The sequence below is a fragment of the Pogona vitticeps genome, chromosome 1 (genome assembly GCF_051106095.1).
Source record: "Pogona vitticeps strain Pit_001003342236 chromosome 1, PviZW2.1, whole genome shotgun sequence".
In the NCBI taxonomy this organism is placed as follows: domain Eukaryota; kingdom Metazoa; phylum Chordata; class Lepidosauria; order Squamata; family Agamidae; genus Pogona; species Pogona vitticeps.
The window spans coordinates 281,473,874-281,545,962 of NC_135783.1; the positions used below are offsets into that span (position 1 = coordinate 281,473,874).

At 40.4% G+C, this 72,089-nt stretch overlaps 3 protein-coding genes across 3 annotated transcripts; 1 reads left to right on the forward strand and 2 right to left on the reverse strand.

Moving 5' to 3' along the window:
* The first annotated feature begins 769 nt into the window (after positions 1–769).
* On the forward strand, positions 770–19,196 carry LOC144585974 (uncharacterized). Its single transcript, XM_078383377.1, has 4 exons — positions 770–884; positions 1,031–1,146; positions 1,464–1,569; positions 18,831–19,196. The coding sequence occupies exons 2-4, from the start codon at positions 1,138–1,140 to the stop codon at positions 19,016–19,018; spliced, it is 303 nt and encodes a 100-aa protein (XP_078239503.1). The 5' UTR covers positions 770–884; positions 1,031–1,137; the 3' UTR covers positions 19,019–19,196.
* Positions 7,644–29,650, reverse strand: FBXO3 (F-box protein 3). Its single transcript, XM_020782833.3, has 11 exons — positions 29,445–29,650; positions 20,526–20,615; positions 17,919–18,082; positions 17,416–17,530; positions 17,048–17,252; positions 15,205–15,250; positions 14,572–14,656; positions 12,051–12,173; positions 10,954–11,069; positions 10,345–10,535; positions 7,644–8,483 (listed from the first exon to the last, which is right to left on the reverse strand). The coding sequence occupies exons 1-11, from the start codon at positions 29,549–29,551 to the stop codon at positions 8,358–8,360; spliced, it is 1,368 nt and encodes a 455-aa protein (XP_020638492.1). The 5' UTR covers positions 29,552–29,650; the 3' UTR covers positions 7,644–8,357.
* A 9,181-nt stretch (positions 29,651–38,831) lies between these two features.
* On the reverse strand, positions 38,832–51,683 carry LMO2 (LIM domain only 2). The gene is made up of 3 exons (XM_020782832.3): positions 51,506–51,683; positions 44,171–44,386; positions 38,832–40,275 (listed from the first exon to the last, which is right to left on the reverse strand). Exons 1-3 carry the CDS (start codon positions 51,544–51,546, stop codon positions 40,056–40,058), a joined length of 477 nt encoding a protein of 158 aa, XP_020638491.1. The 5' UTR covers positions 51,547–51,683; the 3' UTR covers positions 38,832–40,055.
* Between the last annotated feature and the right edge of the window lie 20,406 nt (positions 51,684–72,089).

The window sequence follows — 72,089 nt, forward strand, 5'->3', positions numbered from 1 at the left end:
AAGTACCAATGTTATGGTATGATCTCCCATGAGGCAATGCTTCTCCCCTTCGCCTCTCCTCTCAGTTCCTAGGATATGTCCGCCGGGCAAAAGTTATGGAATTGTTAAATTATTAAGGCACCGTGACGGACAGAAGGGAGGATGGGTGGGTAGTGTGAATTCACAGAGGACCACTCTAAGAACTATGGTTACAGGTAAGTAACCTTCTTTTCTTCATCATGGCCTCTGGGAATGCACACATATGGGTGACTAGCAAGCTTCACTTACTGGCAGGTGGGACGTCACGGTAAGAAGGATGCTAAGATAGCTCTGCCAATACCAGCATCAGTGCGTGCTCTGACATCTAGCCAGTAGTGCCTGACAAAGGTCAACGGTGTGGACCAGGTTGCAGCACGGCAGATATCTGGAATGTCTGTACCATGTTGAAAGGCAATTGATGTGGAAAGTGCTCTGGTGGAATGTCCCTTGAGTTGGTCAGGTGGAGGTTTTTCTGACAGTTGGTAAGCAAGGGATACAGCTTGCACTATCCATCTACAGATTGTGAAGATGCTGGGCTTCCCTTGTTCGGACCATAGAAACAAATAAACAATCTGTTTGTGGTCCTGAAGTCCTTGGTTCTATTTAAATAGAATGCCAAAGAATATCTAACAACAATTTTGTGGAGCATATGTTCTAAAGGAGATGGTGGAGATTTGAAAAAGGAGGGCAGAATGATTGGTTGGTTTCTGTGGAAATCAGTCACAATCTTGGGCAGAAAAGACACATCAAAATGAAGAGTCACTTTTTCAGGATGAAATTGAAGGAAAGGAGGGTCCAACCGGAGGGCAGAGAGTTCTCTGGCTCTTTTGGCTGAAGTGATAGCCACCAAAAATGCTGTTTTCAAGGTAAGTAACTTAAGGCCAGACGTGGCCATGGGTTCGAAGGGTGGACGCATCAGGGCATTAAGGACAATCTGTAATGATGATTGAGGAGTAATGTGTTGGGGTGGGGGAATCGGTGTTATTAAGTCCTTTGAGAAACTTTTTCACAGCTGGATGAGAAAAAAAATCCTGCAGAGGGTGAATCATCAGGTTGGTGTCCGATGATCACTGCGATATAAACTCTGAGGGTTGAGATCGACAAGCCCAAATTGAAGAAATGGAGAAGGTAAGTGAGCAAGGTTTTAATAGAAACTGGTATTGCAGTAAAATTATTGTCTTTCGTGTATTTAAGAAAGAACTTCCATTTGTTCTCATATAGAAGTCTTGTGCTGGTAACACTATTCCCAGAGGGAGGAAGAGTGGGTACCCCCGTTTGTTGACGTAGAAAAGGGCAGTGGTGTTGTCTGTTGCCAGTTGGACTACACGGCCTTGGATGACTGTTAGAAAGGCGTGGAAATCCTTTATAATTGCTATGAGTTCTAGATGGCTTATATGTAGCCTCGATTCCAATCTCGTCCAGAGACCATGAATTTTGTATTGCAGGCAATGAGTGCCCCATCCCGAGGGGATGGCGCCGGTCATGACTTGCACAGTGGGCTGAAGAAGACGAAACGGGCGACCGACAAGATTGGGCAGCGTGGTCCACCAGGTGAGTTGATACTAGAGTTCTTGTGTTAACTCGATGTCGTTTGGACTGGTTGTCTGTCTGTGGGACAAATTGTGCGAGGAACCATGCTTGAAGAGGTCTGAGTTTGAGCCTTGCGTGTAGGATGACCGAAGTTGTCGAGGACATGAGTCTGAGGAGATGTTGGGTGTGTTGAGCCGTGACCAAGGCTCAGGGTCGAAACAACACTATGGCACGCTTTAGTTTCGCAGTTCTTTCCTGCGGAATGAATGTCCTGGCTTGTATGGAATTGATTTGAGCTCCAATGAATGTAGCCAGGGATAGTTCCAGGTGGGATTTGGCATGGTTGACCTGAAGACCGAGGTTTTGCAGTGTGAGCAAGGTAGTGTGGGTGGCTCTCATGGCGTCGAGACAAGAGTGCGCCCCAATGAGCTAATCGTCAACATAAGGGTAATTGTGGATACCCTGAAGACAAAGGAAGGCGGCAGCTGGAGCCATGCACTTTGTAAAAGTCTGTGGGGCCATAGAGAGTCCGAATGGGAGGGAGCAGAATTGATAAGCCGAATTGTTGAAGCGGAAGCGGAGGTACTTGTGGTGGGATGGATAAATGGATGGATATATGAAAATACGCATTCTTGAGGTTGATCAGGACGAACCAGTCTCCCTGCAAAAGAAGGGGAATAACGGTGTCAAGTGTGAGCATTCGAATTTTTTGGGGTCGAATGTAGGCATTGAGGTCTCTGAGATTGAGGATTGGGCAGAGACCTCTGTCCTTCGGCACCATGAAGTATTTGGAATAGAAGCCATAAAGGGCATCACTAAATGGAACCAACGTAATGGCTTGTTTGTCTAGTAGAGAGGAGACTTCCTCTTGAAGAATATCAGAGTAAGGAGTAAATTTGAGGTTGCCCAAGGGAGGTAGGGACTGAAACTCAATATGGTAACCGAAAGAAATAATGTTAAGGACCCACTTGTCATTTGTGATATGTTCCCAGAATGGGAGAAAAGGTTGCAGTCTTGGGAAAAAGGGTTGATTTGAATGTAGATTCGCCTGGATAGGGATATCAATATCGTTGATAGCCCTTATCCTTCCCTTGCAGCCTTGCCGGGGACTGTCGGTGTTGCTGCTGGTTCCGAGCACGGGCGGTTGAGGTCGATGGTCCATGGTCCAAGAAGGGTCTGTCAGCTTGCTGTTGACCAAAGGGACGATATGCGTGGTATCTCTGGAAAGATTGGAATAGTTGTTGGAAATATTGAGATGATCTATAATTTGGTTTGTATGGATGAAAGGAAGATTGTTCATATAAGTCTTGGCTGTTTTGCGCATCTTGTGAACACTTTCCATTGTATCATCTGTTTGTTTGTTTTTTAATGAAAAAGACCAATGCCATCAAATGGTAGCTTTTCAATTCTATGCTTGGCATCGCCGGTGAGAGATGTGGATCTGAGCCACATGTGTCTGCGGATGGTTATGGAAGATGCCAAAGATTTAGAGGTGGCTTCAGCAGCATGTCTAGCAGCTATTTTCTGTTGCCTTGCTAGGGAGGTTGCTTCAGAATGGGTGTTCATTAGGTCTGTCTTGATAGATTCAGGGGCAGACTCCAGAACGGGCAGGATTTTCGCCCAGAAATGCCGTTGGTAGCTGCCCATTGCTGCCTGGTAGTTAGCAGCTCTCAGTAAGAAGGACTGCAATGAATAGATCCTACGGCCTATGACATCACGTTTTCTTCCTTCTTTATTAGTTGGTGAGGTGGACGGTTTACCCCTGGACTTTAGTAAGTTGGATTCGACTATGATCGAATTGGGAACTGGATGTTTTGCCAGGAATTCCATGTTGGGATCATGGGTTCTGTACATGTTATCTGTGCGTCTGGAGAACAAGCTGGTCATCACAAATAATCTTTTCCAACAACACAAGAGGAGACTCTACACATGGACATCACCAGATGGGCAGTACCGAAATCAGATTGATTATGTTCTTTGCAGCCAAAGATGGAGAAGCTCTATACAGTCAGCAAAAACAAGAACTGGAACTGATTGTGGCTCTGATCATTAGCTTCTTTTAGCAAAACTGAAGCTTAAACTGAAGAAAGTAGGAAAAACCACTGGACTAGTCAGGAATAATCTAAACAAAATCCCTTATGAATACACAGTGGAAGTGAAGAACAGATTTAAGGAACTAGATTTGGTGGACAGAGTGCCTGAAGAACTATGAATGGAGGCCTGTAACATTATACAGGAGGCAGCAACAAAAACCATCCCAAAGAAAAGGAAATGCAAGAAAGCAAAGTGGCTGTCCAATGAGGCCTTACAAATAGCAGAGAAGGGAAACAAAATACAAGGGAGATAGGGAAAGTTACAGAAAATTGAATGCTGACTTCCAAAGAATAGCAAGGAGAGAAAAGAGGGCCTTCTTAAATGAACAGTGCAAAGAAATAGAGGAAAATAATGGAAAGGGAAAAACCAGAGATCTGTTCAAGAAAATTGGAGATATTAAAGGAACATTTTGTGCAAAGATGGACATGATAAAGGACAAAAATGGGAGGGACCTCACAGAAGTAGAAGACATCAACAAGAGGTGGCAAGAATACACACAGGAATTATACCAGAAAGATCTGGATGTCCCGGACAACCCAAATAGTGTGGTTGCTGATCTTGAGCCAGACATCCTGGAGAGTGAGGTCAAGTGGGCCTTAGAAAGCATGGCTAACAACAAAGCCAGTGGAGGTGATGGCATAACAGTCAAACTATTTAAAATCTTAAAAGATGACACTGTTAAGGTGCTACACACAATATGCCAGCAAGTTTGGAAAACTCAGCAGTGGCCAGAGGATTGGAAAAATCAGTCTACATCCCAATCCCAAAAATGGGCAGCGCCAAAGAATGCTCCAACTACCGTACAATTGCACTCATTTCACAGGCTAGCAAGGTTATGCTCAAAATCCTACAAGGTAGGCTTCAGCATTATGTGGACCGAAAACTCCCAGTAGTAAAAGCTGGATTTCAAAGGAGCAGAGGAAATCAAGACCAAATTGCTAGCATGCGTTGGATTATGGAGAAAGCCAGAGAGTTCCAGAAAAACATCTACTTCTACTTCATTGACTATGCAAAAGCCTTTGACTGTGTGGACCACAGCAAACTATGCCAAGACCTTAAACAAACGGGAGTGCCTGACCACCTTATCTGTCTCCTGATAAATCTATATGTGGGACAGGAAGCAACAGTTAGAACTGGATATGGAACAACTGATTGATTCAAAATTGGGAAAGGAGTACGACAAGGCTGTATATTGTCTCCCTGCTTATTTAACTTATTGTATATGCAGAATATATCATGCGAAAGGCAGGACTGGATTAATCCCAAACTGGAATTAAGATTGCCGGAAGAGATATCAACAACCTCAGATATGCAGAAGATACCACTCTGATGGCAGAAAGTGAGGAGGAATTAAAGAACCTCGTAATGAGGGTGAAAGAGGGGAGTGCAAAAATGGTCTGAAGCTCAACATCAAAAAAACTAAGATCATGGCCACTGATCCCACCTCCTGGCAAATAGAAGGGGAAGATATGGAGGCACTGACAGATTTTACTTTCTTGGGCTCCATGATCACTGCAGATGGTGAGAGCATCACAAAATTAAAAGATGCCTGCTTCTTGGGAGGAAAGCAATGGCAAACCTAGACAGCATCTTAAAAAGCAGAGACATCATCTTGCCAACAAAAGTCTGAATAGTCAAAGCTATGGTTTTTCCAATAGTGATGTATGGAAGTGAGAACTAAACCATAAAGAAGGCTGAACGCCGAAGAATTGATGCTTTTGAATTGTGGTGTTGGAGGAGGCTCTTGAGATTCAAGATCAAACCTATAAATTCTGAAGGAAATCAACCCTGAGTGCTCACTGGAAGGACAGCTCCTGAAGCTGAGGCTCCAATACTTTGGCCATCTTATGAGAAGAGAAGACACCCTGGAATAGACCATGATGTTGGGAAAGTGTGAAGTCAAGAGGAGAAGGGGACGACCGAGGATGAGATGGCTGGACAGTGTCATTGAAGCTACCAACATGAATTTGACTCAACTCTTGGAGGCAGTGGAAGACAGGAGGACCTGCCGTGCTCTGGTCCATGGGGTCACGAAGAGTTGGACATGACTTAACAACTAAACAACAACAAAACAGGAAGATGGATGTAGTAGTCCTATCAAAAGCATCTAGTTTAGTAAAATATTTTGAGATTTCTAGTTTAGTAAAAGTGGGTTGAAAAACTAAAATGGACAGAGACACTAAAGGAGAGGGGAGTTCAGGATGGATGGGAATTTTTTAGAACCGAGATACTAAAGGTACAATCTAAGACTGTTCCAACAAGAAGGAAAAGTGGGAGATGTCTAAAGAAACCAGAATGTTTGACTAAAGAACTTTCAACTCAGCTAAGTGTAAAAAAATGTACAAGAAATGGAAAAATGGGGAAAGCACCAAAGAGGAATACATTCAAGGATATTAAAAGAACCGGCAGAAGTAATATTAGAACCATTGGCAATAATCTTTGAGAATTCTTGGAGAACAGGGGAAGTCCCCACTGATTGGAGGAGGGCAAATGTCCCTGTCTTCGCAAAGAGGGAAAAATAAGACCCAAATAATTATTGCCCCTTCAGTCTGACATCAGTTCCTGGAAAGATTCTAGAGAAGATCATTAAGCAGACAGTTTGTAATTACTTAGAAAGCAATGCTGTCATTACTAGAAGTCAACACAGGTTTTTTAAAAACAAGTTATGCCAGACTAATTTGATCTCTCTCTTTTTGATAGAGTTACATGCTTGGTGGATGAAGGAAATGCTGTGAAAGTAGCATATTTTGATTTCAGTAAGGCCTTTGACAAGGTTCCTCAGAATACTCTTGCAAAGAAGCTAGTAGAATGTGGGATAGATAGTGCTACTGTTAGGTGGATTTGTAATTGGTAGACTTACCAAACCCAGAGGGTGATCACAAATGGATCCCCTTCGTCCTGGAAAGAGGTGACTAGTGGGGTGCCCCAGGGTTCTGTTCTGGGTCCCGTGTTATTCAACATCTTTATCAATGACTTGGATGAAGGAATAGAGAGTATGTTGATTAAATTTGCAGATGATACCACATTGACAGGGGTTGCCAATTCCCCATAGGACAGGATTAAAATTCAAAATGACCTTGACAGATTAGAGTCCTGGGCCAAAACTAACAAAATGAATTTCAACAGGGAGAAATGTGAGGTCCTAGAGCTAGGCAGAAAAAAATGAACTACACAGGTATGGGATGGAAGACACCTGGCTAGACAACAGTACCTGTGAAAGCGATCTACAAGTCTTGGTAGACTACAAGCTGAACATGAGTCAGCAGTGTGATGCAGCTGCCAAGAAAGCCAATGCGATTCTTGGTTGTATCAATAGGAGTATAGTGTCTACATCAAGTGATAGTACCACTCTATTCTGCTTTGGTCAGACCTCACCTGGAGTATTGCGTCCAGTTCTGGGCACCTCAATTTAAAAAGGATGTTGATAACCTGGAACGTGTCCAGAGGAGGGCGAGTAAAATGGTTAAAGGTCTGGAAGACATGTCCTACAAGGAGCGGCTTAGGAAGTTGGGAATGTTTAGCATTACAAAAAGAAGGTTGAGATGGGACATGATAGCCATGTTTAAATATTTGAAAGGATGTCATGGTGAAGAGGAGACAGGTTTGTTTTCCAGGGCTCCAGAGACTAGGACATGGAGCAATGGTTTCAAACTAACATCTGCAGATTAGGAAGAACGTCCTGATGGTCAGAGCTGTCTGGCAGTGGAATAGGCTGCCTCGAAGGGTGGTGTAGTCTCCTTCTTTGGAGGTTTTTAAGCAGAGACTAGATGGCCATCTGTTGGGAGTACTTTGATGGATGTTCCACATGGCAGGGGGTTGGACTGGATGGCCTCAGTGATCTCTTCCGACTCTATGACCTTCTCTTTTGCTATTTTAAATCCTACAATTGCTTTACAATTGTAATTTCCATCTTCTCTTTGCTGTATAAAATACATACCCACTGATGAAAATAGTTCAATTATTATTTAAAGTTATCTCTTGTGAAATAAAAAAATCTACAGTTTTCAGGAAAACATGGTTTATATTTAAACAATATTCTGTTCACTTATCACAATAGTTAAATGAGATCTGAAAGGCTCAAATTAAGCTATTTACATATTTATATAACATAATGAGAAAAATGCAGTAGGTAAGATGCTCATCCTGCATTCCAGAAGGCCTGTATATGATCAGAGACAGAATGCAGGATTACAAATGTAAGACCCAAGTTCCTTTAAAATATTTTGATATTTCTGGTACATGTATGTACGTATTAATATTAACATATACAAAAACACACCCAGCCCAACAGCTATGTAGTTTTAAGCTGCAGATGTTCTGCTCACTTCCAGCACAAATGAGTATTGGTTATGATCATTATGAAAATGGCAAAACGATCTTCCCCATTTAGTTTGCTGTTGTCAGTTAATATAAAAAAGAATGAAAATGAAAGCACCATTCTGGTTTTAAATAAGATTTAAATTTACAATGTCCCCTTCCTAGAAGACTGTAAAGCTCTAAAGTATAATGCCATATCCCATTTCCACCCCACAAGTTATCCCTCTGACAACAAATGCAAGACAAAAAGAAAACTCAGTCTCTATATCTGATCAGATGCAAGCCAGAGCCAAACCCAGCAATTCGTGCTAGTTGCTTCCACTGCCAAATAATTATTTGATATTCAGAAATATTTGTACATGTCATCTCCCCACAGAACCTAGAAAAAAAAAATAAGATCAAGTCTGGCGTGGGCAACGTCCAGAAGGAGCAGGAATGTCCAGAATTCTACGCCTGTCTTCATATTCATCAGTGTCTGTTGAATCTTCATCCTCATCCATAGCACGTTCATTATGATTGGTCTCCTAAATGCAAGAACAAAAGCAATGTTATCTAAATCTGAACAGAATTTCTTTCCAAAACAACTTTTAACTACATCCAATCATGTTTATGTTAACACCACAGCCCTCCAAAGGAACCACGTCAGGGGTAAGCAAAGTGCCAACCTCCATATGTTCCAGGGAAGCACAGCCAATGGACTAGTTGGAGTTGGCATACAATAACATTTGCAAGCTTGCACTTACCCATCAATGTTTTATATGGTTTTATACAACTTTATCTAGCTCACAACAGCTATACAGTTCAGTATAAAGTTCGAGGCTTGGCTGAATTCTCACTGCTACAATTTAAAACAGGATTATTTTATCTCAAAATAATATCAGAAACATATGTCTGTTTGCATGACTCCCTGAACCTGGAAATTCACCTAGTGAGCAAGATTCAATGCCTTCCTTTAATGCAGAGTAACATTTACAATGTTTGTTTCAAAAATTAAAACAAACTTGGAAGCACTATGCAAGCCTTATAGCCTCAATCTGTTTAGGGCTCTAAATGCTGTGGAAACAAATGTAAGGCAAAATCTTTTGCTGAATAAAGTTTACAGATCATTGTTTTTGCTGTAGTACACTAACACAACTATCTCTCCAGAAAACTCTAAACCATATGTTCTCAAACTCTGGCCATCCAGATGTTTTGGATTTCAGTTCTCAGAAGCTATCTGATCTGGCCATAGTGACACATGCCTTAGTTACATCTTGGCTGGATTACTGTAAAATGCTCTGTGTGGGTCTGCCTTTGGAAACTGTTCAGAAACTCCAGCAGTTTCAAAATGCCACAGTCAGTTTGTTAACTGGGGCTGGTTACAAGGAACATGTAACTCCCTTGTTATAGCAGTCCAAGATGATTAAAGGGATTATTTTATTCTGTTCTTTTACTTCAGTTTTTAATATTGATCTTATTTATGAGTTTAAATATATCTGTTCAATGCTTTTCTAATATTTTAATAATTTATTAAACTCTTAACTTTGTTTCTTTTAATACTGTAAGCTGCCTTGGATTCTGCAGGACAGTGGTTCTCAACCTTGGGTAACCCAGGTGTTCTTCATCTGCAATTCCCAGAAGCTGTCACCATCAGCTGTGCTGGACAGGGCTTCTGGGAGCTGAAGTTCAAAAAGACCTGGGTTGCCTAAAGTTGGGAACTACTGCTGTAGGAGAAAAGCGGCATATAAATACTTTAAATAAATAGTAAGTTTATAAAAATCTCCATGTGCCTTATAATTTTCCTGGAATCGTTATAAACCACATATGACACCTTTACCGTATCATTTACAGGGAATGATGTTAAAAAGTTTTCAAAACATTTGCCTTCTGGCAAAATGAGAAAGGCTGACAAATGGTGCCTCTATAAAAACATAATATAGTGATCAAGCAAAGCACAGCAATTAATTTCCATCACTAAAAATGCTGAAGTAATGCTTCTAACCATTAATAAGCTCCCACATATTTGAAGTTAGTCATTCACCCCTGTACAGGAGAGCAACTGTATAATAATGAAGTAATATCAAATGTTTATGATATCTAACAATTCTGCTCTCATTTAGGCTACATTAGACCCTTTCATACTTAAATGTTCCCATAATGAAGATTTTGTTATCTATTCTAAGTCTCTTTTTGCCCATGATTAATATAGGAAAGCAAGTAATTACTAACTTGCTTCCCCATATTACAATGTAAGATTAGGATTCATATTATGTCTTCTAAAAAGTATGACACCACTTTTATCCAGAATATTTATGATTGCTTATTTTTGAAATGAAAACCACCCTTGCCCTCTACCAGAAACCAGTTAAGGAAGGTAGAGGCTTAGGAGCAATCACTTCAACTTACCATCCGTGCTGTTGATACTTTGAATGTTGGGCAAACCATATGAAATCTGGGAATGGTGACATTAAAAAACTTGTCTTTGTAGTAAAGGCAATGGAATGTGTAGTATCCTTCCATATACCCTGAAGTAGTGGCAAATGTAGTACAACTTGTATACTCATAAACTCGACCAGGACTAATTATTGGAAATTCTCCTATAGAAACAAAATGAATATGGGATTTCAGTTTTTGCAACCAAATACACTTTGGTTGGGCTTAAACAACATGTTATTATAAATATACTCTTTCAAAAAGTGAAGAATTCAGGAAGTTGAAAACACACCACATTAATGATGTAACCTCCTGATTATACTGTTTACTATTAACATTACATTTAGAGGTAAGCAGCAGTCAAAAGGTGATCATTTTAAACAGAATTCAGTATAGTGTTCTGATCAAGGGTGGCAATATGGGCCTCAAAATTAATTTTTGCTCTTCAGAAGAAACAAAAAACAGTTTAAGCACAAACGTTCTTTAAACCTTTATTTTATATTTCAAGACAAGTAAACTAATCCTGGCGTTTAAATTCCAAAATAGTTCCCTGAACAATCAAAATCTTAAAATATTTCTTACCTACTACTCCAGGACCCTGAACTTCTTCTACATCACCTTTGGCATTGGTTATTCTCCAGTACCGACTGTCTAGCTGACAAGCCTTCTCTGGAAGTGCATCTTTGGACATCTCAATTCTAACAAAACAAAACACTTACATGAATTTATGCATCACTTAGGCAGCAAAGCAGCGAAGTAAAAAATTCTTATGACATTTCTAGAAGTACTATACAAATTTTAATAGTTTTCAGGACATTGGAGAGGAGAGAGGTGAATCTTTTCATGAAGGAGGGTTTAAGTCAGCCTGCAGAGGTACATTGCAATTTCCAAGGAAAGCACAAACATTCAAGAGAAATGAAGATAAATGTAAAAGATTAAATAGCAGCCACAGCTGTAAAGATACAGTGCTCTTTCCTGGTGTGTAAAAGCACGATATTCCTCTCTCCTAAGTGGCACAGTGAAGAAGTGCTCGGCTTCTAACATATCCATCCCAAGAAATATTATCCTAAAGACAGATCTGTGTGATGCACAACTACTGTTTTCAAATACAGTAGGGTAAAACAATAGTAATTTTCAAATAGAAGTGGATTTTAAATATAAGAGTATATTTGAACTGCTGGACAGCTCATGGTATCTGGCTGCAGAGCCAGCGCTTGGGAACTTGATTCCCCACAGTGCTTCTTTGACAGAGGCTGGACTCAATGATCCACATGGTCCCTTCTGGCTCTGCAGTTCTAAGATGATAATGATGAATATGTGTCACAAATTATATGGAGAAGAGAGTTAAAAGTAGAGAAGTATCTTGTCTTTTTACTGCAGCTCTGCAAAAACTATTCAGCACTTCAACGCTGTTACATTCTTCCACTTTTATTTCAAAACACAGGCCTAAATCTAATGGTGCTGTAATCAATGTCTGAGTATGCATTTCAACACTTCCCCTATCCCTTCCCTTTTTTGTGTCCTCTGCAACAGGTGAAATATGCTCAGAAGTGTTCTCTAGCCTCAATAAGTTTACATTTAAAGTTGTTTATCTATTAGTGAGCAACAAATGCTCATGGCTAATCAATAATAGGTAAATAACACATGACAAAGTGAACAAGTTAGTTTACTGTTCCTACCTGATTCTGTAAGTGAAGAAGTAGTGAGGCGGATGTACAGAACTTAGTTCAGGTAGAAAAGATGTCGAAACAGAGACAGTAATATCTCCAGTTGTTGCTACGCAATCTTTATCATGAACATATCTAGCAAATGAAAAAGAAATAAAACATTATTCCTAAAGAAGAACTGGCCAAAATCACCAGCACGAGACCATTGCTGTAACTTTCAATGATAAACTGCTGCAAGTTAAAGAAGTCAGCATCAGCATTTACTCTGGTGCAGCAGTCATGTAATTTGCTGTGCAACAGGAAATGCCTCTGCTGACTTCTTAACATGGCAATTTGCAACTGACAGTTATGTTGGGGCATTACACTGACCAGCATAAAGAATAGGATGCTGATCACTGAAATGCCAAATAGTATAGACACCTATATTTCACAATGCAATTAATGTATTGTACAATTCAGAAGGGACACTTTTCAATTCTGCGCTAACACCTATATCTATCCTTTCTACTGTATTCAGATCAATACTCACATTTGCATATCAATGTGAATATATCAAACTATGCATGTTAAAATTATGTTTCCTTATACCCATTGATTTGCAGACATTTGTAAACTCAATACTTTATTCTGCCAATTGGCTAACAGTCTACACAAACATGTCACATAAAACTGACATGAAAATATACATTTCTAAGAAGAGCTGCTGGGCAATCCAGTGTGGCGCAGCACCTGGCTTAGACAATCTACTCTGCTTCACAGTGTCCCTGAAAGAAGGGAATAGTAGATGATTTCTCACTACTTTATTCCTAGACAATCCTGGGAAGGATTGCCACAAGTTGAAATCAACTTGACATTGCATTAAGAAGAGCCATGGATCCCAGCCATCCACATCTGTACTTACATCATAGGCTTGCTCTAGCTGTATAAGGCTGTACAAGCTGTACAGTGTGCCACTGACTTGTATAGCTTTCCCTTTATAGTTCTGTCTTTGCATAATCAGCAAGTTGACACAATAACCACAGTATACTGATCAAAGGCAGCATGGTAAAGGATCTATTTGTGAATTATTCAAATTTTGGGGAAATAATGAATTGTAATATACAAAACTTTCCCTTTCAATCGTGTACTACCACTTTCTGAGGACAGAAACTGAGTATCACATACTGCATACCTGTGAGAATGGAATGTGTCCAATAATAAAACAAGTCATGGAAGCAATGCCTTGACTTATATATTTAACATACTTCTCAGACCTCATACATACTTAACATACTCCTCTCTAACTTAACCAGGTATGATTTCTTTTATTTTGAAATCCTAGTATTTTTGAAAATAACTATCATGTGCATTTTGTTTATCAATAGCATCCAGTGTTTGCAAACAGCTTTTTTGACATACATCACTTGAGGAGACATCCTAACTTTTATATAACCACAATGTTAACTTCATCCAGTGTAGACGATCCAGAAACCACACTACTCATGTGGAATCCACACTACAACCTTTTAGATAAAGTATAACTTAAATGGTTTGCCCATCCTTTTGTTACAGAACACTGAGAAAGTGTTCTAGGTGAGAGAAAGTGTGTTATAAATAATCTTGATTTTTTTAAATACAGTACTGTTCACTGCTGAAATCCAGTAGTAAGTCACGGCTAGAGTAAGCCTACTGAATCAGAGAAACTTGCAAAGGAGTTGAAACACTAAATTTCACTGATTCAACAAGCCTACTGTAGCTGTGACTTACTACTGATTGTAGCCACTGTTTTCAGTTTCAGTATTTTTAAAAGTCAATTACAAGCAAAAAGGATGGCATCTAGAAATGTGGGATTTCCCAAAATGTTGATGCTGGAAGAAGAGAGAAGAAACATTTGGGGGGGGGGAGAGAAGATTTTGGAAAATATATACAGGATTTAATTTATTAAAAAACACAAATTTGTCATAGAATGCATTTGGCTGTAAATGTAAATTGTTTGGCATGTTTATGAAATTCAGAGAGCAATCCTATGCACATTCGTACAGAGATTTCCTCAAAGGGGAAATATTGGGCTGCACTCATAAATGTATAAATAAGCTCTATACTGCAGTCCATGCTGCCTAAGCACAGTTCCTAATGCTTGCCATCTAAAAAGAAGAGGAACATGTTGAAAACAGAAACCACAACTTTTATAGTAAATAGTAATTCACATGCCACAAAAATCTGAGAAGCTCCCCTCATAAACATGGCAGTACTCTTTAGGTACTCCTTGAATCAGGGAAAAGAATCTTTGACTAATACTATTTTAATAATGCACCAATCCATATACTGCTCTCCCTCTGTAACCAGTGAAGCTACTTTGTGTCTGCTAATTTATTTATACTTTGCTTGTTTGATGCCACATATTTTAGAGCAACTATGTTCTATTTTACTAGTTTCTCAAACACTGGTCTGCTACAATGTTATGAGCATCCTAATTTTGATCAGTTTTAAGATTATTTCCCGTATTCTCAACAAGACACCAGGGATCATGTACTGTAGACTAAACCCATAATACCTGAAAATCTGGTCTCTGATGATGGGATAGCCACCTGTTACTACATTGTTTACATATGTGGTGAACCATTCCAAATAGGAGCTACCTAAAAGTAAGAAAAAGATAAAGTTGTTACAAGAAAAATAAAATGAAAGCTCCATCAAATGATTGGAAATGCAATAAAAAACAAACCAGATATCAACAACAAACAAAAACAGCTTTCTCTGAGCCGATAGTTTCCCCTAAAAATGCAGCAAATGCAAAGTACAGCAAACACATGCAGCAAGGACAGTGAATTAAAACACAAGTAGTTCACCTGCTTTTTTGGACACATACTATCTTGCACATACAGATCTGGAACTTCTCTGCAGGGGAAGGACGTAGGAGAAGAGGGCCAAGAGAGGAGAGCTAGGCACTGCTTTGTTCCTCTATCTTTAATCTGCTTCTAAGATGCAGGGAGTTAAGCGCAGCCTTCAAGGCTACTTTTGTGGTTTTTGTCACCTACCCAAACTGCTTTTTTTTGGAAGGAAAACTGCCTGCCTGCGAGTATAGAAATTTAATATAAACAAATGCTGCATGTTAAAAACACTATAGCAGTGGACATATTTCATGACGCTATTGAAATTCAGTGTGCCTTCTCCAAAATACTTGTACCTGTAATAAACATATCAATTGCAGAGGGATTACGGGCCATTTGATCCTGAAAACAGGAAGAAACAGAAGATTATTAATATCCTTAAAAAACAGAATTTCAACACACACAATTAAGTTTGGGTACAACTATGAAGATTCTGTAGGAAACCTGTAATTCTGGCCTCTCTGGGATTAGCAAAAATCTGTTGCTGTTTTTTAAACTCAAATCTGTGAGGATTTGGTTTCATTGACAATAGCAATAATTTTGCAAACTGGAAAATAGGTTTCTCCCAACCCCACCTCTTTAAGAGGACATACAGATTAATAATTAATGGATTAATATAGATTTTAAAAATGAGTGACTAAAAATGCATCTTGGTGACAGATTGAAATTACATAATCTGACATATTCTACAAATTTTTTGAAGAGGTAACCGTGCTAATCTGTACTAGTATATTAGGCAAAAACAAAAATAAAAAATAAAGAAGACCAAAACATTGTGGCATTTAAAATATAGCAGATTAACTGCCATATTTTAATGTGAGCTTCTGTGGATCACGTCCACTTCCTCCACATTAAAAGCTCACTTTAAAATATAGCAGTTAGTCTATAAAGTAGCACAGTGTTTTTGTCATCTTTATTTATGTATTTATGTATTTATGTATTTATGTATTTATTTATTTATTTATTTATTTTTCTTTTTTTCCTGGTATACAGTTGCATAAAGTTACTTCATGGTAAATTGGATTCATGTGTTGGAAACACTTAATTTAAGCTTCCCCAGGGCAAAAGGGAGCTTTAGCAAACTTTGGAACCTGAGACAGGAGAGAAAGGAAACGTTTGATTAACTTTAATTACTTATTTATCAAATCTGGATCTGGCTTTTGATGGTATAACTTATACTAGCAGGATTCTGCGCATGATCTACTATTAAAAAGCAAAAATTGTGGTTTAAAAGGGTAGTAAAAACAATCTGAGAATCAAAAACTGAAATTGTGTTTTATATATTACCACCAATAACAGGGTAACTGTCACTGGTGGTAACATATAAACTGGTGATTTCCTATTAAATTGCTAAATAGTGACATATTACTGTAAACTGCTATAAACTAGGAAACATAGAAGCCTTCATGCAGATCCTCTTAAACTAATAGATCACAAACTGGTTACCAAAATCACAAGCAAAATTAAAATTAACCATATAAATGTAAATATTCCAATAATGTCTTAATGAAATATCATGGGAAATACAAATTTGCATGTATTAGTGAGCTGAAAATAAACATTTTGGTAGACCCTGATGTTAGGAAAGAGTGAGGGCAAGAGGAGAAGGGGACGATAGAGGACGAGATGGTTGGACAGTGTCATTGAAGCTACCAGAATGAATTTGACCCAACTCCAGGAGGCAGTGGAAGACAGGATGGAGACGACTTAATGACTAAACAACAAAAAGCCTAGCTCTCTCTCTCTCTCTCCTGTCTTCCACTGCCTTCCTCCTAAAGGAAGGTCTCACTCAGCCCCATTGTAGAGCCTAGCAGCTCTACTGCCTTTCTAGCAACTGGGCTGTAGGTTCTGTTGTGTGAAGCTTTCTTTCTAATATCTAACCAATCTTCCACTTCTTTCACAGTAAATAACTACAGCCATTGGTACTGTTTTAGGCTTGGTTCTTCCCCTTCATCACAGGATGTGAACATTCCTGTAACCTTTTTGCCAGTGACACGAGGACAGTTCAAAGATGAAATGCAGCTGATTTCAAATATTCTCCACACACAGTCAATCAATATATTGCATCGATTTCACCTACTTCAGTGGGTAAGCAGCATTACTTGTTGTCTAAAGGAACTATTGAGAACACTTCCTTACTGGACACTGGTAGAAGATCTCGTAACAATTGCGACCCTCCACACTCTCCAGCGCCATGTACTGACTCAATCCAGTGTGGATGCAAAAGGTTAAGGGGAGGCATTGTTTCAATCCTTGTCGCTGCTGAAAACCACCGGCTGCTGTGTCAATGTCTAACAAATCCTCTGAGCGATAGTGATTTGAAAGTGCCATGCTTCCCATCAACCTTTGTAGTGGCACAAGAAATAAAAAGAAAAAATAATTTTTTACTTTTTAAGAACTCTGATAAAAGTAGTACAAATAACTATAAACATATATTTCAGATATGTTCATCATGATGCAGGCAGCCAACAACTAAAGAACAATTACAGTTAACTTTAACTTCTTACCCTGGAACTACTAGCTTCTGTCCATTATGGATCCGAAACGAACATCGGTAGTCATCAGGAAGCTTGCAACCAATTTGTGCTTCTACAGCATCCAGATCTTCTTCCCGAACACTTTCTATGGGTATTCAAAAATTAAATGTTTTAGCAAGAGCCTTTAGAAAGAATTAAGCATGCATACTGTGTTCAATGACCCAATGTTTGGCTTTCCATAGACCCCTTCTTAAATTGGGCCCCATTCCTAAAGTAAAATTGGAAATTAGTAAAATAACTATAACTTAACCTAATCCATGTCAGAATAACTGGAACAGTTCAGGACTGGGGGGGGGGGGCTCACAGGAGGATCACAACAAAATTTCTGAGCTGCTGTGGGGTTTTGCAGTATTTAAATAAGGTGATCACTAATGGGGGCTCTTACATGTATGAAGTCAAAGCTGCAAACATAATTTGCAATTTGCAGAGAAAAATGTGTACAAACAGAAGTTGCCCAAAGTGTCACACATTACCTTTCAAGGAACTAATCATCCGAGGACAACGCTGCAGCAAATATTTTTCCAAATCATCCCAAGCTTTTTTAAGTGTAGCATAATACTGAATATATCTTCCTAAATCAGCATAAATATCTATAAAGATTGCTTTCCAGCTCTTGTTTCTTCGGGACTTCTCAGCTCTAAAAAGGCAAAATAGCACACACTATTCTTAAAAGAAACAAACAGTAGTAGCAATATCATACATACACATTTCTTGCACTTTATGCACTACCAATTTTGCTTGTTTTCGTTGGGGAGAGAGAAATTTTACACCATGATTCCCTATAAACAGAAAAAGACAACTCATATGCACTTAAGCAAGCATACAAACATGCATATTTATGCTACAACCCAGTCAAATTTAAACACTTTATTTTCTTTGAACCAGAGAGTGACAATTTAAACAAGTACTGTAGTTCAATGGATATAAGACTTTAATTTTAGCCTCATTGAATAATCTGCCAAAAAAAACTTTTTTAAAAAGTAAGCTTCATGAGCACAATATTCTTCAGAAATAAAAACAGAAATAATTATTTTAAGAGTCACTAAGGATATGCCACTCTAACAATATGACAATCATTTATCAATCTATTCTAGAAAATACAATGGAGACAGGGAACCCTTTGCTGCATGTGTTAATGAAGAATGCTTTGTCAGAAGGAATTTAGTTTTAGTAACTCCATGCTCAAAATTAGTGACATGACTAATCTATCAGAATGCAACTGTAAACTAGCATGACTGAAAGTGACAAGACTCAAGACGTAATGTAAATAAGTTAGCAACACAATTACGTTACATATTTGTGTATACTGGATCATCTTGTAAACAGTAACTTATTGTTCACAAGCAGTATATAAATACTGTTGTGTTTTTGCTTTTGTTGTTTAGACACTTTGTTGACTACTGAGATTTGCCATCGGTCCAGCGAAGTGTGTGGAGTAACCCATTTCAGAAACAAAGAAACTAGTATTTCAAAGCACTGGTGGGCAGATTGTGGAATGGAACAAGATGACTTCAAAAACAAAAATAAAGACAGTGCTAAAGTTCCTTTCAATCAGAATGATTGTGCAGTATGATTTATATGTATAGAAAATAGCAGCCCCCAAATTTTGCATGTTGTTAATATTTCAAGAATTTGTGAACATAACAAATCAACCTGATAGCCAGCAACACCATTTTTGCTTCTTGAGAGTAAACAAGAGATTAAGCCCTCATTAAACCTTATGGGCCAAGAATAATTAAGTGTTTGGTCCCTACTAGTTTGAGTAACTGAACTATTCTACTAGATCTACAGAACAGCCACTGCCAGCCAAAGTCTTAGTGGTACCATGATTAGCTGATGTGTGTGTGGTCATTCAACTATATCAACCTTAACTAGAAGTACACAACAACTGTTAAGGTGCTATGCAAAACTATGCATTTATCAGACAGGCAAAGAACACAACAACAAAAAAGGCACAGAATTGCATAAAATTTTCATGGACTGTTTCACAGGAACTGACACAATTTTACATCTTTGAACCATAATGTGACTGTGACAAAGAGGATAACTATACCACACAGTTACAGCAGGTTGAAAGCACTGTAACGGTGATAGCTATGTCCTACAGCAGCGGTCCCCAACCTTTTTAGCCCCGCAGACCAGCTGGGGAAGGCAGGGCACCCCCCTTCACTTGCGAACATGTGCAAAGGAGCGTGTGTGCTCTCATGCGGTCACACGCTCATGCACCTGCGCAAAGGGCATTGCAACGCTTGTGCAGGCATGTGTGCGCAGGCGCAAACAGGCTGTGTCTGTGTGAGTGTGTGCAGAGGTGGGGGGGGAGGTCTCCGTGGCCCAGTCCGGCTCAGGCCACGGACAGGCACAGAGGTTGGGGACCTCTGTCCTACAGAATCTGGACCTTTGAAGAATTTTGTAGATTGTAGCACAGTTTTCAGATACATTTGAAGTAGTTACCTGCAATGCATGAAACTTGTTAATTTTTAAGGGTTCAAAAGATTCCTTGTTGGTTTTACTGCAATGGACTAACAGTGCTGTCCCAGCCACCCCCATTTATCATCTGTTAAGTTGTTTAGAATTCACTAGAGCAGTGGTGTCGAACTGTGGCCCTCCAGGTGTTCTTGGCCTTCAACTCTCAGAAATCCTGGCCAGCAGAGGTGGTGGTGAAGGCTTCTGGGAGTTGAAGTCCAAGAACATCTGGAGGGCCACAGTTCGACACCACTGCACTAGAGTGATCTAACATTGTAGTTCAGAGGAGTTCACAGTATGTATTTAGCAAACAATTCTAAGTACCTCAATAGACTACAAATGCAAGATGCAGCAACATAACGCCATGATAGTTAAACTGCTGATAAACTGCGATTACCATGTGATGTACACATACTCCAAATGAGCTCTGTGTCTGCTCAAACACAGGTGATGAGCATGCTCAAAAGACCACACTCTCCCTTCTAATGATTTTTAAATGTTAAAAAAGAAAGCCCTTCTAATAGGGGATAACTTTGAATAAAGTAGGGAACATGAGCATGCTAAAACAAATGGAATCTATTTTTGATCTAAAAGACACATATACTAGTCATACTTACTCAGACAAAAGCCAGTATTTCTTACAATGTCTTCTCCACAGTGGATCATGACTTGAAAGCTGATTTAATCTACGACTTACATAGCAGCAACTGTAAATAAACATTCAATTTAAATTTGTGTGTTAGCCATAATAAAAGGAGGTGCATAACATATTATATATCCCAGAAGCAGTGAAGCTACAGAACATTTTTAAGTAATTAAAACTAACATATTGTTTTTTGCAAATCTTTAACACTGATTTTTCTAAATGAAGGCATAACCTGGCTTAGCACCAACATGTGATGCATATATCTGATAAATGATGTACAGTCTGAATTAACTGTATTAATTTCTACCCTATCTAGCAAGCAGCAGTGCACACCTAGATACAATCATTAAGTTATGAGCTATCAGTAAATACATCAAAGTACACAGGTGCAATGAAGTTTGCTCTCTTCCTCATGTTCCCAACTGTCTGATATACAATAGAATCTGATCTGCTATCTTCACCAACTACTTTGCTCCCACCTTACGTAATAAAAATCAATGACAAAATATCCCCTGAAATACTGAAATACATATTTTAATAGCACAATTATTTGTTTTTAAACAAATGTATTTCTTGTCTGTAAGTGAGCAACTACAACCTTTTACAGATTTGAAGATTGATTAACATTGTGTTTGTATCTACTAGAGATTATCACTTTCACCAGTGTATTTCTTTAACCACAGCAGACAGGTAAAATGTGTGCAATAAACAGGATTAACAGCAGGTGGGGCCTTTGGTCTGCAGGTTCCTTGCAGCCAGCTGCAAAGATTGCAAGGAGAGATTGAGGTATTCATATTCGTATTTAAATATGAATATCCCCCCACAGGTGGAAATAACGAAGGTCTGCCCACTCACCATTTTGCCGCTGACGCAGGCTCGGCGAAGCCTTCCTATCGCGCCGTTGTCCGCAATGGATTAGCCACTCTGCGACCTGGCAGGGAGGCTTGTCATCCTGCCTCCTGACAGGAGTGGCTAACATCTTTAAAACCCTCATTATTTCCACCTGTGGGGGGGTATTCATATTCGTATACAAATAGTCCCATCTCTAAATGCAAGTGTTTGATGGTTGTTGTAGGTTTTTTGGGGGGGCTGTTTGGCTGTGTTCTGGAGGTTTTTCTTCCTAACATTTCGCCAGGGTCTGGGGCCAGCATCTTCAGAGGACAGGAGTAGAACTCTCCCTTCTGCTCCTGTAGAAGTTCTACTCCTGCTCTCTGAAGATGCCAGCCACAGAGACTGGCAAAACGTTTGGAAGAAGAATCTCCAGAACATGGCCAAACAGCCCGAAAAACCTACAACAGCCATCAGATCCTGGCCGTGAAAGCCTTTGAGAATACATTGCAAGTGTTCCTTTTGCGCTCCTTCATTTGCTCTTGCTTTTTACTGTGTGCATGATAACATCCTCAGCAAAAGAGAACAGGATGTAACAACATATCAAAGTAAGGAGGATTCATCTTCAAATAAGTAAAAGTGTCATGGTTTAGACCACTGGTTCTTAACCTTTGTTACTCAGATGTTTTTGGACTGCAACTCCCAGAAGCCTTCACCATCAGCTATGCTGGCTGGGGTTTCTGGGAGTTGCAGTTCAAAAACACCTGAGTAACAAAGGTTAAGAACCACTGGTTTTTAGACACTATCAAGGAGTGAGGAGAAACTAGTGAAATCTGGGAAGAGCAAAAAATGACAAGCTCATATTTAGAAGACAAATAAGCACCAATGTGGTTTAAGGGATAAAGTGTTAGATCCCAGACCTAAATTCAAACCCATAGTCATGGAAACTCACTGAGGGTGGTAAAGATAAATCACTCCTTGAATATCTCACATCTTTAAAACCTTACTTGGGTCACCTTAAGTTGGAAGTAACTTGATGGCACACACAGCAAATGAGAAAATGTGTTCAATATTAAAGCTAGAAAGAAGTGGAACTGAACTTCCAATCACAAAATGGGATGGTCATAATTATCAGCTATGAAATGCTCCCCCCTAGGTAGCTAGCCTGATGTTCACACTGCTTTCTTGCCAGCACCAGACTATGATTTTTTTTTCATTTTCCCAGACATCTTAGGATCATTCTAAATCTGTACACTTTGTGGACAACCTGGACTGCCATAAAGACAAATAAGTGGATCTTAGATCAAATCAAGGCTAAACTATCTCTGGCAGCAAAAAAATGTTGAAACTGAGCCTGTCCTACACATCATGAGAAGACAGAATTCTCTAGAAAAGATAATAATTCCAGGAACGGTGGAAGGCAACAGGAAAAGACCCAGTATAAGACAGATTGAGGTCATAAAGGAAGCCAAAGGCTTGAGTCTACAAGAAATGAGCAGGGCAGTTGAGGACAGGACTTTTTGGAGATCGTTAATTCATGTTGTTGTTTAGTCATTTAGTCGTGTCTGACTCTTTGTGACCTCATGGACCAGAGCACGCCAGGCCCTCCTGTGTTCCACTGCCTCTCGGTAGTTTGGTCAAATTCATGTTGGTAGCTTCAGTGACACTGTCCAACCATCTCCTCCTCTGTCGTCCCTTTCTCCTCTTGCTTTCACACTTTCCCAACATCCAGGGAGTCTTCTCTTCTCATGAGATGGCCAAAGTATTGGAGCCTCAGCTTCAGGATCTGTCCTCCCAATGAGCTCTGGAAGGACAGATCCTGCTCATTCATAGGGTTGCCGTTAAGTCAGAAGCAACTTGACAGCACATAACAACAATTAATACATTTTCCAGGCTAATGCTAAGTAAAATCTACATTTTATAATTTATCATCCAATTTCTTTCTAGCATTCTATTTAATGGCTTTCCTTGATATTTTTAAAGAACAGATGAATAAATATCAAGGAAAGCCATTAAATAGAATACTAGAATGAAATTGGATGATAAGTTATAAATTGCAGATTTTACCTAGCATTGGCCTGGAAAATGTATTAATTGTTGTCTCATAAAAAAGACAAATTTATACATCCATTTTTCTTGTTTGTCGAATATATTATTAAATATGCTCAGAGCTGTGAAGGTTCCTAAATTTAGATTGATTATCTCAGTAATTATTTAACCTTTGTTTTCTATACTCTGCTCTAGTAATTTCCTACTTTTTTCCTACTGTATGTGATTTTTTTCAGAAATCCACTTTAAATTAAAAAACTCTCACATTTTCTATTTTTAATATTCATATAAACAGAGTTACTGATTTTTATTTTTATTAGAGGACATCTGAGGATGCACTAGCAGCCTTTGACTCATGGAACTTGAGCCATGTCTGTCTCCCTGCATGCCACCTGCATGCCACCAGTATTTGCTCCAAATGACCTTCCAACTATGATAGATACTGGCTCCATTTGGGGGAATGCAGAGGGGAGAGGGAATCTGTTTCAGTAATGAACACTTGTACTGGCAAATGGATACCCACTGCTTTTGTTGTCTTTAATTTTTCTTTCATCTTTCTCTCTCTCTTTTCTATGACAATGAATCATTTGTGAACTACATAAGGCATTTTCCATGCCGCCTATATGCAGCTGGAAAATCAGTAGTCCAGTTCATGTTGAGAGTGTCCACAGCCAGAGGTCCTCCACTGCATGAAACTCTTTTCCAGGAGAGCAACAGAAATTTGCACGGAAGGGGTAGAACTGACATACCCTCTTCCTCACATGTTTAGGCCACATGAAAGCAAATGGCTGCAGAGACCTCTGGGTAGTGTGGGCGGCATATAAATTAAATAAATAAATAAATAAATAAATATACTGATATAGCCTCTTGCAGTCTTCTTACTCTCTGCAAAATTTTATTCTTATTCTCCCAAAGTTTTCTACTTAGCCATCCATTCATGTATTTTCTTTCCAGCAGTTTTACATGCTTAATCTATCGGAGCTTTATCTAAGCACTGGGTTGAATTCATGAACCTGACAGTTGCAATCTTACATACACCTCCCAAGCAGTAAACCTCAATGAGCATAATGTAAATTGTTTCCGAACAAGCATGCCATTACCATGCCATTAGTCTACTACTGAAAATATACTTACAATAAAATCTGAACTGAATTCCACAGATAACAGAATGCAGTAAGTATGATTATGTTGTACTCTACCACTATAACTGTACTGACATATGAAAAGTAGCTATTATTGAACTCAGCTGGATTTAACAGAAATATACATAAGCCCTGACTTCAGGATCACATTTTAACCTTCTTTTTACTTTTATTAAAAGTAATCTTTTAAATCTGCATTGTACGAACTCTGATTACATCTGAATTGACATTAACACAAATTTTATGGCAGTTTCTTCATTCTTCTATAGTGGCATTGTTCTTTTTTATGCATTTGGGAAGGGAACTTTCCTGTTTCCTTGTATCTACACCCTGTTTTTATTCTTTTAAATTTCCTCCATTGTAGTGTGCAGTTCATTATTATTACTCATCTCTATTTTCTCTTTGACATTTCCAAACTTTATATTAAGCTATTTATTTGCATCATGTCAATCTTCAAGTTTCTTTCTTTGTTTTCTTTTGGGGGAGACGGCGATTTCAAATAATGTCTTTCTTTTTAAAAGGAAACCCCACATGCTCTTTAAAAAGGCTTATGAAAACATTTCACCTTGATTTACACATGCTATAGTTTACATAGCTGACTGAGAGAAATGATAGTTTTGTTTTCCCTCATAGTCTTTCCCTCATTTCTGCCGAGGCCCTGGACCAATGCACTGTGGACTGGTCGAAAGCATGCTTGCTGCCATTTAATTATATCCCCTCTTCCACAATCTGTGTTCCATCTCCTTACATTTGTATATTGTTCTCTGTGAGACCCGGGGTGAGAGAGAAGATGCTCTCGCCGGAGTGCTGTCCATTGTATCAAAAACAGAAAGGGAGGCACAAACCTTGCCGATACCCAAGCCTAGAAGAACCGAACAACGGGGTACTGATACCAGGGACTTAGAGAATTGCACAGGCTAACGGTAGCAGTTCAAACCCCGGATGAATTGGCGGGAATCGGGGGGGGGGAAGAGGGTAGAGATTGAGTTGGGGATAGCTGATATAAAAGGGAGAGAAGATCCGATACCGGGGGGGGGAGAGATGGTATGGGTACAAGACCCATGGACAAGAAAGTGAGAAAGGCTGAGAGTGCCAAGGGAAGAGGCAGACTACCACCGCCGAAAGGGAATTCTCCAAAGGCCCTCTTACTGGGGTGAGACTGAGGCTCGGGAGTGGCAGAGAAAGTTAAGGGAAGAAAAGGAGGTAATAGAAAGGGAAGTGAGAGAACGACTGGCATGGCAAGTGGAGGAGGCGAGGTTATCGGATGGACCCTGGTCCCCCTTCTACCAGACCCGAAATATTGGATGGGCTGACCCAACCGAGGATGAGACCACCCCCCTCCTGGATGGAGAAGCCGAAGAAGTCCTGAGAGGAGAAGGGGTAGCAGGTTGGCTGGGACCATGGAACAATAATGACAGGAACCCGTTTTTGAGAGACGTTAGGCACCCCTATCTGACCCGTTGGTTACAGGTGACAAGTTGTAGAATAATTGTTTAGACAATAATTTTCTATTGGATACTCCAGTAAACCTTTCTCCTAGTTCAAAATTAAAATAAACCCGTGATTTTATTGCGGAGACCGATGTTCCAAAAATCGAACCCTCACATTCTCATATGTTGATGATGGGGCCTTCAAACATTATCCAAGGCTGCATGCATGCTCAGCTAAAGGTTGGGGGGGGGACTGGCAAATTGCAGCTAATAGGAAAGAGAGAAGCTTTTACCTTCCTACATGCTCAGCAAGGAACTATTCGTCATTTTTGTCCTAAGAATGTTTTACTGGGCCTATTATATCTGTACAGAAAGTCATCCATTTTGCTCATGGGTGTGAGCCAGGGGATGAGACGGAGGCAACTCTTGCGGGAGCACCATCCATTCCCACAAAGGAAATGGAGAGAGAAAGGGACTGTCAGCTCCCTCAAAGAATATTTTGGAGGATTTCCTCAAGGGGGCCAAGAGAGAAGAATCGTCCCAGGGCCTAGGAGGGATATGAGAGGTAAGAGATCAGTTTGAAAAGGCAGTAAAGAAGAAGGAGGAGAAAAGAGAGAGGAAGGGAATAAGAAGGGGGGGGAGGAGAAACAACAGTAGTAGAAGAAGCAGGAGAAGGAGAGGCTATAAAAGAGGAAGAGACACTACCACCAGGGTGGGAATGGATATGGTTAGAAGATCCTTGGACTTACAAGTGGGAGAGATTAAAAGTACCTCGGGAAGAAGCAGACCATAGAAGGAGAGTGGTGATTCCCCCAAAACCTTCATACTGGGGATAAACTGAGGCAAGGGAGTAGAGAAGGAGGTTAAGATAAGAGAAAAAGTGGAACAGGAAAGACGAGAGAGGATTGAATGGTGAGTGTGGGAGATGAGGAGGCCAGGGCCGGGAGAACCTGGGAAATCATGGAACCTGGGGAGAGGACAAAGTGGGCGGATTTTTTGGGAGATGTGTCTGTGCCCGTTACCTGTATTGATGGGGACAACAATAAATGACTGGATACTGACTGAGCAATCAGGGTCCTGGAGTTCGAGTTTCATTCAGGATGAATGGAAACCTTTCCAGCCCAGTCGGAAGGAAAGGAGAAACACTATGTTCCAGTTAAAGTAAATTGTTCATTTGATAGTTCTAAAATAAATGTTCAACCATTGCAACCATGATCATCAACTTTTTGATAAAGAGCATTATCAGAACAACTTGCAGGTGCATTATTTCATTGTAAAAGGTTACAAAGTCAGGTACAGAACTTTTAGCAAATCATCTGTCTTTTTCAAATATTCACAATACAATGGGTAAAAGCAGCACCACTAAAGGGTACATGTTCAGCTCTTGCTACCACTGATAGTCTTATTGAAGGGCCAAAATAGACATTCCTGGGAGATACTGGTGTTTCTGAAAATTAAATACCCTTTGAATTTGATCAAAGGAATAACCAACAGGAACTTCTGCTTAATCTATTCCTCTCTAGATACATTCCCAGAAATCCACTTGCTTAACTGCTTTTCCACTTTCAGGGGAAATGACCTGAAAACTAATGTATTTTCTGATGCATGTAGGTGAACAGCTTGGAAGAGATCGATTCTGAATGGAGGAAAAAGATGATCAGGGAGATGGGAACCAAGCCCTATGAGGGAAGACTGAAAAATTGGGTATGTGTAGCCTTGAGAAAAGATAAGAGGTGATATGACAACACTCTTCAAATACTTGAAAGGCCGTCATACAGAGGAGAGGCAGCATCTGTTCTTGATTATCCCAGAGTAAAGGACACATAACAATGGGCTCAAGTTACAGGAAGCCAGATTTTGACTGAATGTCAGGAAAAACTTCCTAACTGGTAGAGCAGTAAGACAGTGCAACCAATTACCTCAAGAGGTGATGAGTGCTCCAACACTGGGGGGCATTAAAGAGAAACATAGACAACCACCTGGCAGATCTCCTTTGATTTATATTCCTGCATCAAGCAGGGGGTTGGACCTGAGGGCCTTATAGGACCCTTCCAACTTTACTATTCTATGATATTAAAAAAAGGTTTAAATGGCTCCTCATCTTATCATTCATTACTTCAGGGCATATAAACACCAGAGATTATTTGCCTTCTTTAAAAGAACTGTCCAGATACTTAAGCACATTTTCCACATAACAGTGCCTCGAAGTTGAAAGTTTTCACAACGCTGAAAGCTATCTTTAAGAAAAAAATGAATACTGTACAATGACATGCAGAAATCATGAGTGGTAGAATATACCAGATGGGCGGGATATAAATCGAACAAATAAATAAAATAAATAAATATTCTTAACTGTGCAGTGGTGAGATGATATTCTGCAATAGAGAGCACTACTTCCCCACTACTGAGCTTCAACAAATCATTCTTGGAAGTAACTTTCCATGCTCATGAAAGACCTGCATGGAGCTGCCCTTCCATTCTAGATACACATCCCTGGGAAACCTCCCCCCCTCTCCCTCTCCTTCTCCCTCTTCCCAAGTAGAAAATCTTACTCCTGCACTTGGCCCTCCCAGGAAAAGGCTCTGACAAGTCCCGCCACATGGTGTCCCTACAGCAGGCCAGCTTGAGCAGGTTGAGGAGAAGAGCAAAGCACCTGTTGACCAAACCAGGCCCCGAGGAAAGAAACCTGCCTATCAATCCAGAGGCAGCTTGCGGGGGGGGGGGGGTGTTTGCTTGTTTTAATATGCTTTATATGGTTTTAATATTTTTGATGTATGTTTTATAATATTTCGTAAGCCGCCCAGATTAGTGACATGCTCTCTAAATGGGCGGGGGTATGAATCTAAATCAATAAATAAAATTAAATAAAATTTGCGGATGCTTGAACGCACTCGGGACCCACGTCCTGGGCGTGCCCTGCAGAGAAGCCCGCAACTCCTCCCCACGCGAATGCCGAAGGTCTGCGCGGCTTCCCCACCGAGAAGGGCATCTACCCAGCTCCTGCTTTTCCACGCGTACTCCGTTCACCCATTTTTCTCCTGCTGGCTTGACTCAAGGCCCCAGAGCCCCTAGATAAAGCTTCACCTTACAACTGCAGAGCTGGAAGAGACCGTATGGATCCCGCCTGTCAAGGAAGCGGAGTGGAGAACGGAACTCCCAACCTCTGGCTCCCCAGCCAAAGACCCAAACCACTGAGACCCTGCCCTCAGCCCCCATGGTTTCTGGTGGAAGACGGAGTCTTCTCCCACCGCTTTCACGAACGAGGCAGAAGCCACTCTCTTCCCCTCGCCCCCCCCCAACTCCCCACAGCGAGCGCTGGGAAGCAGAGGAACTCATTCCATGCAAGGGGGAAAGCGGCGCACAGGACCACCGCGGGGGCCAGGCCTCTCCGCTTCCTCCAAGGGAGGGCCCACGTTCGCATCCCTGGGCCCCTGCACACACCTCATGAGGTCCTTGTAGTCGAGGAAGCTGAGGATGAGGAGAAGCGGGTCCGTGGGCAGCAGTTCCAGGCTGAGGGGCTGCAAGTCCAGCTCCATGGACGCCGCCATCTTGACGCCTGCCTCGTCGGCCCGCCGCTCCGGCGCTGAGGCTCCTCCTCCTCCCTCCAGCGGAGCCCGGGCCTGCTGCGAGCTGCCGGGCAGGCGGCGGGCATCGCTCGCCCCTCACGCCGGTTTGGGACCGAAACACGCGCCGAGGAGGAGGAGGAGGAGGAGGAGGAGGAGGAGGAGGGGGCGACCTGGGGGAAGAGGGTCGAAATATAAGGGCTGAAGTGCCCAGACCGAAAGCGCCGGGGAATTAAGTGGTTTTAGGAATATAATGCAACGTTTCTCGTGAAGCTCAAGCCAGGCAAGGGACCCGAAAGGATCAGTAGCTCCTGCTGAGGATAGTGGAACATCTCAGCCCTAAATATCTATGAATGTTAAGGGAGGGCTTACTTTTAAATAGCACAAAACAAGGAGTTACGGTGCCCCTCTCCCCAGCGAGGAGGTCCTTCCTCTTCGGGTTGTACAAGTGGCCTCTACCCAATTTGCGGGCAGAGAAATTGGAAGGAAATCATTAAACGTCACGAAACGGAGGAGAAATCCTCCAACAGTTTCTGAAAAGTGGGACTTTACGTCAGTAGCGGCTGTAGCAGAGCTTTGTTATACATCTTTTCGTTTCTCTGCTTCTTCCTAGGCTGCCGAATTCTTGCTGATACGAATGAAATCGCCTTATGGGAACAGTCTCCTTATGGTGCCTTCTTCTGGGTTTTAATTTAAATATGGGAAGCTGGGAACGCTGCCAGCTGTCACAGAAATGACAGCCTCTCATAAATAAGATAAGCACAAGAGTCCTGAGCTTCGCCCCAATGATAAAAATATCCCTTAAAAATATTTTTTCGGAAAGAGATGTCTTTGAGATTGAACCAGAATGGAAGACGTTTTCAGCAAATATTTTTGCTGGTTTATAGAATTATTCAATGGTTGGGGACTAGGGTTATGTATTAAATAAGGTTTTGCTGAAATTTTTAGTTCTAGGGACTAATGCACTAGAAGGATAGACTTGAAAAAGTTGCAAACCATGAAATGAGGGAAGTGGATTGGACTATGTGCTCACAGCTCATTGAGGACTTACTCACAGACATCACTGACCTTAAATATCACAGAATTTTTCACCTGGGCCTCTTCATTGACAGAAGACACATTTGAATTCTGATGTTATATTGATGTTGATAGGAATGTGGTGGCACTGCGGGTTAAACCGCAGAAGCCTCTGAGCTGCAAGGTCAGAAGACCAGCAGTCATAAGATCTAATCCATGCGACAGAGTGAGCTCCCGTTGCTTGTCCCAGCTCCTGCCAACCTAGCAGTTTGAAAGCATGCAAATGCAAGTAGATAAATAGGTACCACTTCAGTGGGAAAGTAATGGTGTTCTGTGTCTAGTCACGCTGGCCATGTGACCACGGAAGCTGTCTTTGGACAAAACGCTGGCTCTATGGCTTGGAAACGGGGATGAGTACCACGCCCTAGAGTTGGACAAGACTGGACTAAATGTCAAGGGAAACCTTTACGTTTACCTGTATTGATGTTACTATGTTCCACACATATATAGCAGACAGGTGATATTGCTTGACACTATATGGTTCTGATATATATACTGTAGTTTATGTACATTGCACACTTAGAGTTAAAAACACATAGCTCTGTTAGGTTTTTCACTTGATATTGGTGTTTGACATATATAGTATGTTACTACAGTATACTGATTCTACGGAGTTTCTTTTTAATTGCATTAGTTCAGTTCCCTAACTCTCCCTGCCTTTTTTGCTATAGTTTTTGCACAATAGGCATAAACTGAGAAGGTGCAAGTCTTTTATTTGTTATATTTGGGTTTGAAGATCTGGCTTTAACGATCTAAAATTTATCCAAATGTTATAGTCTCAGTAGAAATTCAGCTGTTTGGGGAATGCAGTCTAATAGCATAATTAGGTGGCTAGTATCCCTAATCTAAGAATGCACATTTTGTGTGCTGAATTTTCCAAGAATTTAGATAACAACATTCAGATGGTCTAAGAAGAGGCTTTTTGTTTCAAGAGAGCATTTGTATAAGTTACATAAATGACAATGTATTGCTAACTTTGTTGCCTCAGAATAAATGCATTATTTAATCTCATTTTTATATTGAGAGTTTAGTAGATCTACAAAATTATGACAGCTTTTGTTTCTACTAGCTTTCATTGGATTAAAATGGCCTTACAGTCAGTGTTGAGTTCCAGAACTATAACTGGGACTCAGCCATGGAATGCATGAGAAAATAATGAATTGAGTGTCCAATAGGTAAATTGTTGTAGCAAATATGCTCTCCTTCTCATTACCAGCTAAACATAAAATTCTCAGATTCATCTAGATATTTGTCTACTTCTAGTATGTGGAATCTTGTTTCTAAGTAGCCTTGATTCCCTGCAATTCTTTGGAAACTAACCACTGTATATAAATTTCAAACAATCGATAATTCTATCCATTCCTACTCAAGCATGTTAATGCAAAGAATCACTCTAATTGAGTAAAGTGGGACTGATTCCCAAGTAGGTGTGCACCCATAACTTGTAGCAAAAAATATCCTTTTAAGTTCTTGATGAATCATGTGAGCCCTTATCTGTATAACACATATGTTGCCACCCTATCTCCAAATGCAGTAAAACAAATTGTGGTGTGAACTGGATGGCAATATTTTTATCTCTATATACATCAGCTACCCATGTCTGGCAGATCTGATTGGTCACAGTCATTCCAATGTAATGGAGAGGCTTGGTATATTTACAGGATTTTATTTATTTATTATTATATTATTATGACTTTTAACTGCAGTCATAAGCATATTAATTTATTTTCCAATTTCCTTACCTATGGGACCGAAAACCATCTTTGGTTTTGATACCAAAGATCGTCTTTATTTTAGGGACCAAAGACCTAAAGCATTTCATAGTTAAAATACTGTAATAAAATCTATGTAAAACATTAGGCAGAAAACAGGACTGGTATAACATAATGCACAGATAAAAAAACAATAGTTAAAATTGCAAGTCAGAAACCCTATACAGTCAGAAATAGGCTGGAATCATCATGTCTTAAAATGTCTGTTTAAGACCAGAGATACATCCCATGGGAAAGAACTGCAAAGAGACAGGGTCGCTGCTGCAGAATCTGTCTTTTGGATACATATGACATCAGTGGTGGTGGACTGTGGAGCCTCCAAATGTTTTAACATACAACTCCCATCAGCCCCATCCAACATAGCCAATCCCAAAGAACTGTTAAAGCAACAATTCTACGTAAAGCATTTTGCTCTCCATGGACTTGTGATCAGCATGAGATTTGGGCAGTATAGCTTTCTCCCTTTGTATGCTGTATCTGCCTAGCTGTTCTTGGAGTGAGGGGAATGTGGGGACAGTTACAAATAATGGCCAAAATCCTATTGCACAGCTCCATAGTCCTGGTGATGATGGCAGCACAGCAGCAAACCATCACTGATTGTGGTTGATTGAAGGTGATTTCAAGGTGCACATGACTCATACACAATGCAAAAGAGCCACATGCATCCTAAAATCACCAAAGAAAGCCTGTAATCAGCAGCAATTTACCACTATTGATGACAGAATTACCATTGTGCATGGGGACCTGTGCAACAGGATTTCAGCCAATGAATTTTATCTGTGACATATTTGTATGAATAAGTGCTTTTTAGGGGCTGGAGAGTAGGCAATAAAAATATGCTTCTATTAGGAGTTTTTTTATTATTTAACTGTGAGCTGGTGCCTTGCAGTAGATAAAGTGCTGGACTAGAGCTTGAAAGACCTAGGTCAAATTTCTGCTCACCCATGGAAACTCACTGGCAATGGTAAACCACTGAGTGGTATCTCACATATCTCAGAAACTTGATAGCACATAATAGCAATAACCTATTTAACTACTTACATGGCACTTTTCAGGGCAAAGTCCTCTGAAAAGATAAGTGCTGTAGATTCAAATACATAGCAAGAACATTGTGTTATGGTCAGCTGACTAGGACATTTTGAGAATGTTGGTACTGGTGATGATAGTAGCAGCATTACGTTTCTAAGTGATCTTTAGTGCTCTTGCAGTGCTTCTAGTCAGGGCTGTGATGATCTCTTTTACTCGCCAATTGTTAATCATGCCAGATCTGTCCTCCCAAAGTCAAGGCCTTATGCCTTATTTCCAACAGCTCTACTTCCTGCTGTCTCTACTGTACTTTGTGACAGGGAAAAATAATGTAGTTGTCGAACAATATTCTGCTAGAAAAAGTTGTTCTGGAACCTTCTTGTCAAAACACTGTTATACTACTATTCCCAGCTTAACTCTAGTGATGTAAATCTCAGTGGTGAATTGTCTTCAAGTGCAAAGATGCACTTTATTTCTTGTTGCACAACAGTCATGTGACTTATTTGGTATTCTTACATTGTCATAAGCAATAGAATTCTAGCCATTCTGTAGTTAAGTTAGTTCTGAATCTGCACAGAAGTATCTATTCTGATGAGTGTTTGGCCAGCAGAAACAACAGGTGCAGTGTTTTGTTAAAAATGATAGAAATCAGATTTGCTTGTTAAATCCTGCATTTCTCTGCAAATCTAATGGGAAATGGGATTCTGTTGGAATGTGTTTATACAGTGTGCATATCCATATCTACATTATGTATCTTATATATCAGAGATACCAGAAGTCTCCAGTGACATTTTTCTAAGGAAACAGAACCTTGATTGAGTTGAAGATCTCTAATGCTATAGTTCATGCAGCGCTAAACTGTAAGTGACTTAAATTTTTCTATTGCCTAAAAGAATGAATTGTACCTAAATGCTGAAGTTTCCAGTTAATGTTTTAAATCCTGGTTTTTCTACAGTTTTGATGCTGTTATGTCATAGCAATCTGGACTCATTATAAAATACTGTGAAATAGTTAATTAGTAGCTTGGACTGACAGTCGATTATGACCATCACTTCATGGTACTAGGACTCACGATCTTTACTTTGTACAATTTTCTATGTTATAAAAGAAACCTTATAGCCAATAATAGTCTGTAATTCTATGCACCCTAACCTGAGTGTCAGACACATCAAACTTAATGCAATTTAGGACTTCCAAGTAACCATTCATATGTTTGTTTTCTTTGGGTACGATGAGACAGGGAAGCTTTTCTGAGTTAGTTCAAAGTATCCTATATAAGCTAAATTGTTGTTGGCTTTCTCATGGAGTGTTTTATTATCCCAGGCAGTTTTCAGACCAACAGTCCCACTGCATCTCAAATCACAACAATTCTCACTGTGATCACAGGCTCCTCTGTCGTTAACATTGCCCTCTTTCTTCCTTCTAAAGGTTTGGCAAGTGACATAGCACTGAACTGACATATAACAATTTGTGGAACTGCAGTTCTTATCTGGCAAAGAACTAAAGAGTAAAAGCATAATAAAAATGTTTGAAGGAAAAACAAGAGGCACTCACCAGAGGAGGATGCTCCCCTGTGTTGGCATACCTTTCAGCTCTCATAGGCATCCTTCAGTCTCGAAAGACTATGGTAACATGCTCTGAATTGAGGAGTGTCCCCTCCAGAGCATGAAGCCTGGGTAAAGTAATATGGAGGATAGGCTGTTACCCAAGCAGCAGATCCCCCCTCTCCACGTTGCTGAAATGGTCCAATGGAAAGGCAAGAGCCAATACAACTGGTTCCAGCAACGTCGCAGGAGTTGGCAGAATGACAAGAACTGCCTTCGGGACTCCAGCTCCGGATTTTGCCTCGAGGTTAACTCCTGAAGCCTTTTCCATGAGTGGATATAGCCACAAGGCAGTGGAGGTTTGAAATCAGAGTTTTCCTTCTCCTAGATGGGCTGCCTTCCATGGCTGACGAGCCCCACCTACCCGGCCTGCTCTTTAATAGTGCAGAAGTATGATCCAAACTTTACAGCTTTCCTGCCTCCCAGGTGTATGAAAATCTAATTGGCTTTCCTATTATCATATTAGGGCCTGAGATACAATCAGAGAATTTGAGGCCATGCGGTGGGGGAGACAAAAAGAAAACCCAGGGGGAAAAAACTCAGCAAATTCTCCATGCAGACATACCTGGCCTTCAGCCTCAGCCTGCCTTTCAGCACAGCATTCAAAACAGTTACAGTGGGGTCTTGACTTAAGAACGGCTTGAGTTAAGAACATTTTGACTTAAGAACCGCTCTCATAGGAAAATATTGACTTGACTTACATACTTAGATTTGAGTTAAGAACTGAAAAAAAACCACGTGGGAGGCAGGGAAAGTGCAAAATTTGAACTATCGGTTAACTGTTGGCCAGTGAAAAGGGTGCCTGTCTGCTTCCTCACTGCTCCCAGCGTTTAGAGAGTGGATTGGGAGACAGTCTTCCAGCTGCCTGGTACTGTACTGCCTGGACTGTATTTTCCCTGCCTTCCCTGAACCTTTCTTGACCTAAGAAAAAAAAAGAAACAAAATATCCCCGTCTAGTGGTCGAAGGCAGAATAGCAGCTTCCCATTAGTTTCTATGGACGGAAAAGAGCAGATACGGATCAAATGGTTTTCAATGCATTCCTATGGGAAATGCAGATTTGACCTGAGAACTTTTTGACTTGAGAACCGCCTTCCAATACGCATTAAGTTCTCAAGTCAAGACCCCACTGTATTTCAAAAGAATCTAATAATCACTTTTTGAATCAAAAGTCTCTCAGCTGAGCCGTGTGGTCATGGTGAACTGGAAAAGTGGGTGGGCAGTAAATAAATGAAGCATATTTCTAACATGGTAAAATTATACTTCCAAAATGTCTGATCATGTGTGGTGTCAGAATTACTTCTTGTTCATTTTAAGCCAACAGATTGTGAGTTCTTTAGCCTTATTAGGTACTAGCCAGTAAATCCAAATGATTAAGCAGATTGTTAATATACTCAGTTCAACTTGAAATGAATCAGGTATTTGATTGCTGGGTGTCTGTATTTTAAATATTTTAAAACTAGGTATTGCACCTTTTTTTGTAAGGATGTGAAATATTTGTTTTTTATCAAGAGCAGGAAAGAAAACAATTTGTTCTCTTAAATTTTCACTTGTCAGAATTTTCTTAGGCCTGCCGGTCACATGACTTAGTATGTTGGAAGAAATGCAAACTTCCACTTTGTAACTTGCAGCCATTCACTGCTGAAATTTTCACTTTGGGGCTTAATGCCAGCGTAAGTAGGTAATAGGAGTCAAGTCATTAGGTTGGCTCACATTCTGTCTTTTAGTAGCTCATAGAAGGGTTGTGCACTTAATTTTCAAGGATTCTCCCTCTGCCCCGCTGTACCACCACTCCCTCTGCATCATTCAGCACAGTCCACTGACACTTATGTGGATGATTTCCAGGATGGATAGTGGGATTGCTGCGGAGAAGCAAGGGCAAGATAATCCATTTCTAGATGCACACATCTAAATCTGTTTTCAACTCGTTAACTGCAGTATAGCCGCCACTGAAAAAGAAGTAAACCTGAAAACCGTATTGTGGTTTTAGAGGCACCAATCTACATTTTTGTAAATTGTTTCCAAAATGTTGTACATGAAGTAGCATAACATTTTGTTCTCTTCAATAGTTTTTATTAATGGACAATATCTATGTATCAAAGGCTGGCACAAGTGTGAAAGCTAGAGGGAGGTGGTCAGTGATGAACTGTTGGCTGTATGGGGTAAAATATTGGAAAGAATGTGATTTAGGAAAAGAAAAACAAATAAGTGTGGCACCCAAGGCTGACTCATTTCATGAATTTACTGCATCAGACTGACAGTCGTATAAGTGAGTGATGTTGCAGGGTTCATTTCCGAGCACACTATGGATTTGACAGTGTCTTCAGTTTTCTGCTGATGTGTCCAGAATTCAAATAATTTGATTCTTGGGTACAGTGACAATTGGGAGCATAGTATTACCTTGAAAGAAGCGACAGGAAAGATAGCTGCTATACCAAGCTTTTGCTAAAGATATTGCATTCTTGACTGTGTCCCATTTACTCCCTCTACTAAAAACTGCAGGATGTGTTGAGGTAACACTATACTTTTATTTTCCAAGGGCACAGACTTAAAAAGTTATTACCAGTAATGCTGCTGTCTTCAAACTATGACACTGAATAATGGAGACAAGGGAAGAATATGATTAATAATGATGTGCTTTTTCAAATCATGCTGGTATTGAACACATTCAAAAGGCAATGTAATTCAGTGTCAATGTCTTTCTTGTCGTTTTTTTACTTTATTTTGATTATTTTGATCATGGGATAATGATTTAGCTCTCCCCCCCATCTCTCTTTCTTATAGAAACAGCTTGGCATTCCAGTGTAATTTCTTTATTGCTATACAGTACTGGTCTTTTTGTCAAAGAAAATGTGGATTTTTTGAAAACATGGATCTGTAGAAAGACATTAATCAAAGAATGTTGCCATAAAAAGTATGTGACATAGATTTGCATGGGCAAGCCCAGGGTGATTGTTTTCCATTTTCCCCCTCAAAGCACTCCTTGAGAAAAGCCTAACTTTCTTCAGCAACCTTATGCCGTTACTGTGGCATCATATAATTCATAACTGTATAGTCTAAACATATACTGTATCTCATTTATTCGTCTTGTTTAGAGAATTCAGACAACTCTTCTTATTTCTGACCTTATGCTACATCAGCTACTGGAAGATGAACGATTCTCATATTGTGTCTTCTCTTTGCTGTTATTATACAGTATATGAGTTGACATTTCTGGTCTTTGTTTAGATATGTGGCCGTCATCTCTTAAGTTTTCATAGGTCTGGTAACTGTTGCACTATTGATGATTCAATATGAAATAGTGCTACAAATAAGGTTGGGCTGCTTACATTGGGTTTATAGCAATTCCACTAGGGTGTAGTTGAATCATTACACTTTTGCCAGTGCTGCAAATGTTCCAAACTCATTGCAAATAAAGATTTCAATTCTGTGTCTGATTATTCATGAGTCTATTTCAGCTGATAGTTCCTCAAGCATAAAATTTAAGACAGGATTACACTGGTCACTTGCTTAGATGTAGTTTGGTATGATTTGAGTGCCTCAGCTGCATGTGGTCTTTGTACAATACTTGTTGATGTTCTCATTCGAAGAAAACAGCATAATAATTTATCCACGTATAGTTAATAAGGGTGCAGCTACAGTGTTTTTGCCCTTTAAAATGACAATAATGTTCAAAGCAATTGCACTCAGTATTTTAAAAACTCAAAGTTAAAGGAAATCTGTACTCCAATCCGAATGGTGGCACAGAGAGGAATCATGCCATGCAGAACCAGTCATGTGACAGGCAATAAGAGAGGCACCAGTGACATTCATTCTATTGTACTCTGCATGATAATCACAAAAACAATTGATGTACTGATGTGAGAAGAACATTTTTTCTATTAATAAGAAGAGGAATAATATCCTGTCTTTCCACTGCTTTTACATTGTTCACAGTGGTTTGCTAGAAAAGCAATACAACCAGATAACATATACAAAGCCAGCATATTCAGTGATGGAAATGTACAATATCCCTGCAAGAAAAGCATAACTCATTCGGAAAAAAGTCTCTGACTCCACACAACAAATGAAGAAATGCTTCATGTTTGTTGTATATAAAACTGATTACCTAGAAAAGCCACTAGTGTCGTTGAAAAAAAAAAAGAATGACAGCTCTCAGATGACTCATTTTTTAATTAAATCTACAGGCTTTTGCTACACACAACAAATATTTATTGGTATTGCCTCTGTTAATAAAATAGCTGAACTTTTTTTAAAAAAATTCTGCATTTGTGTAGAAATGAATGATGGCATTTCTTCAAACAATAGAAGCTGAAGACAGCTAGTCACCTAATTTCTTGAAATGACTGGTTAGAGTTTTAAAATTTGCAGCCCTTCCCGCAAATAAAAATTAAATCCCCACTTTTCTTCCATTAAATCCCCACTGATCTTCCAAGACCTTCAATGTATATAAGAAAGCATGTCTTGTGCAATCTGCATTTTAACTGGAAAACACTGGTGGCCGTACAGGGGAGGCGTGTCCCTTTCCATATCCAAAACTTATGTTCCTCTCCCCAATACATATACATGCATGTGCATATGCTTCTGACACAGTCCCTTCTCGCATTATAGTGGGATTTGTGATCTATGTAAAATAGAAATGATGTAAAGAAAATCCATTTGTACAACCTAGTCTGCAAGTGTGAAAGCCATACTATCTTTTATATGTCATTAATATATTTCCAAGTCGGGAGAATCCTTTGCTATTTTTTATTTCCCTTACTTTCTCCATCACTTCTGAGCATGTCAGTTTATCATCAAAGTCTGTTTGCTAATAGAAATCCATCTATCTGCTACTGTTTCAATTCCCAGTCATCATTTGTACTTGATGTAGTGTCTATGTACGGTGCTGTGTATTTCCCTTCTTTTTTAAAAAAGGCAAATAGATGCTATATGTGATTGATCTCCCCAACCCAGCCAGGTATCCCTGTCACCTATGAGATGTGTTTCGGAGATTATGAGGCACAAATGGGCTACATCATCCCATTGATCTTAGTCCACTCATAGATGTCCTGCTCACACACTATGTCTGAGTTGATGAGAAGATATCTGTCACCGACACAGAAGTGTTTCTGGCAGGCTGCACACTTGAAGCATTCCAGGTGGTACACTTTGTCCTTTACTCGCATAGTCATCTCGTAGGCCCGGATTCGCTTGTCACAGGAGGCACAGAGGCCATCTTGGCCAAAAAGCCTTGCAGAAGGAAAAAACAACCAAAGAGTCAGGTTATTTTCTTTTCCCAACAAAGTAAAAGACAACCCCACTAGCCTGTGCTTTTGAATTGTCTCACAAAGTTGTATAGAGCTTCAGATAGACTTGGAGGCAGGACATCCAGAATTTTTTGAACTAATTAAGAGAGTGGGGAAAAGAGTTGGTTGCTGCCATAGGTTTCTCAGTCTGCTGTTTTATTTTAAAACAAACAAGAAGCCTTGTGGCACCTTAAAGACCAGTGAGATTATTTGGCATTAATTTTCATGGACTGTAGGCTACAGATCTTTTGTAGTATTTCTTCCTATATTGCCCTGTAGGAGTTACTGTAGACAGATCTACCGTGTCCAATTTGGATTGGGTGATTAAACAATGACATTGACTGAAATCCTGTTACATTGCCACACAGAAGATGTAACTTTTAACTTGCCATAAGTTAAGAAATCTCAGTTGACATTTTCTGCTGCACTTCAAGTCATGTGACTCAGCATGCAACAGACAAGGTTTACACAGATTTCTTCATTTATAGCAATTCACCTCTAAAAATTATGTTTTTTGTGTAACTGTGCCACAGGATTTTGGCCATTATCTTCAGTGGCCCATGATAATATGATTGCATATGTGGTAGCTGGGGTTTTGTTATGATAAGAACATGTCCATGCTCATGGAACCATTGCTACTACATTTTCTTATTCTGTGAAATGCTAAAAATCCTACCTCAAAATATTTTTTTGGAACTTCTGTTTATATTTGCCTATTGCAACTACCTAATACATCCCTGTAAATACCTTATTCATGGGGTTGTGCTTTTCAGAGGTTATTGAATAGAACATGCAGGATATATATTGATGGCATGTAGTTCTGTCCTCAAAGTTTATCTTAATTTATTTATGAATACATGCTGACTGGATAGCTCATTGAGTATCTGGCTGTTTAACCAGAGGTTGAAAGTTTGATTCTGTGCTGCACCTACCAGCAGAAGAACCAACCTGTGTAGCCTTTGGAAAGTTGTATAGCCCCAGAGCATTACCCAGGAGAACAGAACAGTAGAAGTACTAAGAAAGCTCTGTAATAGGTAACCATAAGTCAGAACTGACCTGACAGCATGTTGTTGTTTTGTTGTTACAGGCTGCTGTGTATAGGTTTAACAAAATTGGTATATTCCATTAAAAAGCAAAGTGTGCTGTTTATATACCGCCCTATAGTGCTTCAAGCACTCTCTGGGCAGTTTACAAATTAATTATGCATACAAATTAATTATGCAGGCTACACATCCCCCCCCCGTGAGCTGGGTATTCATTTTACCGACCTCGGAAGGATAGAAGGCAGAGTCAACCTTGAGCCGGCTACCTGGGATTGAACCCCAGGTCATGAGCACAGTTTTAGTTGCAGTAGAGCAGTTTACCCACTGCGCCATGAGGCTTTTCTTAAGTATGTATACAGTCAGTTATAAGCCACCTGCTTGGCTGGAATATTATGCCTATAAGGAAACAATAACTGTTCTCATGTCTTCCAGGAGGTGTCACTGTTTGTTTCTCCGTAATGACAATAATATGTACTGTACAGTAATCGTTGCATTTCAGTGTTTTTCATAACTGACACAAAGAACACCATTTAGTTTGAAGTGCATCAGCTGCAAAAGTTGTTGGATTAAAAAGTGGAAGTGAACCTTTTTAAAAGCAAGTCTTATAATACACACATGCAAACACGCACTGTAGGTTTTTACATTTGAGTAGCAGATGTGAGAAACACAAAAGCCAATTTAACAGTCTGTGTCTATGAAATTCTTCATTAGCAGACGCAGATAATTAACACATTATCCTGTGAAAAGACAGAACACATCCAATTCTAAGGCACGGAAAATGCATTAACAGCCCATATTTTCTGCCATTACACTTAGAAAATATTCAGCTAGCGGAAATAGATCTGAATCCTTATAGAATGTTGCATGTACGCTGGCATATTACCTTTTATAAAGCCAGTCCTACACAAAGAGAGCTGTTCCTGAAAAAAGCTATAGAGTGGGATAATTAGATAGGTTAGCATTTTAATTCTGCCACACAGGATGAATTTTGAGTGTGTTCTATGGCTGATCCAAAGCTTTGGAACTCTTTGCCTGTTTCCTTCTGCCTGCAGGCAAAGACCTATCTAGTTAGGCAGACCTTTGGCCATTAATACTCACAGATCCTTGTATTTTAGCTGGCATGTTGGTTCTTTTGTTTAATTGTTAAACTAGTACTAATATTGTAAGTGATTTTTAAAATGTTTTAAATTTAATAACTTTAATTTAATTTTAATTCTATTTTAATATTGTAATTTAGGGTATGATCAAATGACCAAGTTATCCAGGCTTAGACTGAGCTAGATTGGGCTATACAGAGTTGCTTTGACATGTTAGGTCATTTGGCGTGACCCATGCATTCACATGGGTTTACACAGGGGTAAGCTGGTTTGGGGGCAGGAAACTACACTGTCCCCTTCCACCCTTTAAAGGGGGGGGGGAGGAGAGAATAATAAAAAAGATCTGTCTGTTTGTCCTCTCTTGTCTCCTCTATGGAGGAGCAGGAGGAAGTTTTCATTTTTAAAAATAATCTAAGTAGCATACCACATCAATATGACCATATAAGGGCTTTGAAAAACCACTTTTGCTTCCACTCTTTCCCTCCACCGGGGAATGGGAGGAAGTTTTAAATTTTCATAATCTGCTTAAGCCATCCACTTTGGTTTGAACCCAATCACACATGCTGGAAACAAACCAAAATAGAGCAATCCTACTTACACCCACAAAAAAGCAACTCCTGACAAGGACCACAAAAAGTCCAGGTAGGCATGAATCAGGAACAGGCTGGTTTGCAGTGGCCCATACATCTTACTGTTGTCAGAAAAAGGATTGAGCCAGGTTATCCCCAAACCAATCAAGCTGTTGGACAAACTCCCATCTAGTTGCACTTTTAGCATATTTTAATTCTGTTGTTTTTAAAAGCAATATTATAAGCCACTTCTGGTCTCAGTTTTGGGGGAAAATATATATATGAAACAAACAAATAGATAAGATCATTAGTTCATGAATACATCTAGATCAGGTCATAAATGTATATTTATTTATTTATTCAATTTATATGCTGCCCACACTACCCAGAGGTCTCTGGATGGCTTACAAGATTTAACAAAATATGAGCAGGAAACTTTGATGTGTACATAGTATGTAATGAACACTGGTTATGTAGCCTTTACTATTCATTCAACCACAATTAGTTCCTATTTAAACTTTACCGGTAAAGCAAGCATAATTTTTCCTCCTTTGGCATCCACCTCCACCCTACATTGTGACATGACATAACTCTAATGTAATTCCTTGCTCAGCCTACAGAAATGGAGCCTTGTGTAGAACTATACGTAGTTGGCACCTGAGGCAAATGGCACTGTCTCCCACTTACTCTGCCTTGAGGCACAGAAAGACTCCCTCATGAAATAGGAGTAGTAGTATTCCCTCCAAAGAAAGAGAAAACTTATCTTTTTCAGGGGAAAGAGAAATGAATAGGGCCGGGAGATGTTGCCATTTATTTTCCTAACACATCTCAAGCCCAGGCCTTGCATAATGCACTCATTACTGGCTGGTCCCATCCTACCTACCACCTGTGGCATGTCTTCAGACTTTGCCTTGAGAGTCCCATTACTCAGGCTAATCTGATGAAGTTCTTATCCACAGGTCGCTTTGAAAGCAGTTAGTCTCCAATTATCATGTGAATCACATCTATGGAGGCTGGGCCTTTCTTGTTCTAGTGCTATAATACTGAGAGTAGATACTAGCTTTGTTCTAAATAATGGCAAAGAAAAAACGAAAACACAAAACAACAGAAATAATAAAATATTGGTATACCTGAGATAGTCTCTTCGACAGAGTTTTCGGCCCAGTTTATAATACAGTCGTCTTCCCACTTCTCCAAGCCTACAGCCACACAAGTCACAACTGAGGCAGTCTTCATGCCAGTACTGATCAATTGCTTTGAGGAAATAACGGTCCCCGATATTCTGTTGGCACCCTCCGCATGTTAATAGGGAAGGAGGTATTTGGAGCACCTCGTCCACCGGCTCCCTGGTGGAAACAAGACAGTTTTCAGGAACAGCCCAAGGGCTAACATCCTAACCATGATGACTGGTAGATTCTGGGAGTTTTAGTCCAAAATGTAAATTTTCCATTTTTAAAAAATGATACACAAATGCACACCAAATGCAAAGTTAACAGATAAAATGGAGTGAAGTATGGAAAAAAGATATATTTTTCATGATGCAGCAGAAATAAAAGAGATGGATTTTGGTATGGAATTCAAAATCAAGATAATCTCAGCTTTCAATATATCTAGGCCTTGAAGCAGAAGAATAAACCTGGAAGTATGTGGAATCTGTTTTGGGAAGTCTCAGAAAAATGGGGTGAATATCTGAGGAAAGGTGTGCAGTGGTAAGGGGTCTAAGGTGACCCATTTAGCCTTTTGCAATTTCTCTTAATTTGCTGAACAGAATGATGTTTAAAAAGCAAATATTTATAAAAAGACGAGGTTATAAAAGCTGGAAGTACTCTTAGTACAAAACCTAAACACTGCCCTGCATCTATTTTGCTTCCATTAACACTGTAATATACATATATTCGATGTATAAGATGAGAGCAATCTGTGGATCGATTCTGTTTTGGTCCAAAATCAGCCCAGCGGATATTGTCAACTATTACTTGTCTATAGTTAACACATTGCAGAAGTTGGCTGAAATCCTTCGTTATAGCTATGCAGATGTAACTCAGAATTATACAGTACCCATGGAAAATTGGCTAGCTAACACTGAAGTGGAAGTGCTATCCACAAAGCACTTTTGTTTATCATTTTGTAATGGTCACAATGGGAACCACATGACCCACTGTACAAGCAAATTGCATAATTCCCTGTCACCTCAGCATGTCTTGTAAATTTACATAGGTGTGACTTTATGTTACACCTGCACAAAGAGAATTTCAGTCATTTTGTTCAAATAGTGAACTGTGGCTTCCTTTAAATAGTTTTTTTTTTCTGGGAACCATGGCTTTGTGCAGTAAGATTTCATTATCATTCAGCTTCTATGTGATGTGAAGTCTACGAGTGTATTCTGTAAAACTGAATCTGAGGACACCATAAAGAAAAATGACGAGTTCTGTACAATCGTTTGTAAAGAAAGAACAAAATTTTATATTTGTTACCATTTTTTATTTTACCAAACAGAGCAGTATTTTCACTGTTATGAAGATTATTTTGATTAACTGTTTAACAAGACACGTTAGCAACAGTTGTGTGTATCACTAAGTATATTTGCGTTCTAGCAACTATCATGTATGTTATCTTTAATGTGAAATGTTCTTTAAAGTCTTAGTCATATCTGGCCTTCCAAAAATCCATGAAATAGGTCATATTTATAATTTTTTACAGTTTAGTCACTGTAAGTCAACTTCTTTTACTAAGTTCCTTTAGTATTTACTGCAGAACTGGGACTGTGGCTGCAATCCTATGCATGTTTGCATGGAAGAGCGCCCACTGATCATAGTAGGACTTGCTTCTGAGTAAAAATGCACAGGACTACCATGTACATTTTCAGAAGGTTGGAGAGATGGATGAGATTGAGTTATATATATATATCTCATCCATCTCTCTATATATGTCTTGATGATAGTAGGATGAATCCTGCAGCCTTTTCCCTCACTGTTCTTTCTGTTGCAGTTAGTATTATGCCTAAATATAGACGAGGAGATTAGAACAGGTGAACAGCCACATCTTGGGGGGGGGTGTGTGCTGAGGTTTATTAATCATTGCCATAATAGCGAACTCAAGCTAGCAAAATGCAACTGGATTTGATCCAAAATGGGGCCAATGAGAAATAAGAGGGAGGCATCACCGTTTCGAGGAAAGCAGAAAGCTTTGAAGAAGCACCATGAAATGTTGTTTTTTTAAAATATAAAGCCCAAATGATCAACCCCCATAAAAGCTCCATGAAAAATGAGCATGCTCCGTCACCATAAACAGTTGAGTGCTTGGAAATGAAATGCAGGAAACCGGGTGTGGAATGGAATGCCCTGCTTGTTTTGTACATCTGAAGAGTATCCTGGAGGACTGCATGACTGGTTGGGATCCTGAAGAGGAGTGCTCCTCTTGGTGGTGGTGGTGGGGAAAGCACTGCAACACTTTGGTTACAGGCCTTACAAAAGAGAGGTGAATGCAAAGCATGTGCTTGTAGACCTATGTATCACGCAGGTATTTCAGCAAGGAGCTGTGACTGGCTGTACCTTCCTGTTGAACTTACTCTCTATGGCAAAGTTAGCATAATGTGTGAAGAAATGTAGCTGCCTGGAGAAAGATAGCTAATTTTAAGGATGGCATGTTATTTATACACAGGTACTTGAATATGAGGTTTCACTGCACTTAAAGAGACTTTCTCTTCAGACTTGTAGTAAACATGATTGAAGGGGCTGTTTAAATAGAAAAGGTTTGCAGCAATTGGACTTAACGGGCACATATTTTGAATTTTGACTAAAAAGTCCCTGCCTTCTCTGGACAAAAAAAACAACTTGCTTTCATTCCTTTTGGTTTTACATCCTCTTGAATTCCAGTTGGACATTAAAGCAGAGATTGTGTGGCCCTTCAGATGCTATTAGACTGTCCGTCCTATTTCCCCACCACCAGCAGCCTGCCCACTTGCGAGGGATGAATGGAGTGGCAGACCAACAAAATATGGAAGGCCACAGATTGCTGACATATATGTCCTGATGATAGTATCCTTAATACAAACTAATAGCAAACTTATTATCTTAGTTATCTTGTGTAATAAAATTATATCCATGGGGAAGAAATCAGCATGGGAGAAAGAAAAATTAAATTAAATTAAATTAAATTAAATTAAATTAAAAACTTTTGGGAGGAACTCAAGGTGGTGCACTAAAACAGCACAGTGATGACTGAATATGGGGCCTTGTTTTGACAAAGGGCAAGGTAGAAGGAGGATTCCAGGTGACTTACAGTTAACTAATAATAATAAATAATAAATGTGTGCCATCAAGTTAATTCTGACTTATGGCAACCCTTTTCAGGTAGAGAATACTCAGAAGTGGTTTACCATTCTCTTGCACTGTGCAGCTTGCCCAAGGCCACACAGGCTGGCTCTACTCACAGGAGGTAAAGTGGGGAATCAAATACCCAACCTCTGGCTCTGCAGACAGATACGTAACTTCTTAAGCTATAACAGGCATTAAAAACCATACAGAGAACACAGTAAAAAGAACAATTACACATGTAGCAATATAAAAAATGTGATTAAAAACAATTATAAAAACATGCATATAAAATAGAGGGAGCATTCCTAAAACCTCCACAGTTGCTTAAAAGCCAGCCCGATGAGGTCGGTCTTTGCCTGATGGATGAAGAACAAGAGGGAATAGGCCAATGAGGCAATGCATTCCAAAGCCTGAGAACAGCCACTGAGAAGACCCTTTCTCGTGTGCTCATCAAACCGTTCTGTGAAGTCCACAATGCAATATTTTTCTACTAGCACCTGTTTGTTAGTATTTCTCATTTTGTTTCAAAGACCAATGAGATGTCATATGATTGTGAGGAGAGTAACCCCAGATTGCTTATTGTAGCAATTGCTATTTAGAAGGCAATAAATTCCATCTCACACTCCTTCGGGAAAAAGGCTTGGGGAACAAATCTAAAATAAGGATTAGATGAAACAAGCACAAAGAAAGCTGTGTTGTAATATAATTTACTTATTTCCATGAAAGCATCTTTATTCACTGGATACCCCATTTGAGAAGAATTCCCGGCAAAATGCTGACAGCCTGCACAGTCAGCAGCTCACAATAAGGCACTTTAGCACATGCTTAACCTTAAGCTCATAAACACTGCCACTGAAAAAAAGGGGGGGGACCTTCTCATTTTCAAAGTTAATCATGTGATTCACCGGCTTCAATTATACATCCTGCTCAAACTGTTAATAATGTTCCCTCTTTTGATTTTATTGCTCAAGATTATTTCAGTAAGGTCAGAACCCTCTTAATTAAGGCTGTTTGCATCTCATGTGAACAATTGTACCATGGGATAGGAGAGTAAATCAGAAGCATATTCTAGTTGATAGTGATGTTACAGTTCTCTCAGTTTAAGAGCAGAGAAATATAAGCCGGTGGAAGTGTCCAGTTCAATTTACTGTGTGACTCAATGCTGTTCAAAAGAAAGGCCTGGGCTATAGCAATTCATGTTTAATGTCCTCTCTGCCCATTTCCACTCATTCAGACTGGATCCTCTTGTCTATCCCCTGGTCAAATCTTAGCCCAGTGAGTTTAGACATCTGCAACCTTCACGTTCAGTTTAAAAAATCCCTAAAGAGAAGGAATCTTTTCTAGCAAGACCACTTTTGGTTATGATGCTATTCATAACCCGAGGGTGGGGAAGCTGGGCTCTCCACTGGTCCGTATCATTAAGTGGTAGACTGACAAGTAGCTACCTTCAGACTGATCTAAAAATCCCTCCCTCTCCATGAATCTGCAAAATTGCGTTCCCCTTAACTCTTTATTTTTATATCACTGATTACTAATAGGTAACAATAGGTGCCATTTCCTTAACTGGTCACAATAATAACATCCAAAGGAATGTTACATTAAGCTCAAGAAATGATGAAGCAGCATTTGGTGTTTCTCTAGCTTGTACTTCTTCAGAAAAATCTCACAAATCAAGAAAACAAGAAATGATTAAACTGCTACTCCAAAAGTGCATTTTGACAAAATGAATGTTCAAACTGAATGGAGTTGGGAAAGAACCTTGTCAAATACTTTCTTTAGCACTCAAACAACAATCAGTTTCTCCACATGTTTCATAATGAATTCTATAGAAAAAAGTTCCACTGCATAACTGGCCAATACTATATTGTATTGAGGTGAAAAGGTGACATGTTTCAGCCATTACCGTGGCTGTTTCTGTTTTCCACTTATTTTAACCTGACAGCCTTCAGTCATACACACAGTGAAATAAGTAGTCATCGTTTTTCTGAATTGGATCATATCAAAATCCTCAACGCACAAGAATCTGAATTAGATATTTTTGACATTGCTTATCCAGCCTACAGTAAGGGGGTGCAAGCTGTTGTTTTTTTCACTGCTCTTGTCATGAAGGTGTACTTAACAATGGAGAAGAAAAGCATTTTGTGAAATGGCTGCACACAAACTGTCTTGGAACAGAGAGAGGCAAAAGCTCGCTGAAGGCAAATGTATCATTTTGAAGTTTCAGGTGCACTCCTAATATCCTACATTTTTATGTGCAGCTTGCAAAAGTTGTTTGAAACCAATTTCATGTTTTCATAGTCTAGAACAATGAGTGTTATTTTTTAAAAAAGGAAATGTCCACAATATTCTCTTTAATGCTTTGTCCCCAGGAGATATGGTGTTAGAGAAATCTCCCATTTTCTATTATAGGAATTTGCACAAATTTCCTTTTAAAATTAAGAGCACAGTCCTAGGCATGTCTACTCAGAAGTCAGTCCCTTTAAGTTTCATAGGCTTACTCCCAAGTATGCAAATATGAGACTGCAGGTTAAAATTATGATTAGGAAGATAAATGTAGGCGTGAAAACAGAAAACAAGAATAACTGTTACAGAATACTAAATATTTTTGCCAAAAATATTTTAAGAATGGATTGTAAAAAATCCATTCAAGAGTAAAGTTGATTAAAATCGCTAGGATCTGCATCTCATAAAGCATGGTTAGAATTGAGGCATAAAGGTTTCCAAACTGTTTCTGTTCTATTATTCCTGCATAATTTCCTTTTAAAAAGCTGATCATGGGTTCATGCCCTGTTTTTTTCTTGACACCTTGGGCCAGTTAAAAAACAATTACCATGTTTTTTGCATGAAGAGTCCCTGTCTTGGGAGAAAGTTATGGTATATACTGAGGGAATAAAAACATTCATAAATAGGAAGATGAAATAATTTTTTTTTCTGTTAGAATACCACGCAACTGTGATTTAGACAAATAAAATAAAACACCATAACTAAAAGTATGCAATGGGAAGCCTGTGCATATTGATTCAGAAGTAAGTCCCACTGAGTTTGGTGGGATTTACTCCCGAGTATATGCTCACAGGATTGTTCCTGTGAAACCCAAGTTCAACAAAACATGTCTATAATTTCCATAATGTTTTATATCTTTTTTATTTGAGAGTACAGCAGGATTGCCATTACAGGTCTTTACTCTGTACTGTAATAACTTCTGCGTTTGTAGTTCCATCTTTCAAATGCCAGCTATCATTACGGATGGTGCCGTTTTTCTCTTCTTGCCAGCGTCTGGCTCACAGACGCAGAGATGTTTTTTGCTCACTATTTTGTAGTAAGTTTTCAAACCGGTGGTTTGCATTAGGAAAATGTGGAAACCCAGCACCCATCTGATAACAGGCTTGACCTTTTGGTCTAATCAGCCCATTAGGCTGAGCAGAGAGGGAAGGAAAGAGAGTCTGAAAACAGCAGGACTTTTGCCAAGTATGAGACCTCTCTCCTAACCCCATCCCTCTGAAATCACTTGCATCAGCATCATCTAATCTCCGGAGTAGAAGGTATGGGCGGGGGAGAGAAGCATTGATCCTAATGGCCGATCCTCTCCACTTCTACGCCCGGCAGGAGCTTGATAGGAAACCTGATGACTCCGGTCAAAATGGGGAATTGCATGCCTGCCTCTGGGTTTTCGCTGCCCTCCCCACAAGTCCTGGCACACTTAGTGCAAGCTCAGTAAAAGGCAACCGAGACAGACACTGCACGCAACTCATCCGTAACGATAGCCGGAACTCACGACCGGGGGCCGAGATGGAAGGGAAGGGAAGGGAAAGGGCTGTCCAGCGTGCGAGAGGCGCCCCTGTCCACCCCCGAGAAAGAAGGACGTGGCCCTAGGATGGGATCGCGCTTCCAGCCGGCGGCACCTTTCGGGGAGCGGGCTTGACAGAAGCTGCGGAGGCGGGCAGGCGCCCGACCCGAGCGAGCGCCCAAGGGTCAGGGCAGCCGGTCCCGCCGCCCTAGCGCGCCCCTCCGCCGCTCACACGAGCGAGGGACACGCGTCTCTCCGCAGAGGCAAAGTTGGCGAGAACGAGCGAGGGAGCGAGACAGCGAGAGAGAGAGAGAGAGAAGGACGCGGGAGCGGGCGGGCGGGGGGGGGAGACGGACACTTACTCGGAGGGCTCGAGGCTTTTCCTTTCGATGGCTGATGACATTGGCGGATCTCTGGCGGATCCTTTGTCGCCTGGCGGACGGGCTGGCGGCGGCGGCGGCGGGTTCGCCTGCGAGGACCGAACTGCCCCCCACAAAGGCTGCCCTTCTCCGGAATGCTGCCTCCCCCTTCACCACCACCACCACCACCAGCAGGAGGGACAGAGTGGCACCTCCGCGCGTGCCGCCTCTCCCCCCCCCCCGTCAGCCCCCAATGACATTCACAGGATTTCCTCCTGTAACACCAAAGGAGGGAGGGAGGGAGGGAAAGAAGGAGGGCAAGAAAGGAAGAAATCGGAGACGGGGGGGGAGGGATAGGGAGCAGAAGGTGGGCTGCTGTGTTGTTGACGCCGCTCCTCTTCTGCAAAGGAGCCCGTCTCTAACCCTCGGGATCGCCCATCCGTGCCCGCCTCCTTGGGCTCCCCGGGCGACTGGCTGGTGCGCGGCGGCGGCGGCGGCGGCTCAGGACCGTCTCTCTCAATCTCTCCCTCTGTGTGTGTGTGTGTGTGTGTGTGTATCTCAGTCAGCTGTCAGTGCCCTGCTCGGATCCCGGCGTCTCTCCGCTTGGCTTGCCTTGCCTCTTAGGTTTTCTGCCTGGGCAGCTCCGGGCATGTTCGGGAGCCCGCTTCCCGCCGCGGAGAGGCACCTCCGAGCATCCCCGGCTCTTCCACCACCATGATGCGGGGGGGGGGGGAGTCGTCGTCGCTGGCGAGGAGGGCGGCCGGGCTGCCGAGTCCCCTTCTAATTCTTAATAGCCAAGCGAGCGGCTCAGTGGTGTTTGCCTCGCTCGCCTCCCAACCTCTCTGGTTTCACATCCTCTTTCCTGATCACGATTCAAATACAATAGAAGGAAATGACATTTAAAGAGACAGCTGTCTATTTCTTAACTGGACTCCTGGGGATTGCAGCCAGCCAGAGGAGCAGCAGCAGCAGCAGCAGCATCTCTCACGACTGAGTTGGCTCCTTAAAGGGCCAGCCTTCGACTCTCACGCAGCCGGGAGGGCGCTGACTCTGCGTTTCCTTCAATCCTCCCCCCCCCCGCAAAAAGAATAGCCCATATCGATCATAGTGGTGCCCTTTTAATTGAGCTGTACAGCCGCCAGTTTGTTAAAGAATGAGGGGACGTCCAGTGCGCCCAGAAAGTTGCCTTTTAATCTGACCAGTGTTGCATTGATGGCCCGGGAGGGGGAGCACATAAAACCGAAGCACAATTGCCCTCTACTTGCTCATCCTTAAAGACTTCCCCTTCTGCACCATCTGAACCCAGATGGTCATTTAACAAATTTATCCCTCGCAAACGAGTGAAACGCTGCAATGGGAAGGATTATTGATCGATCATCATGTATAAGATATTGAAGTGGCTATAACTACGTGCACAGAGGCACGAGGCAAAGGAAAGAAACCGCGATCTCATCATCTTTCTCTGCTTCTCCCTCCTCACCTCTAACCTTCCACCGAGCTGGATAATTCACAGGGTGCAGCGATCTGCATCGTTGTTAAAATTAAGGCTCATGCTGAGAACTGCAGTGTGACAGCAGTGCCAGGCTGGAACGGTGCCTTTGAACTAGAGGGGTACCATCTGCTCTGGGGATTCCTGTATAAGTGACAATCATAAAATGCTGTAGATTTAAAAACCCCGCTGCTGCCCCCACAAAGTATTAGTTAAATATTGCTGAAATAAATGCCTTTGCTGAAAAAAAAGGGGGGGTTATGATGAAGAAAATAAGCTCCTTTGTAGTTGCCTTGTGTTAACTTATGTCCCCTGAGTATCTCCCTTAACTGCTAGGGAATAATGCCAGAAGGGTCAGGAGAACCTCCCCCAAAGGCCAGTGGCATCAATGGCACAAAGTTCTGTTGTGGGTGTCAGAAGGCCTAGAGACTGCCCCCCCCCCCCGGTGCTTCCTGTTTCAAACAGAGACACAGATCACGTATAAACAACTGACCACTAGGAAACAAAGTCAGTGGTTGGGCAATACATTTATTGGATCACTAAAAACTTACAGACAAGACAAGCTTTCAAGTTCTCCAAAGTTCTTAACATGGTAAATTTGGGGGAAAATTGCCAACAACAAAAAAATGGAGCTCGGATTCCGCATCAGACAGAGGTGAAAGGGATAACTTGAATCAAATGTTATCATCAAAGGTCTCACCCCTCTGCAGATAAAAGTCTACCCTTCCATTGCAACCCCCAGATCTGCCAATTACGTTTGGAGAGGCAAAATGGCACAGGTCTCTTTTGTAGACTTGGGACAGAGAAAAGTGAAGCAAAGTCTTGGTAAAACAGGAGAACAAACTGTGGTACCACACTAAATTTAAAAATTAGCTAGGACTATATACCTAGTGGGTCAGAGGAGAAGGATTCTTCACTGGAAATGCCTTTTTTTTTTTTTTTTTTGGCATGGCAGCAGTTTTTCCCAGATAGCCAATGTTCCTGTTTCAAAAAAAAAACAAACAAAAAAAACCACTACAAAAGGAAGCTGTGTAATCTACTAAGACTGATCTGGTGTTAGGCAATCACTTTATTGGATCACTGATAATTGGAACATATGTCCGAATAGCAGGAGCACATCTGGACCAATTTTTAAACAATTTGTCTTAAGCCCACATTTATACCATCTCTTCTTAGTGATCCATTAAAGCTATTGCCCAAGTTTTACTGACCTAGAGGCCCTTCCTCATTAGCCTCAAGATATTTGTTGTTTGGTGACAGAGCCTGGGAAAGTTACTTTTCTGGACTACTCTGTGCTGTTTGGAGGATCCTGAGAGCTACAGCTGCTGTTATAGACCACTGTTTCTCCCAATGCAAACATGGCATAGTAGACATCAACCATTCAGATTTCTGCTTGCTCAGAATTTAAAATGCTGACACACTTTTTAGAATGGTTTACTAGATGAATAATTTAATTTAAAAGAAAACTAAGGATTTCAAATATTTTTCAAAAACAGAATATTTTTAATATTATTTTGGTTTGCTCCTGGGGAGCAGCGTTCCTGTTCCTTATTTGAGATTATTTCTAATGTACCTTTTGTTAAATTCATGTAGTTTAGATACTTTGTAGTCAGCCAAAGCCAGAGGGGCAACACGACTGCTCAATATACCGATACCAATATTGGTATTCAGATGCATTTAGTTATTTGATCCAACATAGGCTATATCTACACTTCTCACTTTAAGAACGCTGAGGTTGGGGTGCCAAACTGGGGAAAAATATTGACACCCAGACTTTGTTGAGTCCGGAGGCCAATATTTTTCCTCCTGTGAGTCCTCCAGAGACCACACCAAAAATGGCAAATCTCCCCTTGAAAGAAAGTGTTAATGAAAGTGACTAGTTTCATTTTTTTTTAAAAAAAAAAAGTATTTTGGAATGTATGACTTTTTAAGAGACCAACACCCTTGGAAACTCAGATCCTATTTAAACTAAAAATTATGAAAACAATATCCTACATAGTGACTGTTTTTTTTTTTCCTTCCAAGACGTTTCTTAGAGTATTTAGAATACAAACATACCCAGATTCACAAGTTACTCTGTTGAACTAACACTGTGATACATGGAATATCATTGCCTGCACTTCCTACCTGTGGAAGCATAGAGTGGTCTGGTCATTTCAAAAAGAAATCTCTTGGTTGCCAGGAGTAAAGAACCTCAAATGCTCAACCCAAAGTGGGCCCTCCCAACCAAATCCAGTCCTCTAGGGTTCCCCATGTAGTTGCATCCCCTTCCTGATTACACTACCATTCAATGGTTTGCTAGGTTTTGTACATTTTCCCTGACACCATTCTAAAAAAAACAACTGAAATGCCTGTCTTAAGACTTGGATAAAGGTAAAGGCAAAGGTTCCCCTTGACATTTTTAGTCCAGTCGTGTCTGACTCTAGGGGGCGGTGCTCATCCCATTTTTCAAGCCGTAGAGCCAGAGATTGTCTGGAGACAGTTTTTGTTGTCACATGGCTAATGAGACTAGGGAACGCTGTTTTACCTTCCCACTGAGGCGGTACCTATTTATCTATTCGCATTTGCATGCTTTCAAACTGCTAGGTTGGCGAGGAGCTGGGACAAAGTGATGGGAGCTCACTCTGTTGCATGGATTCGATCTTATGACTGCTGGTCTTCTGACCCTGCAGCACAGGCTTCTGCGGTTTAGCCCACAGCGCCACCCCATGAGTAAGCATATTAAACTAATATCTTCTGGTATTTTACCATTTTTCCTGCCTGTCATCAGAATATTCTTAAGAAGGGCTCTTCTTGTGGTGTGTGGTTTAATACCTGGAATGGAATTCAACTCCGTCAGGGTGGAGGGGCTTCCCGTGCTTGGTTCATTATCATTATTTTAAATATACAACCCACAGTCTGGAGATTTTAGAGAATCAGTGTGTCATGCTTCTATGTTTGATGCTAGTGAATTAAACGAGTTAAGCCAATAGTTATGCAGGGGACGTTACCTGAAGATAAATAGCACTGTAGAGCCTTTGTATCACAGAAGCACAAAGCACTGTTTGGGTTTCTTGTGGCAAGTGGGGTATTAAACCACACACACTGTAGGAAGGGCCCTTCTTGAAGCTATGTAAAGCTTTGTGAAGACAGAAGGGTGTATCCTTTACTCATGAAGCTGTAATTAGCACAAACAACATTTCTCTCTAAGTGGAATTTCCATTTGTATCTAAAATAAGCTCTTTCCCAAACTTTCAGTGGTTGCACACAATGTCATTTCCCCATGGGTAAAAGAACAGGAAGCAAAATAAGCATTAGTGCAGCATTCTGAAGCTATCATGGATTAACTGACGACTCCTCTCAAATGAGGAAAAGAGAGACTGCAGTGTAAGCTTGATTCACAGAAATGCTACAGTATTTCTCTTCTTGTATGGGATCTGTAAGTAGCAAATTTACAGCTGTATCTTCCCACATCCATAAAAATCCTTCTTTTCCACCTAGAGAAATAAACTTCCATGTTTCCTCTCTTTTGTAAAATGCTTGCATTTTCTTTGGTCTGGCAGGTACTAGAGGCTCTTTTGGTTAGCACAATTAGTTCTACAAGAAATTCTACAGCAATTTAAATAATTATGAAGATATAAACAGATCTATAAATTATATCTTTAAACAAAGATTTGAATGCCCACATTTCCTCCTTCAAAACAGCAAAACAGACATCAAATGTTCCTGTTCTGTTATGGCTGTGTTTTTTTAAAGAAATATTCTTTATTTTGTTGGCTTGCTGTTCAGCTGAAAATCAAGCAAGAGGAATTTCAGTTAACATTCATGAAGATGAATGATACTGTCTATTCTGTTTTGAAGAAAAATATTAGATCAAATCCAGCAGTACTGCTTGCTTTTTATTTGTATACACACATACACTATCATGGATAGGTACTCTTTTATATGTCTTGACCCATTCAGATATATATATATGTGCCTTGGTGAAGTAAATGTGAACTGTAATCATAATTTGTTGTTGTTTAGTCGTTAAGTCATGTCCAACTCTTCGTAACCCAATGGACCAGAGCACACCAGGCCCTCCTGTCTGAGTTTGGTCAAATTCATGTTGGTAGCTTTGATGACACTGTCCAACCATCTCGTCCTCTGTCGTCCCCTTCTCCTCTTGCCTTCACACTTTCCCAGCATCAGGGTCTTTTCCAGGGAGTCTTCTCTTCTCATGAGATGGCCAAAGTACTGGAGCCTCAGCTTCAGGATCTGTCCTTCCAGTGAGCACTCAGGGTTGATTTCCTTCAGAATGGATAGGTTTGATCTTCTTGCAGTCTAGGGGATTCTCAAGAGTCTTCTCCAGCACCACAATTCAAAAGCATCAATTCTTCGATGGTCAGCCTTCTTTATGGTCCAGCTCTCACTTCCATACATCGCTACTGGAAAAACTATAGCTTTGACTATGCGGACTTTTGTTGTCAAGGTGATGTCTCTGCTTTTTAAGATGCTATCGAAGTTTGTCATCACTTTCCTCCCAAGAAGCAGGTATCTTTTAATTTCGTGGCTGCCGTCACCATCTGCAGTGATCATGGAGCCCAAGAAAGTAAAATCTGTCACTGCCTCCATATCTTCCCCTTTGATTTGACAGGAGCAGTGGCCATGATCTTAGTTTTTTTGATGTTGAGCTTCAGACCGTTTTTTCACTCTCCTCTTTCACCCTCATTAAGAGGTTCTTTAATTCCTCCTCACTTTCTGCCATCAGAGTGGTATCATCGGCATATCTGAGGTTGTTAATATTTCTTCCGGCAATCTTAATTCCGGCTGGGGATTCCTCCAGTCCAGTCTTTTGCATGGTGTATTCTGCATATAAATAAGCAGGGAGACAATATACAGCCTTGTTGTACTCCTTTCCCAATTTTCAATCAATCAGTTGTTCAATATCCAGTTCTAACTGTTGGTTCTTGTCACACATATAGGTTTCTCAGGAGATAGACAAGGTGATCAGGCACTCCCATTTCTTTAAGGACTTGCCATAGTTTGCTGTGGTCCAGACAGTCAAAGGCTTTTGCGTAGTCAATGAAGCAGAAGTAGATGTTTTTCTGGAACTCTCTGGCTTTCTCCATAATCCAACACATATTAGCAATTTGGTCTCGAGTTCCTCTGCCCCTTCGAAATCCAGCTTGTACTTCTGGGAGTTCTCGGTCCACATACTGCTGAAGCCTACCTTGTAGGATTTTGAGCATAACCTTGCTAGTGTGGGAAATGAGTGCAATTGTACAGTAGTTGGAGCATTCTTTTGCACTGCCCTTCTTTGGGATTGGGATATAGACTGATCTTTTCCAGTCCTCTGGCCACTGTTGAGTTTTCCAAACTTGCTGGCATATTGAATGTAGCACTTTAACAGCGTCATCTTTTAAGATACATAATAATGGAAGGAATTCTGTTAGACTAAGAGGAGGGAGGAATTGATGCTGCATTTAAATTCAACAGTGGTGGTACCTTATCCTCCCTCCTTCTTAAACCAAACAGATGGCCAGCAATAACTCCACTAGTCATGAGGGGAAGTCCACAAGGGGAAGGGGATTACTCATTCTCCTGCTGCAATCCAGAAAGCTTAAATGAAAAAATATATAGCTACTCTAAAATAAAATTAAAAAATATGTAATATAATATCCATTAAGGAAATAAACATCTTTCTCTGTGAGCAGATGCATAACCTGTCCTTGCATAAAAAGACGATGCATTTAATTGTGATGGACATGCAAGTTCCCTCTATAAATGCTAAAGGCAGACATTTCTCACACCATCCTAAAGTGCCACATAACCATCATATAAGCTGATCTTAAAGCAGGATTCCTATTCCTCAAACAGCATATTTATAGATGGAAACTAAAATGTAACATTACACAATCCTGAAGTCTTTTTGCCCAGTTAAAAAACAGTAACTTGAAAATGCATTGCCAAAAGTTAAGAAATACCCATAGGTATTGTCTATTGCACACTGAGTCTCATTACTCAGTATGCAACAGATGTCTACATAGATTTCTTAACTTACATCAGTTCACTTCCAAAAGTTATGCCATTTGCATAAATGTACAACAGGATTTCAGACCAAACATACTCTTATAGTAATTTCCTGTTTTCCCTCTTGATTGAATGCTATGAGAAATATCTAAAGGACCATTTTCTGCTATGACAGCAGGATGAGGGATTAAATTGTCATGATTATTGTAGTCTTTGGTTTGGCATTGTCACAGGTGATGAGAAAATCAGCCACCTTTACATTTAATTAAGGACTGTATAAACACAAGACTCGCATCTTACAGTAGTTGTATGATGATTAATTACACTGAAAGGAGAAATGTTCTAGATGTAAATTGCATATAAGGAGCTACGTTTACTAAAGAAAGGAAGTGGAATCAGACAAATTCTGCTTCCACTTCCTTTCTTTAGGAAAATGTTGATCTACAAGAAAAAATTCTCAACTGAAAGGAAGCATCCTTTCCTTGAGCCTGTTTGGGAGGGCTTTCTCCCAGTGCGCAGAACCTTGCAATCTTAGACATTAATCCTTCGCTAGCACAGAAGAGAGGACTTGATGACCCTTTAAGTCCCTTGGAACACTATAATTCTATTGTTGGCCGTATACTGGCTCTGGCAAGCTATTACACCACCAATAGCTATTACATTACTCTGAACAATGCAGCTCCGGAAGCTCTCGAGTGTGAAAGGCAACATATAAAAACAATTCCTTCTTTTAAATCTGCTATCTTTTCAAGGCTCCTCAAAGCTCTTTTATCTGGTAACTTGGTGCACTACATCATTCCAAGTGCTCTTTCTTTCAAATGTGGAAACCTGTACCTTTATGCCTGCAGCTTTACAAGCAAAGAGCTGCTATGTATCATTCTTTATAAGCTTAGAAGTAAAGGATAACCTGTTATGGAGTCTTGGGAGAGTAAGTGACTAGGATACAATATTAATTGATTTGGAACAGAATGCAGAAAATGGAGAACTTTTGTTTATTTAGAGCGATATCCCACTCAGAGCAGTTAATACGGTATGCAGAAAGTAAAGACTTGTCACTACTCACTTCAAGGTTCTTGTGACTTGTTCCTACTCCTTGTTTTACTTTTCAGTCATAATTGTATTCATCCCTTGTTAATCCATTACAAGAAACTATAAGGGTGACTAGACAGGAGGTTGCCTAGGTTGATGCAAAATTTTCTAGACCTTGACAATTTGTACCAGCTGAAATTGTTATCATTCGCAGAAATATTTAATTATCCTGGGAAGGTGCATTGCATGCATCCTTACAGTGGAAGGTCAAATTTGATATATTTCTCTTCACAGCACATCAACCCGCCTCTGCTGTTATACTCATAATATTTCCCACCAGCCTCTCCTTTCTGTTCAGTTTATGAAGTGACATAGTGCTAAATTGAGAAGACACAGCCACTTCTGAATTACTGCCACATCACTCATCTGATGTAGTGCTAATCTAGTAACATTTAAAGGATTTTTTTTTAATTCTTTATTTCAAAGGTAGAAGAACCCTTAAAAGCGAGAGAGTGAAAGAAGTAATGCTGAGCGATTACATCCTGCCCCACTGAAGGCATTACACTCAGTGTGATTGTGACGCACCCTGCCATGGCCCCAACAGGCCAATATAAGCAATGGCACAAGACAAAAAGTGAGACAAAACAGTAAAAATGGAAATACTACAAAACTCCCAAAAACTGCTAGCCAATTCCCCCCCCCCCCAAAATATTAATAGAAAAAGACTGGGCCTTCTCACCATTAGGTTTATGTCATGAAACTGATGGGAAAAAAACATCTATATTAACAGTGAGAACTTCAGCAAAAGAAGTGAGACAAATGTCTGCCTATTTGCTTCCTGTGTTTTTATGTGTTATTTCCAAGCTCAGGTATTTCTGTAGTTTTTTAAAGTATGGGTTTTACTTCTGACTGTGGAGAAGATTCCTGCTACAATATTGAAGCTTATTCAGGGGCTAAAATTTGTACCAGGCTGGAGATAGAGAAATTCCCCTCTGTTAAAAAACTTGGTGTGGGGCTTGTCGACTTTGGCAATTGTGTCAATATAATTACTGGGTCCTGCACTGATGCTATCACTGTTTTCTCCCATGTCTCTAGGGATTTTCTTGCTTATATTGATTGTAATCCATCTTTTAATGCACCTTTCTCGATCTTTTTTGTTCAGCCTGGCTTTCTTCCTTTTTTGCCATCCTTTGTCAGTACTGGATGGTGTGGTCAAACCTATCAGCACCTTGCGTACCTTTGAAGGGTGTATCTTTGCATCGCACTTGATGATGTCACTAGTGAGGTGCAACATGGGAGTGTCCAGCCATGCTTGCTTCTCTTTCATTCCACTGCTATCACTGACAGCTTCCAATCTCATCCCATGATAGCGGAGTCTCATTTCACTGCTAATCTCTTTTGAAAACCAGCCATCTTTGACATCAGTTCTTTGAAAAACGTTGGAGACACTCTGTTTTTTTTTAAAAAAAGGTTCTCTGAATTGGATTTTGTTTTGTTTTGTTTTAGGAAGAGATCCGCATGGTTACTGACATCTTTCCATCTCCCTACTTTGACAGCAGAGGCTCATTGCCTTCTTAATCTCCTTTGAAAATCAGCTGTCTGTCGTACCAACTCTCTGAAAAATGTTGGGGACATCTTTTTAAAAATGATATTCTGATATTCTGTGCTGAATTGTCCTTGTTGCATTTGTTTGTTGGTGGCACAGCACAAATACATTTGCTCATCAGCCAGTTTACATTGCAATACTTCTGGTTAGGAAAGATTACCTGGTTGCAAGCCATTGATCTGGCCACAGTGACACATGCCTCAGTTACATCCCAGATGGATTACTGTAATATGCTCTGTGTGGGGCTGCCTAGGGAGAGTGTCAGGAAACTTCGTATTTATGGAGACAGCGCAAAGTCTGTTTGTGTGTGTGTGTATGTGAGAGAGATTCACATAGGGTAATCTGTGTTGCAGTTCTACAGGGAGACAGCAGTCTGCAACAACCCCCACGCCTGCGCAGTAAAATGAGATTATGATATTACAATTTACCCTAAATCTAGATAGATATATTGAAATCACCCTGGGGAGTGATAATCAGGAAGCAGGTGGATAAGGGCTGAATTGAAAAATACAGAGGCTCAGAAGGAAGGTAACACCTGAACCTGTAGCTATGATCAATTTCATTAAATGTAAGTGCTCCTGGCTCTGATTAGCAAACTAAACGCCTATATATATATTGGTATTTGTAGTTTTCCTTAGTATTGAAAGTCATAGCTTTTCATTTGAGAAGACTGGTGTCTTATGGTGAGGCAAGTTGGTAGTGTCTAAGACCTACCAAGATGAATGTAGTCTTTATAGACTGCTCCCCAGATCTACATTTTGGAAGTGACATTCTAATTCTAACAGTCCAGTTCTAAAAAACAGTCTTTGCAATCTGTTGATTTTAGTACCTATAATTTTGTAGCTATAATTCTTAGGGCTGACACAGTTACCAATACCTGGATTTTTTTTAAAATAATCAGTGGAATCGTTATGCATAAAAGGCAGAACAGAACTGCTTTTGCCCAAGCCTCACTGAAACAAGTGCAGGGAGTTGTGCAGGAGGAAATCTGGAGGACTCTGTGCATCCATTGGATATACTGCTTGCTTTATTTCTTTCAACAGACAATACAAATGAAACTAACCTGTTTTTACAACTGCAAGAAGATCTACTTCTACCCACACTAACGATAATGAGAAGTAGGTTAGAAGACACAGTAAAATGGAAAGATGTTTTACTGGTGCCAAATGCTCAGGGTGCCCCCGCCCTCATCCTGCCTATATCTTGTTTCATTGATTTCCCTTGCTCCCATCAAGACCTTTCTGCCTCGCACACAAGTGGGATCCAATTACTGCACACTACTTTCTTCTAGAAGGCCATTGCTCATCAGTGTCAGCCTTCTAAGTGATTTGCACTTTCTCTGTGCCAGTATGTTTACTCTCTCTCTCTCTCTTTCTTTCCATTGCCGTCTTGGTAAAGCCATGTGGGGTAGACTGCTAGTTACCATTACCATACCAATAGGGTTTCAATAAGGTATCAAAGCAGGAAATAAATAGCTTCACATGAGGTGCTTGCTGTAAACATAAACAATGTTCTTTACACCAGGGGGTCCCTAAACCCTGGTCTGCGGCCCGATGCCGGTCCGTGGCCTAGGCAGGACCGGGCCATGGAGACACCTCTCCCACCCACCCCATACACACTCCCGCCCCCTGTACAACCCCTTTGTGCATGCACATGATTGCCCCTACCCCTTTGCAAGTGCACGCAAGTGCCCCTTGAGTGCCCCCTGCTCTTTCACAATACGCACAAGCGCCGGGGGGTGCCCCACCTTCCCCAACCGATCCATGGAGTTAAAAAGATTGGGGACCACTGCTTTATAACACATATAGGAATTATCAGGCAGTTGACAGCTTAGCAGAAAAAAACTCTCTTTTTGCCCCCTTTCCGTTTCCTTTCCTTTTTTGGGCCCATTTGTTGCATATTTTTGCCCTGTTTGCTTTTTTTCTCCATTTGTAGCAAGCACACACCAATTATTCAAGGGAAACACACATGTAGGCCATGGGGATTACGACTATCCCTTGATCTTAGCCCACAACATCTGGTTAGTTTGTGGCCTACAAAGATGATAATTCTGGTAAAATCCTGGACATCCCCAGTCAGCCATTTGTTTTTACTGATCTGTGAACATTAGCATGCTCTTATTAGGAATGCCATGAAACAGTTTCATTTGACAGAAAAATATAGGTAGGTAACTGAGACTATGGTAATGTAGTCGGGGTTGTGGAGTGGAGGGAGCCATAGCTCAGGTACACCAAACATTTTGCATGCAGAAGAAGGCCCGGTTGTATAACCTCCACCATCTCCAAGTAGGGCTAGGAAAGAATCCCTGCCTGAAACCCAGAAGAGCCACTGACAGCCAGAATGACCAGAACCGGGCTAGATGGGCCCATGCCCTGACTTAAAATAGGCAGCTTTCTGTGTTCTGATGGTATTTCAGAAAAGGTCTAATGGCAGTAGTTTAAGGTGTTATGGCACCGTCCATATTCGAACCACACAGTCTGTGGATCCGTTTGTAAACAAGCATTGGCTGAAAGCTTATTGCACAACTTAACACTGTGTAAGGCTGATTCCTTAGCTGCAGCCATTTTTGTGAAATTAAAATTTTCTGATTACTCCCAGGTAGAGGTGGGCATGAACTACCCGTTTGGTGGTTTGTGCTGGCTTGGCTGATGGCCAAACAGGTGTTCCATGGTTCAGCACCCCGCCCTTCTGGCAGATGCCCGCTCAGAAGCAGTGCCCTGGCTTCCCTGCCTCACTTCCTCCAGGTGCTTTCTCTGAGTGGGTGCCCCGCTAGAGAGGGGGGCAGGGTGCTAAACCACAGAACTTCCTGTTTGGCCATTGGCCAAACCAGCACAAAGTGCTGAATTGGTGGTTTGTGCCCATCTCTCCTCCCAGGCTCTGATGCTCCCTTGGAGGTCCCCTTCATCCTGAGAAGTCTTTGGGGACCAGAGGATGGAGTGGGGAAGTCTTTAATGTTCAAAAATCCCTGCAACCGCCGTCAACCTCATGTAGCATAAGTTTACGTTACTGGATTTCAGACATGATTTTAATCTGGGTTAATTCTCTGGAAGAAGTGCCACAAAATGTAAAAATGCATGCTTGGTGTTTACTGATTATGTATTCAGAGGATTTATATCTTGCTTTTCAGCTGAATGATTTTCAAGCTTTGTTGCAATAGACTCAAATGCACACAAGCACCCGCAACTTGTGGTCTTGGGGTCACAGCTGGGGTCTGAGTAGGAATGGGGTAGGGATTATTTGAATCATATTTCCATTCAAAGCCACCTAATTAACACCTTCTCAATTAATATGCAAACTAGAATGCAGTTTTTGGCCAGATTTCTGTTGTAATAAGCCAGAACCAGCAGGGATTCATTAAAGTGTGTAAACCAATGAGGGAAAACACCAGCATGGCAGTGATTATCATTTTCTTTTTTATACTTTTATGGAACCAAACTGGAAAGTTGGGGAGTGGTTTCCCTGAACAATAACTTCAATATACAGGAGAACTCTGCATTAATATCAGACATTGCACTGATGGTAGCCTGTACGAACTTCACTAACTAGTTAGTTAGTGCAGGCTCACCTAGAGGGATAGATAGCTAACATGCTCCTGATGAGCTTCTAGTGTGACTCTGGTCCTTGCGGGGGGGGGGGGGGGGGGAAGGCAGATGCATTTTAAATACCTGCAGCGAAGCAGAACAGTACTCATCTGATTTTTGAGCACGGAGCATCTGCTGTTCTGTTCAACCATTAATTCACCTTTAGCTCTCTATCAAGACTGTAGATGCATTTGTGTGAAACATGTGGTTCCCCTTCTTCTGTTACAGAGATAGACAAGCTGCACCCCAGAGAGACAGGCAGACTGTTTTTTTCCACTATGGGAATGGTTTGATGCCTGGCTAGCTTCCTAAGTATAAGGAGCAAGAATTCCTACGGGAGGAATATTTGGGGGCCAAAAGGACCAGTTCTCTTCCCTGCCACAAATGGGTGTCTGCTTGCGTTACCTCATAGCAGGGAGAGATGCCTCTGTTTCTGGTCTGTGTCTATTGTACGCATGTTGATTCTTGTTCTCCCCTCCCCCTTTTCCATATTGTATGGGGGGGAAAGCATATGCAATTTTACATATAGCTATTTTTAAAAAGTATTTTTAAATTAAGGTTCTCAAAAAATACACATTTACAAATGCATGTTACGTAGTTCTGTGGCTGTTTTAAGAAATGTTACAAAAATATGCCTTTTAAAAGTTTATAGTGGTACCTTTTAGACACTGAGAACTGCAATGCAAAATTTGTATGAGTGTGAAATCTCTAAAAATAACTATGTTCCAACCCACATATTAATTTAAGAAGTGCAACCTATATATCAACCCATAGGGTTATATTTGCATTCAGATTTTGCACGGATCAGATTCTGTCCTTATAACAATGCCCCATAGAAAGCCGTAAAAGTTCTTCAGAAGTGGGGCTATATTTATTTGGATATCAATCTCTTTTCCTGGAAAGCCCCTTCATGGGTTCTGTTTCTTGGTCATGTTACAGTGTGACAAAGAGACAAAACCGATAAATTAGCATGCAGATCAGCTATTTTATTTCTACACTTAAAACCTAAAATGCTTCTGGCTTCCGGATGGTGATCTGTACAAATTATCCCCTGGTGTTCCCTCTCCTCCAGCCCCTTTCAAATAATCTTTCACCACTTCTTAACAGGACAGAAATCTCCTCACATGGGAACAGTGGGTGCGCTATTGGAGTTATTTTTTGTACATAACAAGGTTGTGTTGCAGGCATTCCAATCCCTTAATTATTATCCTTGACCTTGGGAAAAATAACCGAAAATAACAACCCCGGCGAGATGAAGCAGCTTTGCAATTACATTGCATAATGTTGTCACACGAAGGGGGTTGTCAGGGAGATAATGGTAAACACCAGCCTGGGTTCTGTCTGAAAAATAATTGGAGTCTGCTCCCTTTGTGGCTGGTGCAGAGGAGCAAAATGGAAGAGTAAATTAGCAGTTGCTGGAGACATTAGCAACAACATGGTACTTACCAGTGACCAGAACACTGGCTGCCTTTAACTGCTGTGGCATGAAATTGCCTGGCTTCCTTTTTAATGACAGCCAAAATTTCAAATGGACAGCCTTTCAATTTAAGTAACCTAAAAAGCTGTCTGCGGGACAATCTTTGTCTCTCATGCTGTTATTTACAGTAGTTACAGCATCTCGTGTGTCGTTTGTCAGAGATTTCATTACCACCCGGAATATAAAGAGATATGTGATTGGGGTGCTTAACATGCCTGATTGTAGGGACTGGTTTTGTCTTTCAGTCCAGCTGGATGGATGTCTCATGGACTTCCATGACTTCAGGCACTCTCCCGGAGGAAAGGATTTAGCTCTTGGCAATTCCCTGCTATTTTGCCTTCTTGCTTTCTCCCTAATTGCTGCCGTGCAACACCTGTTTCATCTCAAGAGACCCTCTCCAGCTGTTGTCAGTGCCACCACTCTGCTCTGCCAGCAAAAAAAAAAAGGGGGGGGAATGCTGTGTGCATACCAAAGACCACTGTAAGAGCTAGAGGGTCTCTGTGAGAGAGTTCTTTGCTAGCAACGCTCAAATACCATCAGGCACTCAACAAGATGTGGTGATGGACACCAACTTAGATGTCTTTAAAAGAGGTTTTGACAAATTCATGGGAACTGAACCCAGTGATGAAAGTTCTGCACAAAAGTGGAAACTGGGGAGGCAATTTTCACATAAGTCCATTACTCCTACAGATCCTACCTCCATCCCTCGGGCTGTTACTGAAGATCTTTCCAACCCCTCTGAACAGATTGTCAGGGTATATTAGGGATGCCAGGGGGAGGAAAATCCATGAAGAATGATCTCTTCTCTAATTCAACTGGGAGAAATGTTTAACTGAATCAAACGCTTTGGGACAATGGGAGGAGGAGCCCTTCTGTTTGCAGAAGAATTTTGTTGGCTCTAACCCATGGCTACTAGTCAGAATAGCTGTATACCATCTTTAAGGTCAGAGGCACCATGTCACTGAATATCCGTTGCTGGGGGACAATCAGTGAGAAAGGGCCATTTCTCTCATTCCTGCTTGCGATTTTCTTACAGAAACTGAGGTGGCCACAGTGCACAAAGAGATAGTAGGCGACATGGGCCTCTTCTTATGTTCTCAACTACACATGAAACTTGCATCTCGTGACTTTGACTATGGGTTGATGTGTCCTAATACTATCTACTTTGATTAGCAGGAGGGCCCACTTAGGGCTTGATCACACAGGCATTAGTTCCATTGTTTGGTGCGCTGCAGGGAAGGATTGGTTCACCCTTTTTTCTGCTGATCAGATGATCTGATCTCTAGTTCACATCGCCAGCAGTTCAGTTGCCACTTCTCTGCCTCCATACTTAGGTCATAGATATACCATGCTGAAATTAGCTTACTCATCTTCATCTGTCAGCAGATGTTGTTGCTTTTTCTAAATATCTGACAGTCCTGTTATATCAGAGTTCCTGTGAATGAATGGCTTTTTTTGTTTCAATATATTGAAGTTCTACTTCAGGTGATTCCAGGGCGCGGGGGAGCCATTATGGTCCAACAATCTGAATAACTGATTGCACGGTTGCAGCAGTCTGGTGTAGTACGACATACTTTTCTTTTCTTTGAGTGCCTGGCCAAGTCATGCAAAGAAACAATGAGGGCAACAGATAGTCATCTGGTTCCCAAACTCAAAAGTTATGCTACCTAAAAAAGATAGCCACTGGCCATGCTGGTTGAGAGACTTTAGCAGCTGAAAGTCAAAAGAACAACTCCAAGCTCTGGCAAACACTTGGTGATTTTAATGTGTTTATTCCTTTACAAACTTTTTTTTTTTGGAAAGTCATCTGTTTTCCTTTGTCAGCTTCATCCAGGTTTTCAGGAATCTTCATAGAGATTACATGTGCATATGCATAACTAGCCGAGTTGTAAAAATGAGGCTCTTTTTTCCCAATATTTTGTTCTAGTGAGCTTATTTATAGAGAGTGATCATTAACACAGAAGGACACCAGACAGAAAGCAAAGACAGAATATGTTGGTGGGGGTGGGGAAATAGGCAAATGGATAAAAGTTATAAATGTTCATTAAAACAAACAATATAGTGCATAGAAAATAATTATGATAATCTTTAGAGCATAGCTAATGAAACAATTACAGTGTGTTTGTATAGGAAGCAGTAATAAAGTACTGCAAGTAAGGCATCTATACTGAAATACAGTACTAAAAAGGGTATAAGAATGAATAATATAAAGTTGATTACAGTATATGATGGATGTATATGAAGCAAAAGGAAAATAAATGTGTTGAGGAAGAGGAAAAACTAAATAGTGGCTGAAATCCTGCTGCTGTAAGTTATGCTGCATAAGGCTGATGACATCAGCAGCTACAGTGTTATCATTTTTCAGAAACAAAAAATTTCTGATCCTCCCCTCCCAAAAGGATTACTTTCATATGTTGGGAAGCTGTTGGGGACCACAGGATCATGGAAGGTAGCCCATTAATTTCCAAAAACTGCTGCCAGTTGTAAAACCATCCATGGCTGATGAACAGGATTTCAGCCAGTAACATTAAAAGAATAGAAAAACATTTAGCAAGTCCCCCCAACATCTCCCACCAGCCCACCATCTAAACAGAATGCAAGAAACATTAATCCTCACTTGGTTGAGTATTTCATCCATGTTGGCTAACTTAAGTATTCTAAATTCCCATTTTTTTAAAAAAAGGAAAGACATATTTACTGCTCTGGTGGAGAATTCTGGATTTCAGCAAATCCAAATAAAGTTTCAGAAAGAAATCTCTAACCAAAAGGTTACAAAGTGTTTCAAGAACAATTCCCAAAGCTTGAGAAAAGCAAGATAACAAAAGAATAAAAACCTATGAGAAATTTTGTGCTGAATGCAAAAGTAAAATAGCATGTCTTTAAAGAAAGAAATAAAGCATATTCAAAGCTTTAAGAAAGAAGTCACATTGTGCAGTGGTTAAACTGCTGTACTGCAGTCAAGACTCTGTTCATGACCTGAGTTTGATTGTGACGTGTTCAGGCTGAAGGTTGACTCAGCCTTCCATTCTTCCAAGGGCAGTAAAATGAGTACCCAGCTCACCGAGGGGCAAAGTGTTCCTTGCATAGTTATGCTGTAAACCATTCATAAGACGCTCTAGCACTATGGGTTAATATATAGGTTGAAACAATACAAATACCTAAGAAATTCCAATTGAAACAGAAAATAGTTTAAAATTTAAATACAAAAACTCTCTCTCTCCATCTTGAGAGCAGGTTGCAGGCCCAAAGTCTCAAAATGGAGCAAAAATGGGGGGGGGGGGGAACCAGCTTCCTGTTCTCAAAGCATCCTAGTGCAGGGTCCAGCCCCCCCCCCCATAAGCAATAGGTTAGCTTTAGTGTGACATTATTAGGCCAACTAGATCACTGGTCTAACCCAGCATTGCTCTTTGCAGTTAATGATAAAGTCCTCTTCCAGTTCTACAACTCAGTTTCTTTCTATGGTTCCATATATCCAGTCTAGCTGCTAGATTCTAAAAACAAAATGGATTAAAATGGCACCTGAGAAACAAGCTTCAGCACCACTTTCTTAAATTAAAGGCATTTTAAATGGGGATTATAACATAGGTTTAGAAAGGAAGGGAGATGGAGCTGAATTGTTTTCCTGCTTGTCTGTAATGCTGTTCTGGATAATTTTCCCCATACACCCCAGCAAAATATTTTTTTCTTATGGGATCCCATCTCCCCTGGTTGAAAAATGCAAAGGCAGCAGTGTCCAGAAAAATTATGTACTGCAAAGCCAATAGTATATAGATCAGGATTTAGTGCACAGAAATAACAAACGGGGGGGAAGGTTTACTCCAAATTGAATGAAATTATGCTGGTGTCACAAATTACTCTATATCTAAGACCATTTCGGTTTAATCTCTATTCAGTCATGGGTTGCTATATAATTCTGCAATTTTACAAATGCATGGAAAGTCATTCTGACTTTCATATGCAACATTTCCCATTTTTTATACAGCCAGTAGACTGTACATATATTTATATCCTTCACGTACACATTTTATGCGGTGCTCCTTAATTGTGTGTATATGCAAATACGTATTCAGGTAGGGCTAAATACAAATACTACTCCAAACTATAACTAACTCATTAAATCCATTTTTGAAACCCTACATAAAAATGTGTAGGGTTGCTGTTTATTGGAAGCAACTTGAAGGCATACAATAGCAGCAGCCGCCTCTATCTATCTATCTATCTATCTATCTATCTATCTATCTATCTATCTATCTATCTATCTATCTATCTATCTATCTATCTATCTATCTATCTATCTATCTATCTATCTATCTATCTATCTATCTATCTATCTATCTATCTATCTATTGAGCCTTGCATGTAATGTACTGTTATAAAATAGCTAATTATTTATGAGTAATTCCTCTTCCCAATGACTAAGATAGAAAGACAACGTATCGCTAGATTATGTTACAATTGTGATGTTATAATGATTAGCTTCATTCTTTCTGATGTACCATTATTAGGATCAAACAGCATTCTACTCAAGTGTGCATGGTTTTGAAATCTCCAGAACTATTAGCTAAGCTAAGTAATATTAAACAAAATTGGGGGGGGGGGAGGCAAAGAAGCAGGTGGGTCAACAATTGTGGCTATGAGTTCCATTTTTAAATTTAGACTTCATGACCGCCATCACACCTGACTAATCTTTGGGACTTCTCTGTTTCCCATCCCCTTTGTTTCAAATAAAGTATTGGCTTTTAATGTGGCCTTTGTTTTTGTTTTATTTTTACAATGAGCACCGCCCCCTATTTTTGTTAACATTTCCTTTTGCAGTAGAACTTTAATTTTTTAAATTTGCTTTTATAGTTACCCGGTATCGCCTTTTCAAGTTGTGAAAAGAATATCACATGGTCCAAGCACTAGCACGTGCTGTGCTGAGGTATTTTCTGCATTGCAGGCCAGCAGTTTATAGGATATTTTAAAAACATAACTAAAAAAGAACTACCTTAGTTTCTTTTAAAAAATTAAACAATTGTTACCACAACAATCTCTAATTACTTGGAACAGGAAATTGGTGACATAGCTATAACTAATTACTTCTAAAAGCAGCTTTGCCCCTTCAAACAGCAGATATGTACAAGGGGAAGCATAACAGTACTGTTTTTCATGTTTGTAAAAAAAAAATGCTAGTTGTAGATTTAAGAGTGTAGTGCGGTGGATAGAATGTCAGACCAAAGCTCAGGATATTTCTCTTCAAATCTCTACTTGGACATGAAAACACATGGGGGAGGGTAGGGGGCACGGGTAAAACCACTCCTTAAATGTCTCATATACCTTAGAAACCCTACTAAGATAATCATAAGTAGGAACTGACTTGAGGGCACACAACTCAATAGCTGATCCATGCACTGGAGCAGTGAAGCAGGTAAAGT

Coding starts and splice junctions, on each gene's coding strand:
- LOC144585974 (XM_078383377.1), top strand. Junction 1,570..18,830: donor TGGGCAGCGTGGTCCACCAG/GTGAGTTGATAC, acceptor TTTGTTGTTTAG/ACACTTTGTTGACTACTGAG.
- FBXO3 (XM_020782833.3), bottom strand. CDS start 29,551: ATGGCGGCGTCCATGGAGCTGGACTTGCAGCCCCTCAGCCTGGAACTG. Junction 11,070..12,050: donor TTCTTCACTTACAGAATCAG/GTAGGAACAGTA, acceptor TTGTTTTGTTAG/AATTGAGATGTCCAAAGATG. Junction 8,484..10,344: donor AAGTATCAACAGCACGGATG/GTAAGTTGAAGT, acceptor TCTTGCATTTAG/GAGACCAATCATAATGAACG.
- LMO2 (XM_020782832.3), bottom strand. CDS start 51,546: ATGTCATCAGCCATCGAAAGGAAAAGCCTCGAGCCCTCCGA. Junction 44,387..51,505: donor AAAAGCCTCGAGCCCTCCGA/GTAAGTGTCCGT, acceptor TGTTTCCACCAG/GGAGCCGGTGGACGAGGTGC. Junction 40,276..44,170: donor TGTCGAAGAGACTATCTCAG/GTATACCAATAT, acceptor TCCTTCTGCAAG/GCTTTTTGGCCAAGATGGCC.